Genomic DNA, 72089 nt, shown 5'->3' on the forward strand with positions numbered 1-72089 from the left:
TAGGTTCAAACCCCTGTGATGTCATTTGCTACAGTAGCACTTCCACCGTTGCCTACTGAGAATGGTAACGGATGGCCTTTTATAAACACATCTTTCTCCCTTGTCCTTTAGGTCACTCAATCCTGCTCCTCTTGGGTCTCTGGTGGAAGCTATTTCTTCAAGGATCTTTTCCTTCAGCTTCGCTGTTAAAAAGCCTCCAACCCTTGACATTGCTGATGCTTTGTCTAGTGCATTAAGTCTTTACTTTGATCCCTCTTGCATCAAGTCTATTCCTCCTCCAGCCTGTTAGCCCCTTTGCTTCTCCCTCTGAGCAACAATCCACTTCTAGGACTGAAAGCATAAAAATCACCCCGCTTATCACATAAGGGTTAAAAACACGATAGGTGGGCGATTACTTTGCCTCCCCCGCCTTCTTTTTTACAAGCTTGGTTGAAATTGTGAATAGAGACTGACAGCTCGCCTGAGTGTTTGTGGTTCAGTTTGAAACCACAAGGTCCAGAAGCACATGGTTTAGATTCAGTGTCTTTCTCTAGCTAACATGAACCATTTGTTCAAGCAGCTTGGTTATCTGTTGGAGAATAGCTTTGCACTGGGATCAACCTTGATTCACCCCAGATACATTCAGATGGAAACCAAAAAAAAAGGAGGGGGGGAGGAAATTTCCCAAACAAAAGCCTGCATTTACGTTTTCTCGTTTATTTTTGCTGTCTGTAAAGGAGCTACCAATATCCTGCTTGAAAAAAGTATGAAATGCCAATCAAAAGTAGGTCCAAATTAGACAATGCTTTTTTCCATGTGCATAACTTTTTTTTTTGTAGCTAGCTCCTGTAAAATAATAATGTCATGGAGGGCAGGGACAGTAGAGACATTTCAGTGTCCCTGAAATATCCTTAGACCAACATTTCAAATTTGGGTGCCTAAAGTGAGGCATCTAAGTTCATAGTAGGCACTTAAGAAAGATCCCCATTCAGCAATTCATTTCTCTTCATCAAAACACATAAGCACATCCCATTCAGTGGGCAGTGGGACTGAAGCATATAAGCACGTGTTTAAATGCAGGTAAGTGCTTTGCTGAAGAGGGTTGGACTAAAGCATGTGATTAAATGCATTGCTGAACTGGAACTTGGTTATTTTCAGAGGGTCTGAACATCACATCAAGTTGGAAAATGAAGGTACCCAACTATGGATGTATGTACCTCACTTCTTGGGGCCCACGTTTGAACATCTGGCTTTACTGCACTTCTGCAAAGTACTTTATGGGAATTAGCTAAGTGAGGCTGAGCCAGCACAAGGTCTATGCACCAACTCAAATCCTGGCTAAATTGGTCATCGAATAGTACTGGCCCTCTGCATGGGATGATCGTAATACAACACCTGCATAGAGCAGATATGATTATTACCATTGTACAGAGAGGCAAAGGGAGTTTCCAGGGGAAACTGAGGCCATCAGTGGCACAGTTAGGGTTAGAAGTCAGGAATTCCTGGTTTCCAGTCCTGTGGTCATTCCTCTTGGTCATGCTGCTAATATCACATCACCTACCGTGAGGTTTTTGCCTGTGTAGCACACATGCTCTCACTGTAATGTGTCAATTCAATCTCATAGTAGGACTCTTTCCAGCATGGCAAAAACAGACAAACAGACCCAACCTGCCAGAAATACAGTGGGAAGGCAATGACACAAGTAGCCCAGTATCTACTGTAGCCCAGCATAGAGCAGGACAAACCAAAATACAATTAAATTATTTCAAATAATTCAGCCCAAACCCTTATTCTGAATGCCTTTGCATTGGTGTCTTGGTATTTGGTGCTGGCTAAGATACCTACTCTTACAATAGTGCCACTAAGCTATGCTTGTTAGCCCAATTTTTTAAAAGCATGCTTTTGCATTGCCTGAGTTGGTTGCACAAAGTACTGTATGGGCATCCATCAGTTGTAGATTTGCACACACACATGCCTTTGCAAGGATGCAACTCTGACATATGGGAATAGGTTTGGCATTTTGACATGATAAATTGGAGAAGGTTCAGAGAAGAGCCACAAAAACGATTACAGGTTTAGAAAACATGCCTTAGAGTGATAGATTCAAAGAGCTCAATCTATTTAGTGACCAGATAACAACTGTGACAAAACGGGACAAGGGGTGGGAGGTAATAGGCGCCTATATAAGAAAAAGTCCCAAAAAACGGAACTGTCCCTATAAAAATGGGACATCTGGTCACCCTATTTAGCTTAGCCAAGAGAAGGTTAAGTCTGTAAGCACCTACAGTTGGAACAAATATTTAATAATGGGCTCTTCATTCTAGCAGTAAAAGATACAGCATGATCCAATAGCTGGATGTTGAAACTAGACAAATTCAGACTGGAAATAAGGTGTAAATTTGTAATGGCAACAGTCATTAACCACTGGGATAATTTACCAAGTGTTGTGGTGGAGTCTCCATCAGAGACAATTTTTAAAGCAAGGCTGGATTTTTTTTTCTAAAAGATCTGCTCTAGGAATTATTTTGGGGAAGTTCTATGGCCCGTTTAATACAGGCGGTAAGACTAGATGATCACAGTGGTCCCTTCTGGCCCTAGAATCTATGAATATGAATTTTGCGCTTTCAACATGGTCATTCAGTGTGCACTCAATAATGCATGTATTTTTGCATATCTTGGGTTTGTCTTGATTAATATAAAAGGGTTGTCACCCAGCTACCATGTGCTAAAGTACAACTTGCCTTGTCTACACTAGAGTTTTAGAATGTGCTGTGTAGAACATGCTTGCTAACAGGTTCTAATAAACCAGCTTTTATCCTTGTCGACACAAACCCCAAAAGAGGCCAGGATCATGGTTTTACATCTTATCTGAAGCATTGGGGGAAGTGAAAAATGAGGTAATGCAATGGATTACTGTGGCTTGGCAACAAACCAAGCATTCAGTCACCCCAAATCACAGGTATTAGGGGTTGAAATGAACTCTCCTAAAACAATTTCCCATCATCTGAACCTTGGAATTGTTTGCTTTATCTTTTTCTTTTGTGGTATAAATGTGGTTCCTGGCTATCAGATTACAATAAATTGAACCACCTACTGTACTCATAAGCTAAGTGCTTTGGAGGGAAGAAAGAATACTTCTCTGCTATGTATCTCTGCCTCCTAGTTCGGAATAAGTGACCGTAAAATCCATGTATGTGTGAAACCACAATATATTCCCCTGTTCTTTCATGAAAAGCCACTCACAACACAAATTGGTGTTTGGAGGAGGGAAAATGGCCATAAGATTGTATACCATGAATTTCCTTCCTAGCAAAGATGATTCCTGGGAATTGTTTTTAATTTTATTTGTATTTTACTATTATGGGAATGTTGACTGTGCTTCTAATGATACCGCCCCTTAAACTACTATATAATCACAATATAATATATATTAACAAAAAAATTCCAAACCTTCAGAGACCTGCAGCAGTAGCTGCGAAGTTAATGAAGTGAGCGTGAGGCATTGCGGGGGGTTGATACTCCATAGGTACAGGATCGGGAAAAGTGGTTTGGCAACCTCAGAGCTGAATGGAAGTGCAGATTTAACTTTCACTTCTGTTGTTTAAGTCACTTGGCAAGGCATCAAGAGTAGAGCTATGCTGAGCTGTTCACCAGAGATACAAACTCTGGTGAGTTACATTCCCCTCCCCGCCCTTCCCTTCCCTTCCCTTCCCTTCCAGGCCCCTTGCCCCCAACCCACACAAGGTTACAGCCTTTAACCTCACAAGTTCATCCTCTGCAACAGAGTGGACCTAAAATAATGCCCCAGAGGTTTGTATTGTGAAACCAAACATACAAAATAACCTGCTGAAAATGCTGTAGTTTAATAACTGGAAAAGGCAAACTGTTCCAAGCACTCAGGCCCAGTAGCGTTACTGAAACCATAACGTAATGCTTGTATTAAGATTGCTACATCAAAAGCTCAGTAGGACCACAGGGGTTTATGTGTGAATGCCAGTGTGTCAACATTTAGGGATAACAGAAAGATATGTCTAAACTGAACCCCCAAAGTGCATTTCATAATTATTCTTAATTTAGTTGGCCTCAATCCAAGCTCTTATCTTTTGGGAGTCAATGCTGCACCCTTATCATTCACTCTCAAAATATGCATCATTCAAAACCTCCTGAAGAGAGAGAATGTGTCACTGAAAATGTGTTTTATGCTCAAATTAATAATCTCCTGTGCATACAGAAGGAAGTAGGGTCCTCAGAAATAATTTATCTGCTCTTCATTGAGGACTGAAGAATCCATCTCACTGAAAGCGGTAACTCTCTGTCCAACAGTGTGAATGCTGTTATATGTAGCATCACAGAGATAAATGGCAACACTGCCCTTCTCTAGTTAAAGTTGTGGTCAAAGAGGATATCACAACAAAGGATAGGTTTTCAGGCATGCCACTATTTTTCTAAAACATTAGGAAGGAAAGGAAACCAAAATTGGCTAGTTCTTAAAACATTTTGTTTCCATTAGCATGTTTCGCTTGCAAACGTGACTTCAGATGTCTGGGATTATCAGATGCCTTTTGGTGGATAGTATTATGACAAGTTATTTCTATTGTTGTTTTCCATTGGCACAAATTATGTTTATGGAAATACAGAGGGGAACATAAGAACATAAGAATGGCCCTACTGGGTCAGACCAGAGGTCCATCTAGCCCAGTACCCTGTCTTCTGACAGTGGCCAGTGCCAGGTGCCCCAGAGGGAATGAACAGAACAGGTAATCAGCAAGTGATCCATCCCCTGTCACTCATTCCCAGCTTCTGGCAAACAGAGGCTAGGGACACCATTCCTGCCTATCCTGGCTAATAGCCATTGATGGACCTATCCTCCATGAATTTATCTAGTTCTTTTTTTAACCCTGTTATGGTCTTGGCCTTCACAACATCCTCTGGCAAGGAGTTCCACAGGTTGACTGTGCATTGTATGAAGAAATACTTCCTTTTATTTGTTTTAAACCTGCTGCCTATTAATGTCATTAGGTGATCCCTAGTTCTTCTGTTATAAGAATATAAGAATGGCCATACTGGGTCAGAGCAATGATTCATCTAGCCCAGTATCCTGTGTTCCAACTGTGGCCAGTGCCAAATTCTTCAGAGGGTATGAACAGAACAGAAACAATGATACCCTGTCATCCAGTCAGAGGTTTAGGGACACCCACAGCATGGAGTTGTGTCTCTGACCAGGGTTGGCTCCAGGCACCAGCTTTCCAAGCAGGTGCTTGGGGCGGCACTGAGAATAGGGTGGCAGTCCGTGTTCCGTGGAGGCAATTCGGCCGCAGCTCCGCTCCTGTTCCCACCACGGCGGCAGCAATTCAGCGGCGCCTGCTTGGGGCAGCAAAATTGGTAGAGCTGCCCTTGTCTCTGACCCTCTTGGCTAATATCCATTGATGGACCTGTCCGACACAAACCTATCTAATTCTTTTTTGAACCCAGCCATACATTTGGCCTTCAATACATCCCCTGACAATGAGTTCCATAGGTTGACTGTGTGTTGTGTGAAGAAGTACTTCCTTATATTTGTTTTAAACCTGCTGCCAATTAATTTAATCGGGTGACCCCTGGTTTGTGTGTTATGTGAAGGAGTAAGTAACACTTCCTTATTCACTTTCTCTACATCATTCATGATTTTATTGTCCTTTATCATATCCTTTCTCAGCTGTCTCATTTCCCAATTCCAATCTTTTTAATCTCTCCTCATATGAAAGCTATTCCATGCTCCTAATAATTTTTTGCCCTTCTCTGTACTTTTCCCAAATCTAATATATCTTTTTTGAGATGGGGTGACCAGAACTGAACACAATATTCAAGGTGTGGGGGTACCATGGATTTATATGGTGGCATTATGATATTTTATGTCTTATTATCTATCCCTTTCCTAATGGTTCCTAACATTCTGCTGGCTTTTTAATCACCGCTGCACAATGAGAAAACATTTTCAGAGAACTATCCCCAATGACTCCAAGTTTCCATGCAGTTTGCAGGCATATCTCTCTCGTGAGTGTTCCTTTTAATTTCCATTTAACCAGCTTCCTCATTTTTGAATAGTTCCTCTTTTTGATGTTAAATGCTACTGTGGTAGATTTCTTTGGTATCCCCCCCCCCATTACCCCCGGGGCGTTAAATGTAATTACATTGTGGGTATTACCAAATGGTTCAGCTATATTCACTGCTTGGACCAGACATTGTGCTCCACTTAAGACAAAATCAAGAAGTGCCTCTCCCCTTGTGGGTTCCAGGAATAGCTGCTCCAAGAAAAAGTCATTAATGGTGTCTAGAAATTTTATTTCTGCATCCTGCCTTCAGGTGATATTTTCCCAGTCATATTTGGGGATACCTGAAATCCCCCATTATTCTTGGGTTTTCTGTTTATGTAGCCTCTCTAATCTCCCTGAGCATTTCACAGTTACCATCACCATCCTCGTCAGGTGATCAGTAGTATATTCTTACTGCTATACTCCGATTATTCAAGCATGGAATTTGTATTCTTAGAGCTTCTATGGTACACTTTGAGTCATTTAAGGTTTTGACTATATTTGACTCTATGCTTTCTTTCACATATAATGCCATTCTCCCTGCCTCGCCTCCCCCATGACCTACTCTGTCATTCCTATATATTTTGTACACTGGTATTACCATATCCCTTTGATTATCATTGTTCCGCCAAGTTTCTGTGAAGCCTATTATATCAATATCCTCATTTAATTGGCACTCAAATTAGTAGGAAGAGACAGGTAATAATAATCGGGGATTAAATTATTAGAAATATAGATTAGTTGGGTGTGTGATGACCGGGAGAACCACATGGTAAATTGTCTGCAAGGTGCAAGGGTTGTGTTCCACTAGAGACATCTAGATAGATTTATGTACCGTGCTGGGGAGGAGCTGGTGGTCGTGGTACATGTAGGTACCAATGACATAGGGAAAAGTAGGAAAGAGGTCATGGAGGCCAAATTTAGGCCGCTAGGTAAGAGATTAAAGTCCAGGATCCCCATGGTGACTTTCTTTGAAATGCTTCTAGTTCTAAGCACAGGGCCAGTTAGGCAGAATTGCAGGGTCTCCATGTGTAGATGAGACAATGGTGTTTGGAGAAGGAATTTACATTTACAAGGAGCAGGGGGAACCTTTTGGGAAAGGAGCCACCTATACAGGAAGGAAGGGCTCCACCTAAACCAAAACAGAACCAGGTTGCTAGCATATAAAATTAAAAAGGTCTTAGAGGAGTTTTTAAACTAAGCGCTGAGGGAAAGCTGAGAGGTGCCAAGGAGCACAGGTTTCAGGGGGGGAAAAGATAGTTTCAGGCTGAGATTTTACTTTTCTACAAATTAAGCTGTCTGAATGGTGCCAGATTTGGTAAGGTAAATTATTTTCTGTTACCTGTATATATTTCTTAAAATAAAATAAAAACAAAAATTGAACCAGGTTTTCCATTTTGTTCGAAATTTCCCAAATTTGAATTTTTTTCCCTTCTGAAATGGCATGAAAACCAAAAATTTCAAAATTTTGTGTGAAACAAAATTGAGACCAAAAAAAAATTGGGTTGAGCAAAACATTCTGTTGTGATTTTGACCTTTATAATGTTTTTAAAAATTATATAAAACACAATGAATTTCAGTTTGAAAAGTTGTTTCAAAATGAAAAATTGAAATGTTCTATTCCAAAAAATATTTAAACTGGAACGTTTCCAAATTATTGAAATGCTTCATTTTGGTTTTTAGCCTAAACAAAATTTCCTCAAAATTGACATGGTTTTCAATATGCTTTGATTTTTTTCAATTGATTTTTTCACTGAAAAACTATTCTGATTAAAATATTGTGAGCAGCTCTACCCATGAAATCATTATTATATCAGGGATCATTCAGGGATGCCCTGGTCAGTTACTCCTCTCCCCTTGCACTAGGAACAGGGCTGACAGTTAAATCAATGGGTCTACTCCTGTGAGTAATACTTGAATGTACGTGTTTGCAAGATTTGGCCCTTTGACTGTGAGCTCTTTGGGGCAGAGACCTTTTCTTTTTGTACAGCGCTTAGTGCAATAGAGTCCTGATCCTTACTGGAGCACTTGGGCACTAATATAATGCCATTGCTAAATAATGATAATGACGACACAACGGGGAAGAAATAGACTCCATCAAACAGAAACTATAAGGGAAATGTTAGCCAGCAGAATGTAGTTACCCAAACTAGAATTTCTAGTAACAAACTAGAATTTTTTTCCAGATCACATAAGCTGACAACCTTTTCTTGCAAAAAATAGTGCCAGATTTTTCATGACTGCAAGTGATCAGAAATCAGAATCAGGGTTTAGCGCCTTACAGGAAAGACGGCACCACCTCCAGCACAATACTTTCAGGAGAACCATTACACAAGGGTATGGAAAGTCCCAATGATTGCTATGGTTTTTTTATCCTTCCCCCTGTTTCCAAGGCAGGGTACATCAGTTGTATATGCTCCTCAGTTACCTAAGGCGGATGATTAGGAAGTATAAATGTCTAGCGCTGATCTCTCAAGAGAAACCTGTCAATAGAAGCGTTGTTTAAAGACCATATGCACTTACCACCGCAGGTAAATGCGTACATGACATAATTGGAAAGTGAATAAGAAACAAGCAAATGAAATATTTGCCTCCTCTTTTCATTCAGTTTTCTACTTAAGCAAATTACCGGCATCATTCCCATGCATGTGGTGCAAAGGGACCTGAATCCTAAGTGGAACCTGGCCCTGTTTCCATTTGCACATCTTGGCTGTTAAGGTTCAGTAGCATTGTTTCCAGTCTGATTTTCTCTATGTGGATCCGATCCTGTGGAGAAGCTGAGCAGCTCAGTGAGTACCTGGAGTGCACGGGAACCTGCAGGATCAATCCCTGTGTGCCTCTGCAACCACTGTCTGTTCTCTGCGGTGAACTGGTTCCCTTAGCTATTGGACATAGCAGCACTTCCCAGGATGAAGTCCACAGTCTGAGTACCCTCAATTGGAAGATTGGGCCCTGATTGATCTGAATCACTATTTCATTTCTCGATTGCACAATGCAAGACAGAGAGAGGAAACCATTGTGTTTGCAAAGCCATACAGTGATGAACCAGAGGCTTTATGGTTTAACGTAACCTTCTGGACCAAGGGCCATATCTTATTTAAGGAGGCGTGCAAAGACCCGTGTGAGCACAGAGGAGACTGGCGGTAGGTGACCTCGAACACCCCAGACAAACATTCAACTCCAGGTTACAGCTAACTGGAATCCTGAGGTTTTACTGGCTTAGGGCCAGTTTGAAACCCACTCTAACCACCCTAGTATTTTATAACATTGTAAAGACCGTATTGTTTGAAACATTTCAAAATTTTAACACACAATCTGGCAGCCTCCCAAAACCATCTCAAATGAGCCAAAACTATCACCAGCCACCCACCTTCCTGTCCATTACCCTCTGATTAATGACATTCCACCTACAGGGTCCGCCATTAAGAATATATCTACTGAGGGACCTCTGCATAAATAAGATCATTGAGACTTGTAAATTGTCTGTATAGTTTGCAGCTGTGTTTTATATAGAGGTGTCTCTTTTTATAATGCGGTGACCATACAGGAGGGGGTTCTCAGTGGAGAGAAAGAGAGAGATCAATGCTCCTACCATCTCGTAAAACCTTAATTGGACACAATGAAGCATGAGAAATGTCTGGAGAAAACATTTGCTTCATCGTGCCGGCTGCACCATAGTGTGCTTCTGCAATAATTTTTGTGTTGCTTACCAGTTAGCATCATACCTTCTAGGCTGAAATATCCATTGTAATAGTCATTGTGAATGAATTACCCAACAGATTTAGCCTTGTTTTTTAAATATATTTATTGTCTTTTATAGATGCTCCAGATAAGTTATGGGACAGATGTTATTCAACCAGATTCAGCAGTGGCCATGATGTTCCATTCTGGATTCTGGAACAGCAGGGTATTTTCCAGGTAGGAAGTTCAGAGACACACTGCCACTGGAAATTATGTTAAAACATCAATCAGAACTGGCATTAACCGGTGAATGTTTCCAATGAATCCAACCTTGTTTTTTATAAATAGCACTGGAGGGGCTCTATGTGTGGGATTGGCCTCAGCAATCAAGTGGGCTGAATGTACTTCAGAAATAATATTCGTCTTCTCCTCTGGCCTCCAGAGAGGTTCAGTCCCCAATCTTATCTCAAGGAAATAACTGGGGGCCTGACACTGTCAGCCTTCCTCAGATGGATAATTCCATCTTCTACAAAGGGAATATTTGTGTGAGGAAGAGTTTTAGAATCAGGTCTTGGGCTATGATGGGCTCTCTGTTCTCTTCAGGAGGTGCAATGCTTGTATTGAATTCTGAGGTGGTCGCTCGTTTTTCACTCAGGCTCAGCTCATTGACGTCAGAGGGAATTTGCCAGAGGACTGAATAAAAGCTCAGTATGCTTAGGAGTTTGCCTTTGTTAGTAGGATATCCCAGAATGCATTGCCTTGCGTTGCCTAAGGCTTGCTGGTGTTGCTCTATGTGTAAGTTTTCCGGGCATGTCAATATCAACAGGAGTCGGTTGCCTAGGTCCCATTTGTGTCTTTGAAATCTCTTTCTCTGTCCCCAGCTCTGGCCTGCAGCCCCCTGCTCTAGGTGATTTTGAACACGTCAAGCACTGTGGCTATGCCTATGCTGCGGTAGGGCTGCAGCATGGCCACAGCTGGCCCAGGTCAGCTGACTCAGGCTTGTGTGCTCAGGCTGCAGGGCTATAGAATTGCAGTGTAGTCATTCATGCTCAGGCTGGAGCTTGGCTCTGAGACCCTCCCCTCCTCATGGGATCTCAACGCCTGGGCTCCAGCCTGAACCTGAATGTCTACATTGCAATTTTATAGCCCCACAGCCTGAGCCCTGCCAGCCCGACTCAATTGACTTGGGCTCTGAGACTCCATGCCATGGGCTTTTTATCGCAGTGTAGACCGCATCTTGCCCTCCAGACATTTTAATCCAGCCCCTGAGCTCCCATCGGGGAACGGAGTCCAGGGCTTGCCCCGCTTCAGTGGTCCAGCCAGGGAGCAGGATCGGGGGCTTGCCCTGCTCCGCGCGGCTCCTGGAAGCAGCGGCATGTCCTCGTTCTGGCTCCTACACGTAGGGGTAGCCAAGGGGCTCTGCACGGTGCCCCCGCCCCAAGCGCCACCCCCGCAATTCCCATTGGCTGGGAAGCGCAGCCAATGGGAGCTGCAGGGGCGGCACCTGAGGACACAGCAGCGCGCATAGCCACCTGGCCGTACCTCCGTGTAGGAGCTGGAGGGGGGACATGCCGCTGCTTCTGGGAGCTGCTTGAGGTAAGTGCCACCCAGAGCCTGCACCCCTGACCCCCTTTTGCATCCCAACCCCCTGTTCCCCTCCCACCCTCTGAACCCCTCGACCCCAACCCAAAGCACCCTCTTGCACCCCCAACCCCTCACTGCACAGCCCGCAGCCCCAGCCAGAGCCCTCACCCCACCCCTGTATCCCAATCCCCTGCCCCAGCCCGGAGCCCCCTCCTGCACCCTGAACTCCTCATTTCTGGCCCCACCGCAGAGTATACATGGCCCGCCATACAATTTCCATACCCAGATGTGGCCCTCGGGCCAAAAAGTTTGCCCACCCCTGGTGTAGATGTACCCTATGTGACACTTGTACCAGTGTATGAACACAATATGTCAGCTGATACAATATTACAACCTGGCATTTTGGCTTTGCATGTAGTACAAGGAACCACTCGTTGCAATCTAAAAGCTTGCAGCTGCAGTATTTTTTTGGCTATATAACATTTTCTTTTCTTTTCTTTTTTCTCATTTTCCATTACTCTGTCACTAGCAGAATTGAAATACAAAGTAAAAACATGAACAGAGCACACACTGCTGTTAAGTCAGAGATTCTGACTTACTGAAACTCAATATAGTTTTTAAGATACTTGGGGTATGGAACCAACTATTAATAACATACTTGAAATCTTGATGTGGTACCGGTGATAGATCAAGACGCCAGGAGCCATGTTAAAAGTACGGACACTAGATAGTAATATGAAACCTCTAGTACCAAGCCATGGTATTGTTTCAGAATTTAGATTACGAACCATTTAGGAGATTAGTCTCAGATTTCAGTGGGCAGAGCAAATTGCAAGCTATTTTTCCATCCATACTGATTATTTTGTCAGCTTAAACCTCACTGCAGGGAACTTTCTCTGCTTATTGTAAGTAGGGCTGCAGTTCTTACTCAGACACACTGAAGCCAGCTCGGTTTTGCCTGAGAAATGGCTGTGGGATTAAGCCTCAGATGTGTGTAAAATCGTGTGTCCAGACCCACTATGGGACAAATTCTGTTGATAGTTTAACTTGGTCAAGATTGTTAATCAGTTTAGTTCACAGCAAGGAAGATTCAGTTAGGTATTAAGAAAAGCTTCCTGCTGTAAGGATGGTTAAGCACAGGAACAGGTTACTAGGGAGGCTGTGGAATGCCTCTCATTGGAGTTTTTTAAGAACAGGTTAGACAAACACCTGCCAGGAATAGTCTAGGTATACTTAATCCTCCCTCAGTGCAGGCGAATGGACCAGATGACTTCTTGAGGTTCCCTTCTACTGGATCTAGGCCCATTTATATTATTGGTGGAGTTTGTCTCAGTTAGTTTTGCCACTGTATTGTACTTAACTTTTACTCATCATGGTGATTTCAAAACATTTGGGTGACAGTAGCTTTTATACAGCATGAGCTCTTGAAAGTGAGGGACCAGTAGCATTGGCTTGTGTCAGATGCAGTTTGAGCAGGAAATATGCAAGCTTCCCCCGACAAATCCACCAATACACTTCAGTTCTGACATGCAGTATTCCCAGCAATTCCAGTTCTGGTCCCTCCTTGAGCAGAGACCAACAGTGGTGTTCAGTTGTAGCAAAGAGAATAGCAATTTTTTGATGTGGACAACATTATTTGTGGCCTAGAATAGGTGATACAATAAACTCATTTTAACACATAACCCAAGCCAAAATCTGAATGAAAATCTCAAGAGGAGAAAGACTAATGCACCAACTATCAAGTTCAGGTTTTTGTTGAATAAATCAGTACCCAGAACAATCACTGGGCTTATTCTGTAGGTAAATATAATGTTACTTTTGAAGGTGAACTTGACTATTTAATGTCATTTACAGATGTATCACTAATAAAAAAATGTTGTTTTTACAGAAACATAGGAGAAAATATTAAAAATAAGAACATCTCACCTTCAAAACATTCTCATGATCATTAGAAAAGACCTTTCTTGCATGCATAGATGGAGGGGAAAGATGGTTAAGTGTCACTAATATCACTTGACATGTGTCATCTTTAATTTATCTAGCATTATGAGGTATTTTGTATGTATATCTACATGGGTATCCTTTAAAATAAATTTTTGTGTTTGTGTGTGTGTGTGTGTATGTCTAGTGAGTGATTGTCATATCATTTTAAACATTTACAAACTAAGATATGCAGTAGTCATCATACAGCTTGGAAAGTCAACATTTTGACTCATTGATTTCCATGTCCAATATGTAACAAAATATGTAAACGGTTACTTAGACTTCATTACTTTTATAAAAGGTTCAATTCCTCAACTGCAGTAAAAATATGAGGGAATTGTTTACATAGAAATAATGGCAAAAGTGTTTATTTTTCTCTAGAGTATTTCTTCCCAAGGCAAGAACTCTATTTGATAAGTAGGCTGGACTCCCACTCATCTCTTTAGACCGTTTAGAGCATATAGGATTTGTTAGCATGGATTTCATGCCTATCGTCCTGTCAGGATGCTTTTGCTTCAGGCCCTAGCTAAATCAGAAGTCCATGTAGGAGGACCAGATATCCCGATATTAAGGGCTTTGTCTCATATAGTCAACTATTACTCGCCACCCTGATTTTTCACACTTGCTATCTGGTCACCCTAAGGCCATCTATATTCATAAAGAATGTAAGCACATGCTTAACAAATTCTATCCTACTTTTTATCTATTTTTTTTAATTATCAGCATTTTCCAGCCACCAGTAAAACTCATAAAAAAAAAAAAAGCATCGGGGCGGGGAGAGGGATTTCTCAGGTATATTAACAGAAAAATTATTTCACTTTTTCACTTTAATGTTGAACTCTTCCAAGGAGCCCTACTGACAGCTGATACTGTTTAAAGAGGCTTACAGACTAATGATATGGTATCTTAGACTGAATAATAAAGGTAGACATCTGGGGCACCTGTGAAGATAGTGTGATCTTGTTTTAGTACCATATTATAAACAGAAGTAGGACAAGGGGCTCACTTGGTAGAATTATATTTTCTGGCTTGCAGCCCTAGTAATTTGACTCAGTAATTTCACAGAAAACAAGGTTTTGAGGAGAATTCATCCAGTCTTGCCTAGCTGCACAGCGCCTGCTGAACTGAGTAATCAAGATAAAGGCAGTATCACAAAAATTCTCAGAAGTCCCCTTCCTGTCCTCACATACATTTAGACTCTTGACATGGTCGCATAAAGTTTATTTTAGTTCCTTCTTTCATCATGGCAAGAACATACAATTTAAATTTAAAAGCTAGTACCTAAGATGGAAGGTGGGAAGAAACTTTTGGGATGTCGCTTTATACTGTTGTTACATTACCCCTTAAAGGTCATTCAATTAAGATAGAACAGATTTGGGTAATATAACTTTCTCTGAATATTTTTGTCTTTTTGAGTTGTGGGTGCATGGAGGGGAGGGGAGTGGAGCACTGACTATTACATAACACATTTTTTTCAAGTGATCTGGTTTTCCTAAGGATATATACATATATCAAAGGGAAAATGAAGTAGCTGTTGAGACTACTAGAGTAGTGTCATTTCCAAATCACTGCAACAAAGTTGGAGACTTCTTTAGCGTGCTTATAAGTTATTGATGTGCAAGTTAACAAGCCACATGCAGGCTAATATGAGGCAGGTGATATAACTGTTCCTTGAAACAAACACAAATACTTTGAAACTGGTGTTAATATGTGGACCAGTCCTGGCATGGATTTGGAGCCACTTGGTAATAATTTATGGATCATGTATATTGATCTGGATATTGGGATCTTTATTGTATGGATACATTGGTTTTGTTTAATACAGGGATGTGGAGGAAAATGGGCAAAATGGCACAAGATAAGCCACTTTTTAGCAAACACTTGAGAGTTTGTTAAGAGACAATGCCAAGATAGGAAAAAGGCCCCACAAACAGGAGATCAAAACAACTGTCGCAGGTTTAAAAAGACAGAGACATGGGACTCCACAGGTGGTTTCTAAACAAGTTAGGCCTGCTTACCATCAGAGGGCAGTAAGCCTTTAGGTAGGGTTGCCAACTCTCTAATCGCACAAACCCAAACACCCTTGCCCAGCCCCCTGCCCCGCCCCTTCTCAGGGGCCCTGCCCCCCACTCCATCCCTCCTCCCTCTGTCACTCGCTGTCCCGCACCCATTCACTTTCACCAGGCTGGGGCAGGGAATGGGGTACAAGAGGGGATGTGGGGTATGGCTCTGGGAGGGAGTTTGGGTGTGGGCTCAGGGCTGGGGGAGGGGGTTGGGGTGCGAGAGGGGGTGAGGGGTGCAGGCTCTGGGTGGCACTTATCTTGGGTGGCTCCCGGAAGCGACTGGCATGTCTGGCTTCTAGGTTCAACGGTGACCAGGTGGCTCTGTGTGCTGCCCTTGCCTGCAGGCACCGCCCCCGCAGCTCCCATTGGCCACAGTTCCCGGCCAATGGGAGCTGCGGAGTCGGCGCTCGGGGCAGGGCATGGGGGCAGTATGTGGAGACGCCCTGGCCTCCCCTGTGCTTAGGCGCCGGACATGCCGGCCGCTTCCAGGAGCCACATGGAGTCAGGGCAGGCAGGGAGCCCTGCCTTAGTCCCACTGCACTGCTGACCAGACTTTTGGCCTATTAAAATCTCCTGGATTGCTTTTAATAGTCACTGGGAGATTGAGGCTAATTCCGGTAGACTCCTGGCCAATCTGGGAGGGTTGGCAATCCTACTTAGGTAAGATAGACATGTGTGTAAACTGTTTATTGTGGAGTAAGAACAAACCATTTAGAGAAAAAAGGGATTTTAAAACGAGAAACAATACTTTGTTTTAAGAAAGCTTCCCCCACCCCCAATATATATTACTGGTCACAGACACCTGAAGGGAAGAAATGCAGATGTTTGAACTCAATCAGACCTGATGGGTAAGCATGGTTAATGCACAGGGTACCATAGATCTGGGCTTGCTCTAAGAGAATGGAACAAATCCATCCTGAGATAGTTTAAGGCATGAAGCATGACACCTTGGAGTGGGGTGAGGGCTCTGAAAGACCTGAAAGGGAACAGAAATTTATCTATGAGAAACCGTATGCTTAGCTCCCCTTCCTAACCCATTTCTGCGCTTCTGTACCTCACAGAGGTGTTGTGAAGATAAATACATTTAAAATTGCAAGGTGCTCACATAATATGCTGACAGGGGCTATATAAATACCTTTCAGAGAAGGTAACTTCTTCATGACCCCATTCTGCAATGTTACTCCATGTCCCCATGACTTTCTGAAGGAGACACAGGTGGAACAGGTTACTTCTGTTGAAGATTTCCATTGTGAGACAAAATAGCCTTATGGCAGGTGCATATGCATATCACCATCCAGGATTTGGTCCTATATATAAATATATACACATGTATATATCCATATGGATATGGGGAAATATATGTGTATATATATATATATATATATATATATATATTAATAATGCTTGACTTCTGTGAGAAGCTACAGGGTAGGTTTTCATTTAGCAGTGACTCATCTTTCTATCTTTTTTTTCTTCTTACTGCTTCATCCAAGAAACTCTGACTAAGTCAGCTTTGCCACGTCCCAAGTGTAGCCGGGATTCCTCACAGCTTTTGATGCAAACAGAGACTAGTAATTCTCCTCAGAAATAGCAAGAAATTGCTATTTGTGGGCTCATGCTTTACGCAATGATGACCTTGGCTGAGGCAACCTAAACAGAATGGGCCCCAGCGCATGGAGTCGATGCCATTGTGGTAAATAGAGGCAGGGCCAACAGGGCATGATTTCAACATGCATTGGCAAATGAAACCTGGTTGGGCAGGGGCACTATGCTCGTAAGCTATATTTTCATAATGACAGGCTGGGAACCTGATGACACTATGTCATAGTAAGACAATCCAATTTTGTGTCTTAGCTCCTTTTTTTGTTTAAATACAGTTGCTTTTTACACTACATATATTACAGTTGTTAAAACACATGATAATAAAACACGATGAATGGTAGAGATAGGCTGGAAGGGAAACGACAGATACTTGTCAACAGCTCTGGATGACACCAGAGCACTTCAGGTTTTGATTGTGGCTTTGTGGCTGATCACATAATGCTTCTGTTTGTGGACATAAACCAGCTGTTACCTGATGGGGGCTAGGAAGAAACTTTCCTTTGGGGCAATTTATTCCACTCTGAGGGCTCTAGTTCTGGCCACTATCAGAGACAAGACACTGGACTAGATGGACCATGGGTCTCATCTGGTATAATAAGTCCTTTGTCCCCCCGTAGTCCCCACTGCCACCCCTCCCCCAACCACTGTTTTTTTATATGAATGTACTAAACAGCCTTCTAAAGGTGGAGTGATATTGGCACCAGATTATGTTCATTTCTCAGGGGGTTGTGCAAACATTGTTTTACCCACAGTTTGGTTTCATGTGGCTTTTTTTTAAGGTTTGTTTTTTCTTTTGGTTTAGGAACATCCTTACACTGATATTCAAATAAAGCCACCAGTTTTGCCAGACTGGGGCTCAAAAAACAAATCCAGAGTCATAGGCACAGATGGAACTGGAGCCAAATGTCCCCAAGGTCTGGAGAGATTCAGATTTTGTGTTCTGTTTCAGCATGCTGTGGAGTTAGGCCTGAGCCAGGACATTTGTAACCCAAGATTCAGACTCAAACTTTCCCACAGTTCGGAGCAGATGGGTTCAGACCAGGAAAACCATAAAAAAAAAAAAATCCACCAAGTTTGTCAGGGTTTCTGCCTGAAACCATAAGTTGAACGAAAACCCAGACCAAGGCAATGTAAAACTCAGTTCAGATGCACCAAAAGGCTAACAACCTTCCGTGAACCTGGCCCAAATTTCAGATTTGTAAGGTTGGTCCTGGCTTTGGGTGTCTGTGCAAATTATCCCTAGGTAATGGTAAGGGCAGCCAAGGCAGAGCGATTAAGATGTTGATTTTAGGCTTTGGAGATGATCACAAGACATGACAAAATCAAACCAAACATACAGAACCCTTCCTCTTGTTGTGCTCTGGAGATAAGCTCCCAGATCTTAGGCTCTTTCTACATGACTTTGGGGAAGTAGCAAGCCTCCTACTATGACCTGTGTCCTAGTGACTGGCTTTTGGAGCTTGGGCTTTCCACCAGTCGTTGTTTCACTAATCGCGCTCCACTCTATTCTATTCTAGTTCTTATACTACACTCATTAACACTGTATCCAAGTACCTACAAATAGCTTTGATAGCCCTGACTGTTGGACATGGATACTGTGTGCAAAGATCTTGTTTCAAGTGAAGTTAGATTTTACCCAAACTATTCACAAGATAGGGTAGCTGTATGTAGAACTCGTGGATCTTCCAAATTATTCACTGTAACTTTACTAGGTCTATTCTGGGGTCTGTTAGTGGGTAGTTTTTATCATTGTCCCTCTCCAAATCTATTTACATTACGGTTACTTCACTTGGAACATACTGTGTGCCCTTTCGCTATTCCATATTGTTTTATAGCAAGAAATATTAACTCAGAAACACACTCAAGGTACATTGTTTATGTTAAGGTCTCTCCCTGATTCTCAGCTTTCTGTCTTCAGGACAGTTTTGTTAAGATGATATTACATCTCCGGGGCCTACTTCGTAGCAGCATTAAAGTTGTGATGAATAAAACAACTGTGGTGAGTCTGCAATAAATTAATTGCTCCATTTTATAGGAACAAGAGAACTAGCAGGAGACTTGAGGCTGAACACAAATATGACTATTACTTGGGATCCATGGCTGAAAGAGTGGGAGGAAAGGAGAAAAAAAGATGCCATAGTGGGTTCAGAAAAAAAGGGAAAGAATTTGAGAAACAAATCTCTGCCCAGAGCATTGTGGTTAATAATAAGCATTTTGGAGTGTCAATTTCCATTTGCCTCAATAAATGGGAAATCTGAAGTTGCTCTTCAATGTTCAGATTTTAATTTTACAGGGATGTAATGAGCTAGTTGCTATGAGAGAGTGCCATTCTTCTTTACTGGATAGAAACCGAACTGCTCAACTATGTTTCCTAGGCCCTCTAACTGCTAATGGAGATTCTCCTTAAACTCAAGAGGCAAGTGCCTTTTTGTTTGCTTGTTTTTAAGGTAGACTGAGATCTATCCCTGCTGTGACTGTAAAATTCTACTGACAAATTCAGTCTGGCAGACATGCCTCAGAGCTGTTACGCTACTGTCCCAGACGTGAGATCCATGAACCTCAGATGCTCAAGGATAAGTTTTATCTAAGAGGAGTAGGTAATGAATTGACTGATGTGCAGCACTCCCCTCTACAGGGCAGAATCAGAACTCTTTGTCATGTACTCTATATTGCTCAAAGCCATCTGAGATTCCCCTTTATTTCCAGCACTTTGGACTTTTGCTTTCACAGCTTTTGGTGAGAGTTTTCTCTCTGGTGTGACCACGAAGTTCAATGTGGACATGATGTGCAGCATAATGAAAATTTTGAAGATACTAGGTGACCACGTATTTATTACAATAATCTCTCTCTATCATAAGGCCAGAATTTGCCACCTTTACTCAGGCTATACAATACCTCACTGTGGAAATAGTCCCATATTCATCAATGGGACTCCTCTTGGAATGAGGTGGTACTCAACGTGCATCAAGGTAGTACCCTAGCCCTTAGTCTCCAAATAACCTCAACAGCTGGCCTCTTGTGTCTTGGTATATGCCATTTTTCAGTCATTCCCCCACCCAGAGGGAAAAATGGTATGTTCTGGGAGCGATTGCTGGGCGGAAGTAAATTCTGCAGATTCACCGTAATTGTTTGACAATGCACAGTTTGTTTGCAGAGGGAACAAGCCTGAGTTGTCAGAGGCCATTACTGTGCTGAAGAGAAAAAAATGCAGAAAGAAAGAAACCTTGGCAGGGAATCTCTAGGCAGGACAGCGGTTTCTCTCTGAAATTCCCTGTGTCTGCAATGCCATTAACACTGACTTCGCTTGTGTTGCGCTTGCTTTGTTGTTTTCCAGTACAGTAAGTGGTCCATGCAGGCTGGTTAAAGGGCCCTCTGCCAGCTAGTGAACTTCAGCCTCGTTCTTTCTTTTTTTAAAATAAGCATGTCCTTCTTCTGCTGTTGCCATTGCCTCTCAGCTACTCCAGGAGAGGTAAGAGAGCAGCTACCCTGTTGTGTGCAAAAATGCCTGCAGGACATAGGGTGACCAGACAGAAAGTGTGAAAAATACGTGACAGGGGGTAGAGGGTAATAGGAGCCTATATAAGAAAAAGACCCCAAAATCGGGACTGTCCCTATAAAATCGGGAAATCTGGTCACCCTAGCAGGACAGAACTCTTGGGAGAGCAGGGATAGGAAGGAGGAAGGGGGGGAAAGGGTTATTAATGTGCCCAGTGTGGCGGGGGGGGGGGGAGGGAATCAAGCAGACTAATAATATTGGAAACTGATAACCCCTTTCTTGCCCTAGAATGCTGGGCAAAGATGGTCTTATGTGGGCAGGGCATGGCTGCTGAACAGATTCCACCGTACAGAGAATGTGAGAGAGAGGGAAGTGTAGGTGTACTTTCCCAGAAATCCCATATATGCATATGAAGGGTCTAATTCTGAGCTGGTGTATGTGTCTTCGCAGGGATTTAAGGTGACGTATGATGCCCCATTACTGTCCTCCACAGGCTAGTCTCATTGCAGACCACAGCCGTGGGAAGCAGACCCTGGGGAACTGTCATTCCCTCCTTCTACACAAGTGACCAGGGTCTGGGCATGGGCAGAGCTTTGGGTCCACTTCCCCATGGTGCTGGCCTGCACAGCTGAGTCCATGCATGGGGTGAAAGTAAGCAGTGACAATTTGGTGTCTGCTTTGCTCGCAGGGCAGCCTAACTGTGGGCTGTCCTTTACTCAGGGCAGATTGCAAGGTGCCAGTCTGACCATAAATAAGAGCGAGGGCAGACAGTAAATTACTACAGCTAAGCATATTTCTCAAAATAATTTGTGTTTGGTACATTATTTTGGAAAAGGCTTGTATGAGCTTCTAAGGTCTTTGGGGCTGGGTCCCTCTTTTTGTTGTGTGTTTGTACAAAACCTAACAACAATGGGGATCCTGGTCCATGAATAGGGCTCATGGGCCCGACCGCCAAACAAATTAATAAGTTAATAATAGTAATAATTAATAATATGAAAGCTCCCCCTTCTTTAACTGTTGACTTTTCTTCACTTTTTTCATTTTTAAATAGCACCTTTTTGCCAAGGGATAACAGGCCCCAAATTGTACACTCCTTAATAGCTGCTTATTTTTTTGATTAGTTCATATAAAAATATATCCACAAAACCAAAATTGGTGCAGATTCTTAGCAGCTTTTTCAACCCAGCATAAGTGATCATTGCCATTGATGATCATCAGCATGCTTTACCCTCAAATACACTTTCATCAGATAGCTCTTTCGTCTGAAGAAGAGCAGACTGAAATTTTTTGAATTTCAAATTTATGAGGAACAACTGTCTCTACATTTTGAATTGTGGTGAAAAAAAAAACAGGAAACAATAAAAACAAAATGTTACAAATGTTTTGTTGACTGTGTTTTTTCATCCGTTCTCATCTCTACTTTTCAAAAAGCATTGCAAACATTATTACTTATGCCATATGATTCCTATTTTGAGGTAGATATGAAATAGTGTCCTCATTTTATTCATGAAAAAATTGAGGCACAGATAAAGGTGAAGTGACTTACCCAAAGTTCTCTTACACTTATGTTTCTGGTTTATATATTTTTAAACACTCGGTGAGCTCATTGGCAAATTGTTTTTCCAGCGTCTTGTCCCAAGCCTGGGTTGGGAGTTAGAGGGCGTGTTTGGCACAGTGAATGATGGACTGTGTAATAGACTGATAATAGTCAACTTCTAGTGGTAATTCTGAAAATGTAATGGATGCTAAAACTGAGAAAATTCTTTTCTATCTAGCAACGGATAGATATTAGAATTCAGAGCACTCACAAACAATGCCTAAGAGCAACTACTTAGATTAGGTCTCAGAGTTCAGACACCTAATTTGCTATAAAATAGCTAAGATTGGGAAAAGTATTCATGGTACTAGATTGCAAATAAACACATGGGGGCAGAGGCTCAGTTGGTGTAAATTGTCCAAGCTACATCATAATTTACACCAGCTCAGGATCTTCTCAGAGAGAGAAAATGAGGCAACTATACTTGACTTATTTAATGGAAAACCCTTCCAAATTTTCTTCTGGTTCTTAGCAGTCTTCTTTGGGTGGGATTGTCCTTGCTTTGGGCCAGAACTTACTCAACAATGAGTATACCTTATTCCATAACTAGTCCCCACTGACTTCAACAGGACTACTCCTGGTGTAATGAGGCACTGTTCAACACAAGTCAAGGGGATCACAGCTTCAGCATTTGTTGGTCACCTTGAACCTTGTGTGATCCGAGTGAAAAAAAACCTCCCATCTTTTAGAGTTATACTTGTAAATAATATCCGGTATACTGGGAGTCTTCCTCTTCTCTAGTCTTTAATATTCCCCTCCAAGTGGGAATACATATAGTCTTAGGTGAAGATATCAGCATTGATTTAGCATAAGCAAAGCTCATTCCCCTTCAATTTGAAACCCTTGCATTAGACATAATAACTTTTCTTCTCTTTCACAGAGGGAAGCTCTTACTGCACAGTATCCAAAACGACCCTGTCGAGACATTGGCGGTGGTAAGATTTTAACTATTTTCCTTGGACGTTTTATTTTTTCTCTTTCTAGATGGTGGTTGAAGTGATAATTAGTAAGTTCTGGTATTCACCCAAAAACGTTTCATTGCTGAAAGCATATATATGTGTGTACATATATGCACGCACTCACATATTCTCAGGCTCCCATTTTGGGCAATCAAGAGAAACAAACAAAATAATAAAGCAGACTGCCCCCCCCCCGGCCCCCGAGTTTGTAAGCATGTGGTTATAAAAGAGCATATCAAATGGGAATGTTCTCACATTTATATAACACTTTTTATCCCCCCCAAAAACTAAACTATCAAACATGTATAGGAATTCACTGCAGTGCTACTGAAGTGGAGCCACATGTGGGGTGGAATGCAGCAGTTTAGGACAGGAAGTGAAGAATACCAAATTTAGTTGAAACTGGAGGATAATTGAAGGAGGTAGAATAGAATGTAATTGACAAAGATGGATTTTTCCCAAGACACCAGGGCTAAAAACTCTCTTTAATTTGCAATATGTTCAATGGAATATTTAAAGGGGTTAGAGACTATGGTGATAGACTTTATAGTAATTTAGGAAGGGAACACAAGTGGCAAATTGGGACAATTCTACCAGCATCAGATAGGTCTTCACCTAAAAATCAAAGTGTTTCAGGTTTTTGGGCATTTGGTTTTTTGAAGAAAGCTCAATTTTTTTTCAGAAAGCAGAGACTTATCATGATTTTTTTGGTCTTATTGAAATCTCCATTTTCTGTCAAAAAACAGCCCTAATATTTTACCTGGAACTGGGATAACTGACAGCTGTATAGTAAGCTATGAGCTTGGCATTTATCACAGGTTTCACAGTCTCTCAAATCACTTTTCTACAGTATTCAAAAAAGCCTCCAAACAGGTATTTGTTTCAGACATACTGAATAAGTAAATAAAAGATCTACCTGGAACTAAGTAAATGGCCATATTCTGCTTTCAGTTGACTCTGGAGTAACTCCATTGAGTTCAGTGGAGTAATTCTGGGTTTTCCCTGACATCTCAGAGAGCAGACTCTGACCTTCTGTTTTGTTACAGATGGATTACTTGCACTCTTAATTTTCTTTTTTGTTGAAAAAAAGTGTTTTCTTTCTCTTTTATTTAATAGAACTAAGACACTTTTTGAAAACCACTCTCAGCATTAATCTGGCAGCAAGGAAGCATACTGAAGCCTACTTTTGGAGAATAAAATCTGACTAGAGTTTTCCTTCTTTTAAAAAAAAAGTTTCTGTGACATTTGTTAGAAATATTACTAGCAAATGGATCATGTGTTCCATTGCTCGGGAGATGCAATTAGATTTTCTGCAGGTTTGTAAAACAAACTATGGTCTAAGTGTGTTGTCATGGAACCACTGGTCTGATTTCCAGTTAGATACCTCAACTTTTAATTAGGACTCTAGTACTTATTTTGGTGCAACCGTTTTTTCAAATCGCCTAAGGAATTTGGTTCTCAAATTCCCGTTAAAGTTATTGGGAACTGGACAGCCAAATGCTCTAAGTAGAGTTGAAATTCTTTGCAACATAATGTTCAACGGAACTCCTAGGCTAAGAATAAGAAAAATTTGCTTAGTGGAGAAGATTTGAGCATTGAAGGATTTTATCCTCCCAACACCCCTGTAAAGTGAGGAATGGGAAAGTGAGGCATAGAGTAGATTAAATCATAGAATCATGGAATGTAGGACTGGAAGGGACCTCGAGAGATCATCAAGTCCAATCCCCTCCAGTGAGCCAGGACTAAGTATTAACTAGATCATCCCTGACAGGTGTTTGTCTAACTTGTTCTTAAAAACCTCCAGTGACAGATTCCACAACCTCCCTAAGTCATTTGTTCCAGTGCGTAACTACCCCGACAGGAAGTTTTTCCTAATGTCCAACATAAACCATCCTTGCTGCATTTAAGTCCATTACTTCTTGTCCTGTCCTCGGTGCAGAAGGAGAACAATTTATCGCCCTCCTCTTTATAACAACCTTTTATATACTTGAAGACTGAAAAAATTGGGTTAGTTTAGTTTGCAGAAGAGAAGACTAGGATGGGGGCAACATGATAACAAAGTTTCTTCCTAGGTCATATTTTCTAGACCTTTCTCTAATTTGTCCACCTCTTTCCCAAAGTGTGGTGCCCAAAACTGGTCACAGTACTCCAATGGAGGCCTTATCAGTAGTTAATTGAGTGGAAGAATTATTTCTCATGTCTTGTTTACCTCACTCCTGCCAGTGCTAATACATCTCAGAATGTTGTTCACTTTTTTTACAACAGTATTACACTGTTGACTCATACTTAAGTTTGTGATCCATTATCACTCCCAGATCCTTTTTCTACAGTGCTCCTTCCTAGCCAGTCATTTTCCATTTTGTATTTGTGCGATTGGTTATTCCTTCCTAAGTGTAATACTTTGCATATGTCATTATTGAATTCCATCTATTTATTTCCGACCATCTCTCAGTTTGTCATTTGCACAAGGTCTCACAGGGTGTCTGTGGCTAAATGGAAATGGAGCTGAGGTCTCCAAAGTTTCAGTCCAATGCCTTATCCAGCCTTCCTACCCTAAAATGGGATCTACTGGTCAAAACTCTAAGTGGAGGATAGAAGAAAAAAGATGGTGCAGTAGTTAGTGTCGTACTCAGGATATCTCAGTTCAGTTCTCTACTCTACTCCTTGAGTGACCTTGGGCAAGTCACTTAGGGTAAAGTTTTCAAAGACGTCTTAGTGTCCCATTTTTAAAAAGTGACTTAGGCACTTAAGTCACTCTGAAAATTGGTCTTATGGTCCTAGATCGCTTAAGCACATTTGAAAATCTTACCCTTATTGTCTCTGTGCATCCGTTCCTATTTGCAGAATGGAGTAATAGCACTTCACTGCTGCAGAGGGGTTTTGCAAGGATAAATGCATTAAAGATCATGAAGTGAGCAGATAATTATGGTAACTGGGGCCCGATAAGCACCAAAGTAGATAGACAGATATCTGGCTCCAGCCAGTGGTACCAAGAGGACTGCTAAATATTACTACCAGTTTGTAATTGAGCATGGCCGGTAGCCCAGAGTCTTCCATATATTTCATGCAAGTCTTTTTTCGTTTCCCATTTGATTTATTATTTTGCTAACACTCCAATTCCTGTGGGTCTTTAATCTTCGCAGATGTCTTCAGTAAGGAAGGGACCCTCACCATGAAACTGGTAAATGTGCTCGAGATTGACACGGTGTTTTCAGATATCGCTGAAACTTTCAACAAGCAGCATGGGGATCACTGGGCCATGAAGGAAGCCATCCAAAGGCTGAAAGAAGTCTCTGGCTGTGCTCCCACTAATAGTCTTGCAGCCTGCATAGAGAATATAAAGCAGGAGCACGGTAAGCAGACAAGGGCTAAGGGTGAACTGAAGCCAATGGTAAAACAGTGATGACCAAATGCTCAGACTGAACTAACTGTGCCCCCCTGCAAGTTGACGTGGGCACAGCATTAGCTGGGCTCTATAGAGAATCTGTCTAGTCCCCGTGGCTACTAGGAAGGTTAGCAATGAAGAGTCTGCATTTTACAGGAGAGCAGCAGAGATTAACAAGTGTATTAATAAGGATTAGTCCTCCGAAGCTGTGTGTCAGACAATGGTTACCTTCACTTTCCCCAAAACAACATGTTTCACACCATTCACACCGAGGGCTATGTTTCTTGGGGGCTGGAGGGAACGTAGGGAACTGCTTTGCATAAAATAAGAACACGGCACCTAGTTTGATTCATCCTTTCACAAGGTTTCAGATGATCAGGGGGTGAAGGGGGTCACTGTTCCAGGATAGGAGTCACCCCACTTGTGGGTGGAGTTGTATTTACACTGTTTCTTGTTTCTGCTGTCCTCATGAAGTCCAGGAGTGGGACTGAATCCAGGTCTCCCATATGGCATGGCAATCCTTAGACAACAGAACCAGCCCTGTTTTGAACTTCCCAGTTATTTAACAAAAGCATATGATTGATTTGCTAATTCTTGTAAGGCCACTTCCTGGTTTTCTGTCGCAATGTGCAATCAAGATGCGAAGAATTTTGGACACCCTTTCCCACCTACCAGGCTTCTAGGTTGGTTCTGCATTGTAGAGGAATAAAAAATTTCCCAGCCAGGTTCAGTGACCTAACAAATCTGTCTCAAGTTCTCCTCCCCTCTTTAGATTTGGCTTTCTAGTGCAGTAACTCTTCACTTGGCAGTAAATCCAAACCTTCCTATGTAATGTTAACCTTCTGAGCCACTGCAGCAAAAAAGAAAAACAATCTAAACAAGGAGCTAAACAAATCCCATATGGAACTAGAAGCACCATGTGTTTGTGACGCCAGTAATAAGAAGAACAATGATGCATCTCATGGAAGATTAGACCAGATTTTCAATACACTTTTTATAAAGACTTACCCAACACCTGATGGTTTGCATTGAAAGAATGGCAGGTAAAAGACAGAGGATTAAGGGTCAAATTTACTCTGGTTTAACTCCAACGACTTCCCTAGAGGGAATATCAATGTGTTTGTACTAAGGATGAATTGGTCCGCATGTGTTGAAGCAAGTGGCATGGAGGAGCTTGACTTACTACTGGGAAATGGCTCTATTGTACAACACACGCACACACAAAACTCAACCACAGATAAGGAAGTTGGAAAGAACCTAATTTTATGTCATTCCTTTCACAGTCAGTCACTGTGAATAGCTCAGTGGTGCCAAGTGTTTAGGTTTCTAGTGACAAAAGCATTTAGACATCCTTCTTGGACCAAAACCAGAACGAGCTAAATCCCAAGATATACATTGTTTTGTCTTTTAGGTGCCTGCAATGTACAGGTGCACATGGAGGGCTATAGGTTTTCACTCGTTGCAGAAGAAAAAGAAATGCCTGAAAAATTGGAGCAGGCCCAACGGCAGGTAGGGGAGCTGAATCATGCCACGAATGGTGTCATTGCTGTGGAAATGAAGCTCCAGGAAATGGTCCGTTCTGTACTTCAGCATCAAAGTCAGCTGGAGGAGACAGTGAAAGCTGCAAACCCAGAGTACTTGGACCAGGTACGGCTAGAAGTTAATCTGAGAGAGAACTTCCAGAAAGTAAGCCTGGTCAAAGAGCTCTCAAAGCAGTATGGAGAAGATGCCAGCAGGGTGCTGAAGGAAATGGCCCAATTAGCTGCCCTGACCCTATAAAGGGGCTCCAGAAATAGGGATAGAATTGGAGTTTATGCCCTGCCTTTTATTACCCAAGGATTGTATACAAAATGATGAATTAGAGCCCATCCTGGTAGTGCAGTCATTATGTGGACAACAAATATGCACTCAGCAAATAGCTTATGGGTAGCCCTAGGTATTAAGTTTGTTCTGCTCAGTCAAGGAACCTCAGCCAGGGCACAAGCATTTGTCCCCAGAGGGCCTTTGACTTCCATCTGGAAAATCACAGATGGACAGAAGGTACCTCCTCCCTTTAATATAGCAATGTCAACACTTGAATTTTAACGCAGGATTTCAACCCGTACTGTGTCTTTCTGGCTGGAGGCCACCCCTTGATTCCACTTTGTGCAAGGTGAATTCCTGAGTAGCAGGTTAAGTCAGCTTTCCAGCTGCTTTGCCGCACCAGAGCAATGCAAAGCAACCAGAACTAGGCCAGAGAGTGTATGTGACTTGTCTAAGACAACCTGTCTGTCACAGTTTGTATTGGATTCAGTAGAATTCCCACCCTTATTTTCTAGTTCAAAGTAGGCTGCCTCTCGAATCTAAAACACAGCTAGTGTGCTAAAACCAGGTGTCCAGATTAAGGGTCGGACGTACCCATTGAAGGTATAGAGATATACTCTACATGGTTTATTATTGTTACAGATAATCATCTGAAATTAAAGGCATGTATCTTCTGTGCTAATAGTTGCTTCTTTTCCTGCTCTCTCATCTCTTGAAATTCCCAGAGGTGTGCAGGCTTCCCACTTTCATTGAGACAGAACCTTGAGGCAGACAGCACGTTACTAAAATAGCATGGGAGTGTTGCAAGTTGTTATTGAGATGCATCAGCATAGCGGTACAGGGCCCCAGGACTAGGATCACAGAGGAGTTGTTACAGATGAGGATTAAACTGCATTGGAAAGGTTGACAAGACGAGGATTTCAGGAGTACTTCTCTTTAGCTATGAGGTATATTAACATAGATGTGTGGGGACTGAAGAGCATCAGGAAAACTGCAATGAGGGATGAGGACTGGGACAGCATGGATTGGTATGATGAAGGTCAGGTGTGAGGGGCATTGCCAGACTGAATCGATTAGCACTATATTGGATTATTGACAGCACTATTCCACTACTTCTACAAGAGCACTAAATGAACTCAAACAATGGAAATAGACAACCTGCAGATCTCAGGTGCTTGTCATGAGAGTAATGGGATCTCGGCTGAACCGTCCGCAGGGACGCGAGCCTTTGAAGTCCAACTGGATGACAGCTGAAGTGCCTCATGCACACTCAGCTGAGCCTGAGGGGGAAGGAAGGTCAGAATAATTCCATAACACTTTAGATCAGGAGGTCTGTCATTCAAATGGGCCTCTTTGGAGAAGGGACTGTGTGACTGGGGGAGAGTGGGATGGTTTTGCAAGTGCTGGACCTGGCCAGTGGTTGAAAAGCTCATTGAATTTGTCACATTTTTGAGAGATGATGGAGAGAATAGAAACCACAAGTGAAATCCTATCCAGCCTGCTAGAGCTCCACAAATAACAACAAAGGGAGCTCAATCTCTGGGTTTTTAGACTGTCACTTCCATACTGTTGTCTTAAATTTTGTTCTCATTTGCCGCTGCTCATCCCCAAAATACATCAAAGAGCCCCAAGAGACTTATCTTGCCCTTAAATGTCCTCTCACCATTCCTCATCCCATCTCACACCTCACTGGGGCAGATTGCTGCAGATTTCTTTGCTCTCTCAGTGGTGAGCTGCTCTCTGTAAATATCCACCAGACTCTATCCTGCCAGAAATCCAAACTATTCAGACATTTCCTTTTGGAGTTTCAGGATGCCCATTTGCTAGACGCCGGCTTTTCACAAACTCACCAAAACCCAGCAGAGAAATGCTGATCACTATTATTATTTTCTTGAACCTAAATGCAAGCAAATGCTCCTGCATTCAGATCAAACTGGGCATACATCTCCCTTTCCTTGCCTAATTCTCAAACTTTCTCTCTCTCTCTCTCTCTCTCTCTCGCTAGTTCTTTTCATTTTGTTGTTGAAGGAATTTGGGAAATAAGTACATTGCCACAGCTATTTCCTGCTGCTCTGCTGGTAACATCTTGAAAACTGCAATATATGCCTCTGATAGCCTTACAGGCATGCGTTTTTCAAACAAATGGGCGTTTTCAGTTGTCAGTGGCTCCCAAAGCTCACCTTCTGTATTTGCTTTCTTGGTGTGTTGAGTTCTCTGTGGTCTGTCACTGCCCCTCATGAAGGAAAATAACCCAGATGCTTTACCCCAACAAATCCTGCATTTCCTGATGATCACAGTAAGATAGCTGTGATGACACTGTGTTGTCTGCCAGGGCTGTGTTGCATTGTGTGTGGCTCTTCTTGATGAAGGAGGGGGTGGGTGAGTGTGTTAGTCAACAGGGGGAGAAAAATTGTCTTCTACATACTGTGTTTATGATCCTTTTAATAAAATATACATAATGTACACAAAATAAAGCATTAGTTCAGATAGTTTTTGTGACATTTCCTCTGCGTTTGATGCTATGTTTCAGATGCATTCTCCCATGCCCGACATTTTTAATAATAAGAGCTGAGTGACTGTGCGCAGTGCATTTCATGAAACATATATGGGCTATATTAGTCTTATGTGTCCGGGAATTCTCATATAGGGTTCTTTTGCTACTGTTACACTCAGACACAACACAAACCTCATAATATCTGTGGTTAATTTAGTCCAATGCACTCAGACATGTCAATGGCTATTTGGAAATGTACATTTTGGAACCCACCAGCATTCCTCCCCTGCCGCCTTCAGGAGAAGAGGGCTCTCCATCTTGATTCTTTGAATCTAACCCATACAACAGGCCAGATTTGGACCGGGTGTAAATTTCTCAACATTCTTTTTTCTAAGAAAAGTTGTTTCGTCAAAACCAGAATGGTTTGGAAAAATGTGTCAATTTGCATTGAAGTTTTGATGGGAAAGTTTCTCAAGTCCAGGGTGTATGAGAGAGGGAGAGAGAGAAAGAGGTAGAAAGAGATCAAAAGCCTGATCTTTTGGAGCTGAAAACAGACGTTTTGACACAATTCTATTTTGCGAAAACCATCGAAAGATCTTATTTTTGTTCAAAAATATATTTTGAAACCTTGAAAGTTGTCGTGAAACAGAATTGTTGTTTTCTAGCCAGGTCTAGTAACTACGGATACAAGCAGTCCCATTAAAGTCAAATGAGTGTGATTGCTTTGCATGAGTAAGTGCTTCTCAATGTATGTAAGGGCTGTAAAATTTGGCCCATGACAGGAGCGGAGTCAAGTGTTCCTGCCCATTTGTCCTGAAGTATATCACAGGACGGAGCAAGAGGAAGGCTTGCCTGGTGGTTAGGGTGCTAGCCTGGGGCTAAGGAAACCTGTGTTCAATTCCTTACTCTTCTATGCACTGCCTGTGTGGCCTTGGGCAATTCAGTTAGCCTCTGTTTGCTTCAGTTCCCTATCTGTAAAATGGAGATAACACTTCAAAGGGGTTTGGGGAAGATAAATACATTAACAGTTGTGAGGTGCTCATATGCTATGGTAATAGAGGCTATGCGAATGAGCTAGATGGGCTTTTGGGATTGGAGAACCTCAGAAGATTCAATTCAGTTTGGACAAGTGCCCAAAAATCAGTTGCTCACATATACTAAGGAAACCTCTTGGGTCTGCAAAACAAGGATGGAAACCTTCTGAGCTTCCCAGTACTCACTACTTCTGGTCAAGTTAGGAGTAGGGCATCCTTTCTCACAGTATTATGGTTCTTCTGTTTCTGCTCATGGCCCAAACCTGGGAGAACCAAGGCTGCTGCAAAAATAAAAATAAAAAGATGGGGGTGGGAATCTGATCAACCGGAGTTTTTCAGATCTTGAAAAATAATTTGGCTTGGGATAAAGCTTGGAGTCAGAAGGGGGATTTAAATATCTCAATCCTTGCTGAATCCCTCCCGGTTTCCTCCTTCACATCTGCGGTTACACACTCAGGTTCCAGGGATCGCAAGGCTGACCTGAGTCTGAAGCAGAAATGTGAGGCCTCCATTGCTGCTCCGTCTTTCTAGGAAAAGGGCACTGCACACAAATATTTGGATCCCTAATTGGCGTCATTAAAGAAGCTGGCCATCTGGAGCCCGCTCAGTCTAATTAGTCATCAACGGGGTGGTGTTTCTGTCACAAAAAATCCTCCACTCTTACCCTGTTTTCACACAGAGGCGTTTCCAGGCTCTCTTCTCTGCTTTCATACCGTGGAGAGTGGATGTGCTCCCATTTAAAAGCCATCCGCCCTGGAGCTCACAGGCCGGTAACTTGTTACTTGGCAGGGCTGCCAGGCCTGTCTCTGTAAATTTCAGCAGGCTGGAAAGATTGCAGCTACATATGGTAAGGAAGCCAGAAGCATGTGACTTACCCCACCCTCATTTGTAAGTCACTCTGATGTAAGGTTTCCAAACTTCATAACCCTGCAAAAAAGCTAGTGATGGGAAAAGCAGGTGAGCGGAATAAGCAGGGTGAGAAGAAAGGCGGGGGGGGGGGGGGAAACCTGGACAACAAATGAAGAGGGGACCCATGCATTGTAGCTGTTTTGCATGAAAGTTCTGGGTTTTTAGTTATTCACTTTACTTTCCAAAACAGTTTCCCTCTGGTCACCATTTTCCTCCTCGCACTAGAGCTGCTGTTTAACAGAAGTGGAATTAAGTGGATTGAATGAAATATTTTATTTTCCTGCCTTTCTGGTATTAGGACAGTAAGTCTATGACTTACTGCCTCCTGTACTCTTTACGTTCCTCTTGGGCTCATACAGTTTCTGCATAGCTGGAATAACCAAATGTAGCCATTCCAGTGCCTTTGTCACGGACTGAGCTTCATCTTCAGCCCAAGAGGGCTCACACTGGGTTTGCCTCTACTAAACTAATAAATACATAAACCAAAACAAGAACAAACCACAAAAAGTGCTTGATTAAAAATAAATGCTAGGAAAACTTTGAAGGAATGTGGTCGGGGGGTGAGAGACTGCAGCAAATAAATCCTATTTCATCCATCAGCGGTGAAGTAACAATGGAGGAATCAATGGTGAATGGACTTGTAAAGGCTTAGAGGTTTCTCTGAAATTTTCTAAGGATATCTTCTTATGTGTGGTCCTTCCACAATTTCTTGCTCTCACCTCCCCTGGAACACTCCATCTTCCCACCTCTTAGAAGCCCTCCCCGCTTCTTGATGATCTGGCGGCATAGACTACGTCCAGATTCCTTATCCCGCTCCTGCCCAGAATACATGACTTCCCAATCTGTAAACAGAAAGATCTCTAGCACACAGTGTAGGTACAATCAGTCAACGGAGAAGGCTCCAGCGTACAATGCAATAAATATTTAGAGGTGGGCCCAAGATCCAAAGTTCTAATCTGAATCCAGACTTGTTCTGTAAAACAGGTGCTTGTCAAACTCAGGGGTTTGGTTTGGTTAAAGACTGGAGACCTGCCACAAAGCTCAGATCCAAATCCAAATTCAGTTGGAGTGTGGTTCAGACACATCTCAAGTTTTATGATTAATCTTCCTTTATTTTGAGGGGAAAAAACAACTAGTTTCTTCCTGCCAAAGAGGAACTTCAGAGTTCTAGACACAATATTAAAAAATATTATTCTGGCTTGGGGGAATAGAGTTTGTATCAGTTTATTAGTCATTATTAATTATTATTATTATTTCACACCACCTCTAACATATAGGAAAAGGCCCATAAAGGCAAGACACCAAAGGAACTTTTCAATTTCATACCCATCTGCACTAAAAATCCCCATCATTTTTGAGTAATAATAAAACAAAGAGCATTTAGGAGCAGCAACAGCAGAAGGCTAATGTAAAGTGATATATTTCAGGCCCAGGGAGTATGGTGTAACTTACTCTTGCCTCTGCCGCTTGTTTATTGTGTTTGTCTGGTTGCCCAGGGAACCAGCTCACGCCGTTTCACTCATTTTATAATGTTCCTGTAAATGTTAGGTAGGGTCGGGATTTATTATACACTGTCAACACCTAAAATGGAACGCGCCGCTTAGCATCGTTTATTTGGCGAGACGCCTCTCCTCACTCCTAAAAAAAAAAAAAGTCTTTCTTATACAGATATATACGTGCATGTGTACCTCTGTAAAAATAAATAAACCCTGTCAGTTTTCCAGAGGAGCCTTCGTCCAGGGAGAATTGATGTCGGGTGGTATAAAGCTTGTGTCAAAGGAACGTCTGAGCTAGACGGCAGGCAGTGACCTGCTATTGGGTGGGACCTCTGACTCACGTTATTTGCAAGAGGTGAATGTTTAGGGGACAGAGGGAAACATGTTTACCAGCAGTGTTTACCCTCCCTCAAAAAAGCAGCACGACCCCGTCATGGCTGTCGCAAAGGCCTCTGTTGATTCAGGAGATGAGTCATCAGAATGATTAGGGCTGGAACGGGCTGGTTTCCTTTCCTTCATCTGTCCCCCGGCATGACTGAGCAGATTTGATTGCAGACTAGCGGCTGGTGAGGTGAAAATGGGCTTTTTGGGTTGTTGTTTTTGGGTGGTACCAGCCAAGCTGACACATTCCATTTAATTAAGGAGGCTGTTAACCCTTTGAGTGCTAAGGATGAGTGTAGTAGACATTTATACTCCTTACCGAGGTCCTGGCGGTGAGTGTACATGTCTGTAATCCACACCTCTTCTCCTTCTCCCCCAAACTGGAGCCTCACCTTCAGCCCAGCTCCTGCTTCTTCCCTCCCAATGCCCATAGAACAACAAGTCCTCACATCTCTCTGTCTCCTGCAATGAGTACCACACCATCCTTTCACAGACTGGTAGAAAGCTTCATGGCTCTCCACCAGCCTTCCCACACAATGCCAAGTGCTAGCTCTGTATCAGCTCCTTCTTGCTATTAGCTCCTGATGCAACTTCCCTTTCCACTACAGAGGGGCTGGGACCTGGCCGTGCATGAAGGTTGGTCATGCTGGGAGCACAGGCCAAGGAAGGAGGAGGATCTGTTGTGGGGTGAAAGTCAGGAAGGGTGGACTTGCTTCTCTCTACAATCCCAAAATGGCTCTGCCTTTCAGTGATCAGAAGCCTGCTTCTCCTTCTTGGCACAGTGCTCCCACCAATGGCCAGGTCCAAACCTTAAGAAACTAGCCCATGCCCAAAGCACTAAACACCTAGGGATCAGCTATTGCCCTAAGAATTAAGGTACAACAGATGTAGAATCCCAAACACGTTTAGCAATAGTAAAGGAAAAGGCGATACACTAGGCAAAACTAATGGTGACAGCGTACAGCCCTCAGAGAGGAAAATCACATAGGGGCATGTGGGCTTCCGCTTGAATGGTCAACTGCACACAGTATAAGCTTTCCTTTCATTAGTGTCAGGGAAGCTGGGCTGTCCAGTAAGCATCGGACTGGGGAGTGAACTCAGTCGCTTTTTGTGTGATGCTGCATCAGATAACTAGTCTGTGCCTCACTTTGCCCATCTGTAAAGCAAGGCTGTGTGAGGTTTCCTTAATTCATATTTGCAAAGAGACTTAAGGTCTTTGCACTTACAGTATACTGGTATAGGGTCTTTAATCAAAGTATGTGTGTTTTGTGTGAATATCTGTGTTTATACCGATGGGTAGCTCGATGAAATTATTTGTTTCAAGTGAAACGGGGATTAATAGTTCCCCCCCCCGCCCCTTCTTCTTCTCCTCTTTTTTTTTCTGATGAACATTTTGTAATGAAAGTGCATGTTGCATTCACAATTATCCATAGCATTTTTTCTTAATTTCGTGTTGCAATTAATGTAATTGATTTGTGTATATGTATGTGTGTGTGTTCATCACAATAGTAACTCCTCTAGTTAAAGCTGCAGCACACACCCCATATATCGCATTTAAGAAACATTTGTCCTCAACTGTTGGATCAACACAAGAAAATGTGTATTTTCTCTTTTATTAACATAGAAGTTTATTGTTACAGGGAAAATACACGGCAAAGCTCCCTGTTTAATCAGTCTAACATGCAGCACATGTGACAGCAACAGTGGCAGGACTGTGTCAGTGAAATCACAGCTGCTCCTTTTAATTAGCTCCTAATTTGCTCTCTGGTGCTGGCTAATTGGAACAATTTGCCTGCAGAAACCTGTGAGGTCTCAGATGCTAATTGATTTTGTCTTGTTTAATCAGCCCCGCAAGAAACAGACCCTGTTTCACCCACTGTTTCTTACCTTGAGTGCTGGCATTGTGTGATACAGTGGAAAGAAAATACACACACACACATACACTAAAGTAACCCAGCCATTCACTGTCCAAAATCAGATTACATCTCCAAGCCAACTCCCTGTATTGAAGGTAAGACTCCACAATTTACTGGTACAGCCCAAGAAAAAGACCTCAAATGACTCTGCAAAATGTTTGTGTATATATATCAAATATAAAAAGGCAATAGCTTAAACTCATTGCAGGTCAACAGTGCTCAGAGACGTGGGCTTGTGAGCATTTTTCTTCCTTGTGCTTGGTGGCCAGATACGTTTCAGTGGAAAAATAAGTCATACCTCGCAAGCACAGCAAAAAGAGAATAAATCATAAAACAGGCTATTTAATTTTCTTTTCAAAAACTGTTCAGGTTCTCAATGCTATGATTTAAGGAAGCTCTGTTATTCTATTTCCAGATAATTTATATTATTAATTATTATTATTTTTTATTATTATTTGGTATAGAGAAAGAATGGAAGAGGCAGCTCATAAAATACTGATGTATTTAATAATGTCACTATTTGGGGATGGAGACTATCTTTAGTGTCTCATATCAAGCTATGAAATATTTTAACATTATTTTAAAACCATCTGACTGTTGGTAAAAATCATTGGTCAGTGTCACCAGCCTATTAAGTCTGCTTTGCACTGATCCCTTGATACCAAGCAGACTTAACTGACTGTCTCAATCGTCTACTTCAGGATATTTCAGAGAACACCAGTCTGCACCTTCTGTGGTGCAGGACTGGTGGAGATGCATCAAAATAGCTTGTGACTCAGCCCTTCTGCATCAAACCAGTGTTCCAGGTAGCCTAATATTCTTTCTATGGCAGAGGGTAGCACTGGGAGCTTCAGAAGAAGGTGCAAGAAACTCTGTATAGAACAATTATGGAATGCTCTATCCATATATTTTTAAGGTCAGGCTTGACAAAGCCCTGGCTGGGATGATTTAGTTGGGGATTGGTCCTGCTTTGAGCAGGGGGTTGGACTAGATGACCTCCTGAGGTCCCTTCCAACCCTGATATTCTATGATTCTATGATAAGGGAAGTTTCTTCCTGACACTCTAGCCTCTAAGAGAGAAATTTTCAAAGATGCAAAGAGACAGCTGAGAAAGCTCTTTGGTGCATGGGCCATCATTTTAAGTTTTTACAATGCTACCCCTATCCAAATTGTACTACAATTAGTAAAGGTTAGTTAAGTGCACAGCTCTCTTTGAATGTTAATGAGTGTTGGGTGTCTAACTCTCCTCTGTGCCTTTAAATATCTCCCACTATGTATATATTTTTTAAAGTTTACCTATTTAATGAATCCTTGGTTACGTCTCTTTGTGTTTCCTTTCTTTCCACTTGCATAGACTTAGAGTGCTCCTGTGAAATTACTGATGTTTCTAAGGTTCTTATCATGGCTATATGTGAGTTATTGTAACAAGGGCAGGTGTCACCCATCTTTGGTTACAGCTTAGTTGGGCTATTGACCTACCAACAAAAAAGAGCATTCGAAGGATGTGGTGTGCTGTGGCTCTTTCAAGATGACTTTCCCTGCTATTGCCAATGGGACATTGGGAAATGAAAGCATCTTTGAAACTGGGGCAGGTGAGAAAGAGATAAATGTAATTCCCTTACAACATCCTGAGCACAGACCTTACAAAATGGGAGCTCAGCTAAATCTGAACTGGTATTTGTTCACCATAAACCCATCCCGAGTGCTATTTCCAACTAATGGTTTTTTTGCACTGTTGGTCAATGGGACTGATCACCATGCGTGTTTCCAGCATCAAGTCCAAAGACTAATGACACTGATTCAATTGTAAATTTCCATTTCCCATTATCAACATAAAAAAAGGAAGAAGATTTTAAGCCTATACAAATGTATAGTTCCATTGTAATATATCTATCATTTTAAACACAGCCCTGTTGCTGACAACTACTGAACTGCCAGGGATAGACTGGTAAAGTACTTAAAAAAGAAAGAGACATTACATAAAACAATATCTCCAAATACATTTAAAGAACCTTTAAAGAACTTTGAAATATATTTCTCAAACTCCTACATATATTTCAAGTAGGTTGGTTTTTGTTGATGAAGTGAGCTGTAGCTCACGAAAGCTTATGCTCAAATAAATTGGTTAGTCTCTAAGGTGCCACAAGTACTCCTCTCCTTACCTATAATTCCTAATTACCAAGGCTTTTGTGTAAAGAGAGGTCTTCCCCTTTTTAAACAACCAGCTTTCTCATCCCATGCTGATATCACAATATATGGTTTGTGACATCACCAGATGTCACGGGTGTCACTACTACGTAACAGTGGCAGGATTTGTGTGGCATCACTATTGAACGTGCTTTTTAAAAAACATTATAAAACACAAGTCAGCAGATTTAAATTGCTATATAAGAGATGACTGGGGTTCTCACAACAGTCTAAGACTTGAGGACATTGGGAATTGTGGTCCATTATGAAGTAAAATTCGAAAACACCACCCTAAAGATGTGTGAAATTATTCGAGCAACAAGAATATTTACCTAACATCAAACATTAACACCTGTTAAAAATTGCATTATGTTTGCCCTGGGATAGGTGTGTAAGAGGGAAGAGAAGGAACAATTATCTTTTCCCAAGTTATGCACTTGGTCAGGAGACCAGTCATCAATTTTTGAATGCCTATCTAAACACTTAGGGTCTGATTTTCAGAGGTGCTGAGCATTCACAACTCATAGGAAAGAGAATTGGATTGTGGGGTACTGATTGCCTCTGTGAACCCAGTCCTGATGCAGGTCTCTCAAGTTGAGTATGCAAAAACTAAGGCATCCTAGCTTAGTGGCCATTTTTGAAAATGGAGGCGTAAGTAACTTGGCCAAGATCACAGAGCAACTTGGTCTTACTGCTGGGAATGGACCGCAGATCTCCTGGCACCTACTCCTGGGTGCGAACCACGAGACCATTCTTTAATATAACGTAGAACGTGTCCATGTTTCTGTTGTCACATTTTAGGGCTGAGCAACCATAAGCAAGTCACAAAACGAGCACAACCCAGGCTGTAAACACTTCTAAAAAGACTGCAGAGTCCATCTTATGAGGGGGAGGAATCTTTGCTCTGGAGGGCTGCATATGAATAAAATATGGGAATTTGGCACTGGCACATTTTTCATAGACAGTAGCAGATAGGGGACTGTAGATTTGGATCTGGAGCATGGACGGTAGGTGGGCCACCTTAAGTCTAGGTTTAGCTGACAGAGTGATTCCGTTGAAAATAGGAGAGGAAAACATGCCCCTTCTTTTATTCTGGAGAATTAAGCTCCAGTGGCCTTCTTCTCAGCTCACACAGTGTTGAAACTCACCATGCACACAGTCCCCATCTAACAAGACATCGGAGCCCCATGTAGTCACTTCTTATTAACCTTGCCCAGTGAAAGAGAAAATGCTTTTATATTAAACTTACTAACAAGCTGCAGACTGTGTTTCAGCCAATGGTGCAGATTAATTTTGTAACAACCAGGGATGTTCTTGCATTTGTTCTTTTTTCTCCACCTTCCTTATTTTTTTTTTCTTTAACCATGTGGTTTTTTTCCTCACAGAGACAAGGTCGGTGGAGGTACTACAGTGGTTCTACATACCTGCAACATGGAATCTCATTCCTGATACCCAGGAGTACTCAAAAGAGCAGAAAATCCATCAAAGCCAAGTCTCTGTGCAATGCATGAACCACAGCTTCCAAAAGCAGGGGAATGGAGAAGTAAGGGCTTGCAAGTCTGTTGGTGTTAAGAACCAATGAGGCAGAAGAACCAGAGACATGTGAATTGTGAAGACAGATACTTCCTTCCCACTGTCCCACTTTCCACTTTTCCTTCCTTCTCTCTTCTTTACGTGTTGGAGTAATTTAAAGCCCTATGGGTTTTATAATGGAACTCTTAACAAAGTTATGAATGGCAATGTGTGAAGTGGCTGTTAGGAAGCTCTCCTGAACATCCTGTTAGAACTAAGAAAAGATTAGCACAAAACCAAAAATGAATCGGATTCAGAATAAATTGAAAAATGCAAGAGGATTACCAAACCCCTAGCCTGAAAAAGCCTCTGATCAGCAGACAGAATTGGGAAGTTTCTGCACAGCCATCATGTCTTGCTGTTTAATCATTGAATGAATTTAAACATCCTTTGTGCTATACAAACACATTTCACACAACCGCACCCAAGCTGTGTATGCAACATACCATAAGTTGGCTTTGATTTATAAACTATTTAGCAACTTACTTAATCAAACACCCTTGCACTGTTAGTTAAAAAAAAACCAAACAAGTAATATTCAGGTTTTCCATGCACTCTGCAAACGAATGGCCAAATCCCAAACTCTTAACTTAACCCCAATCAAGGCAAAAGTTTGATTTTAAGGAGAGTCAAACACTTAACTTCAGTTAATGAGGCTTTTGCCTGAATAAGGATGGCGTAAACATTGACAAACGCTTGAGGACTTGGTTTGAAAATAGCAGATTTTAGGGCAAGGTGAGCTAGGAGCCAGGGTACTAGCTCTTCACCTCTGAAAGTCTTGGTTTAAATTCAGGTTTTAAGTCACAAGCTGTGGTACCTAGCCCTGTGTCCATGTCACAAAATGTTAATATAAGTCAGGGATTGGCAACCTTCGGCACGTGGCCCGCCAGGGTAAGTTTACCTGCCGTGTCCTCGGGTTCAGCCGATAGTGGCTCCCACTGGCCTTGGTTTGCCGTTCCAGGCCAATGGGGGATGCAGGAAGCAGCGACCAGCACATCCCTCGGCCTGCACCACTTCCCAGAGCTCCCATTGGCCTGGAATGGCGAACCACAGCCAGTGGGAGCTGTGATCGGCCGAACCTGCAGACGCGGCAGGTAAACAAACTGTCCTGGCCTGCCAGGGGGCTTACCCTGGCAGGTTGCATGCCGAAGGTTGCCAATCCCTGATATAATTTGACACTTTTCATCATGGGAGCTGGTCTCTGTTAAAAAAAATCTAGTATAAAATTATAAAAGCTGGGGATTCTTTAGGTCCAGATTTAGGTTCATAGTCAGAAGCTGGGGGAACTCATATTTATTCCATCAGCCAGAGACATACCCACCCCTTAGATTAATATCTGGGTATTTGTGGAGTAGTTATATCAAAGAGATGCAATTCGGAATCAAAATCCCAGATCCAAACATCCCCAAAGTATGAGGCCATTTGAAATCCAAATCCATTCCATACAGTAAACGGTGTAGCCTGAACCAAACCCATTGGATCCAGTATCTCCAAACTTTCAGGTGTTTGAAATCCAGATCCAAAAATTATGACTCGTTTATTGATTTCACTAGGTGAATGATGAGGTTCCCCTATCTGAAGTGTCTCTTTCTGCAATTCATTGGCCAAAAAAAAAAAAAGCACAGAAAGACATAGTAAAGTCAGCGTTTCAATTCCTCTTCCAATTTACCGTGGACAATGCCTTATTTTGAAACCTTTTGCAAGAGGGGAGGAGTGATGTTTAGAGGAAAAAGAACAAACCCAACAGAGCATAGTTGTCTCAATCACAACCTCTTTTCTTACTGGAGAGATGTCTCCTAAACATTTCTATGGTGATAAAGTAACTGACAGAGATTAGGAGATTCTTGAAGATGACAGAGAGGATTCTGGAGAGGACTGTAATGAAGACTAGACTGATCAAAATGTTGGAATTCCAAGCCAAGCAAGACCCAGTCAAGAGTCCAATTGCAAGGTATTTATAAAACCTCACTCCAATAACCTTGCCCATTTTACCATCATACATTAATTTGGGCTTTTTGGTAATTGCGTTTGATAGTTAATAATGGAAAGTAATCATAGCCACTGCCATTGTCCTCTTGTCCTCCTCCTCACTGTGTGGGATGCTGTCATGCAATTAGCATTATCTCATTAATTAAACAAGTCTGCAATCAAGGGCCTTGCAGGTCTATACTGGAGATAGATTTTTCTTCGTTTTGTCTCAGGAGGCCTGTTTTTGTATTCATAAATATCATAGCTAAAGTTCTAACTTGAGCTCTGAAGCAGGAATAGGATCATTATGTTGCCATTTAAATATATGTAGAAAGACATCAGGAGCAGCAAGATACTAGAATACTAATTGGGTTCTTATAGTTTTGGAGTATACTGCCATTCCTTTTACTTTCTTTCTTCCCCGCCACTTTCCGCCATCATACAGAAACTTAAATTAAGACACAATCTGAACTACCGCTGAATTCATGCTGCACCTTCCTTGTGAAACCAAAATTCCCATTGACTTCAACAGGAGTTTTGGGTTGGTAAGAAATACAGGATCAAGACTACTATATTTAACTTTAGGCACTGCTTCTGTCCCATTCTCACTTATCCCATTGCAAGGAGAAAAGGCTCCTTGATGACTGCTTCTGTCCATCATATAAGCCGTTTACAGCCTGTTGCAGGGTAATGGGCTCTGTGTTTTGTCCTTATCCAACTGTCCCTAATGGGTATTCTCACCACACTTCAAAGTAATGACTTAGTCCGCACCACTGTCATCATCCATGTCAGACATTCTCATCTCGCTGTGGGGGTGAAGGCCTCTTCTGTTTCGCTCATATCCATCAATCACTCCCAGCCTCCCTGCAGGATCCTGGCCTCTATCTCAGCTGACATACGGGGTAGACTGTGCCATTTTGGGGGGTGCAGAGAGGAACTGCACTTGTAACAGTGGCTGGAAGCATTCTATCTGCAGTGGACAGAGGTAAACAAAGCACCTCTGTAAGCGCAGGAGCAGCAGCTCCTAAAGTTCACCCTTTAAAAGGCTGTAGTGTCCGCGCCCTCCTGTGCTGGCCCCCGTCATTGCAGAAAGGAGGTAAGGCTATGATAAACAGAATTCATATTCAAAAAGCAAGAGTAAGAAGGCTTTGTCCCACAGATCAGGATGCTGTCCAAGGCACAGAGCTGACTTGGCAGGGAGAACCGGCCAGACAAGTGGCAGCAGAGTTGATATCACAGAACTGGACGATGTAGCTTCACATCAGAGAGAACATAGTGTTGCGGACATGTCTGGATTGGAGCAGTCAGGTGGGAGAGAGCCTGTGAGTAAGAGAGTCTAATGAGACCTGAGAGTGAGTGGGGGTTTAGGCGAGTGGCGGTTGTCGTATGACTAATGGGTCTGAACCTCAGTAAGTGGGACAGTTAATACTTAGAATTGTGGAGTGGGCCAAACTCCTGATATACTGATTGGGTTTTGCTCATTTTATTATGTGTAAATATCATAATAATACTTAGCTCTTATAGAGTGTTTTTCATCTGCAGATGTCAAAAGTACTTTACAAAGAAAGACAGTATCAGTCTCTCTATTTTACAGATGAAGAACCTGAAGTACCAAGAAGTGAAGTGACTTCCACAAGGTCACCCAGCAGGTTAGTGGCCAAGCTGGAAACAGATCCCAGGTTTCCTGAGTACTCTGCCCACTAGGAAACACTGTCTCCCATATATATGTGTGTGTGTGTGTGTGTGTGCTTATCATGTATCTTTTGTTTGTTCCCTTTGTTTGTTCTTTTCCCTTGGACTCCTCAATGGTTGTATGTATGTGTGTGGGCAGCAGAGAGAAATAGATGCACAACTCTGGATGAGCACTTGAACCATGTTATGATTTATTTTAGGAAAGGACACCCTAGAACACACTGAACCTGGCCCTTTTTGTTACTATTGGCACCTGACAGAAGGGTTGCAATATATAAAGAACGTTTTTGTCCCACCAAAACCAATGGCTTGTGCTCCCCCTAAAGTATCTGCAGCAGAAATTAACTAGTGTTTACAGAATTCTCTGGGATTTATGATAGATTATACAAAACCTGCTTTTTTAAGGCAGTCAAGCAAAAGTCACTGAAAATTCCATCCATGGAAGGCTACCAATATCTTAGTATGTCTATCCCATTTCCAGACCAAGACCCCACATTGGGTAAAATCCTGAACACCTTACTCATGGGGCGTGGAATTAACTCATGCACAAGGCCTGTTATCAGCAAAAGGCCTATAGACTCAAAGTCTGTTTCAAGGTCCTCTGAACAGTTAATAATGGTCCCAACAAAGACCATGGAGTAATTTTGACCACCTATAAGAAAGGACTGATGACTTGGGGCCATTCCGGTGACATCTGTTTTAACAAAATAGTACTGATCCATACACTGTAGCACTGCTTTTAGTGAACATTCTGGATGCAAAGGTTGACAGTCTGACAGTTTGAGGATGTATCAAAGTGTGCCTAGTTTTTACAGAATTTGAAATCTTGGTCTGAGATTAAGTTTCCTGGCTGGAATCCAGTTGTGTTCGTTCCTTTTAAAAAAGAAAAGTAAACATTGTGGCTAATTAGACACAAATAAATGTTAAAAACTGTGTTAAATTAATATCAAGGATCTAATTTCACTTATAAAAATATCTATTTATAATAACTGCTGCAGTATACTAGAATAATAGAGCCTGTTGTAAGGTGGTACTGTTGGGGACCATAAATTCATAACACTGTAGCCATCCTTTTACATTAAGAGTCAAATACACAAAACCAGGTCATTTAGAAATAGGTTTCTTGGGCTGCCATTAAGCTATCAGGTCAGATCCTGAACTGGTGTCAACTAACAAAACTACATTAGTTTCAGGGGAGCTACACTGATTGAGAGCAGCTAAAGATCTGGCCCACTATGTCTGCAGATGATGGAGAAGGACCAAAGGAAGTGTATGACCATTCTTATAATGGATGTTACCTTTAGTCATTAGTAGGCAGTAACACAATGGCATGAGCTAGATATGAAATGAAAAGCCTTAGCCCTAAATTTCATAGTCTCTTAGGGGGGTTAAAACTAGGCCCCTAATGTTGCTTTTTTATTTTATTTTCCATTTTATTTAATGTAACAAAAACAGTAGCAATTCCATGTTAACAGTAGGCAAAGGGGACTGTGTCTTGTTAGCTCTCATTTTGGGGATGCCAAATCTGCATGGGCCATTGTCGTTATTATGGCTTAAAGTTGGCTAAGGTCATCCTGGTTCATCTGTTTTATACATTGGTAGCCTTCTACTTGTTACTTGCCAAACAAACCTTTTTTATTTTTGCACACGTTTATGTTGATTCTGTGGTTTTGAAATTGGATTCTGGCTCCTACAAGCCTGTGTTTCCACGGTAACTACAGGCCTTATCTGCTACTGCTCTTTGGCAGACAGACAACAAGGCCTTTCAGTTTACCTCTCTCTCTCTCTCTCTCTCTCCCTTTTATTTTTTACTTTTTTATTTTATTTTATTTTTTGGTTTTACTTTTCCTAACTCCTGTCATTTAAAAATCACATAATTAATTGAGTACATCCCGTGCCACATGGGGTTGCCATGGCTTTGATGTCCCAATAGATCATTTTATAGAGCCTGGGTGCCATTTTAAAAAAAACACAGCACCAGGCGCCAGGGTAAAGGCTTGTGGAATTTAGCATATCCTCCTCCAGGTATGATAAAGAAACCTTGGCACCTTCTGTTTGTTTTTACTAATTTCCTTTCCAAACTGCCTTTTCAATATATAGGAAATACCTCAGGACTTAAAATTTGTTATTTTCTCTCCAAAGTTAATTCTGTCCCCCCCTCCCTCCTCCTCCCATCTCCCCCCCCCCAAAAAAAAAAAAAAACCCAACAACCCAGCTTGAACTGCTTCTTCATTTGGTGGTAAGTTTTTCTTTTTCTTTCCCTAAGTGTGGTCTGATTTAGCATCATGAAGCTTGGAGCTGTTACTGATCTCTGCTACAGCGGAAAAAACAACCAAGGGGCTGGGAGGGGGACCTTGATAGGCTCCATTAAACCTTAAGAACAATAAATGATCTCATCACCTTCTTAAATACAGAAAAAAAAATACAATCATTTACTTCAGGGAAGGAACGAGTCTGATGGGACAGGTAATCAAGTCTACCCTGAAAGGCACTGCTGCTGGCACAGATGAAGAAGAATCATTCTTTCTCTGTGCTGAGTTTATACTAGTATGTCTCTCAGATAGATAGATATTTTTTCTGCTATCTATCTATCTATCTATCTATCTATCTATCTATCTATCTATCTATCTATCTATCAAAAACATGTTGATGAATTGTGTGAGAAAAAGGAGTGGAGGAAGAGATAGGTAGAGAAAGGTGAATTCCCTTCTAGAAAAACAATACATTCTTCTAGAGTACTCAACTATTGGGATAGTACCTCTGTAGTGTTTGGACTATTGCTATAAAATATGGTAGCAACTTTTCAAAAGAGAATTATGGGTTCCTGGAGACAGATATAATATTAATAATCATATTAATAATGTTACATTGCTATAATTTTAAAAGCGAAACATGACTGTGGACCCTTTTGTAACAAGAGGCTGATCCAGTATTAAATCCCAATAGAGAGCATCTCTGGTATCTAGAAAGATGGATAGTAGGTCCTACAGAATTTAATAGAAAAGTGGGATCCTTTCTGTAGAATTTTAAAAATCAATCTATGGCATTTCATAGAGGACTATGTCCCTGCCACAGAAGGCTTTTTGAAAAATGATTTCTGTATGATGGATTCGTGTTCTGTGCTAGTGAGGGTCTATTCCAAATCCCACTGAAGCAAAGGGTACTGGGCAATGATGTTGTCCATAATGGTATTAATGGAATACAATTATCTGTTAAATATAGGGGATATCATTTTCTATTCTCTATTAATTCTCTATTCAATTATATAGCAAAATATGACATATATAATATGATATTGTATTGGTTCATGCCTGCAGTTAACTATACCTATATATACAAAATGATTTTTATAACATTATGATATGACAGTATTGTAATTAATATTTTATATATCTCCAGAAATCTATGATGCCCTTATTTTCAAAGGTGCAGTATTCTACAGTAATGGCCCCATGCACTGTAGATTACAATAGGGCCACTACAATCTTTTGACTGATTACTGTAAAAAAAACTAGCATTTTTTCCCCATAATGGTATTGATTACTCACTTTTCTTCCCTATCTCTGCCTGCCTCCTTCTCCTCTCCTGTCTTTTTGCTACTAACTTACTTAACTTTCTGGGTAACCCACCAAACTGCTCTAATCAAGAACATACAGGATGATACATAATCATCTAATTCCAAATTCTCCCAGTCTTACTCATACATGTAATAAAATAATACACTAAATAATAACAGTGTTTCAATGGGACTTCTCAGGTGAGTAAAATGTACTTGCCTGAGTAAGTGATATAGGCATGGGCTCTATACACACGCAAGAATCCCTTCACCCACCTCTGAAATTCAGCCACTTCTGGGTCGTGGGCAGCAGCCAGGCAAACCACTGATGCACAACATGCTGTTCAACAGCAGGGTTAGGTGAACATGGAAGGGAGGATGGTAAACATTTTTAGAGCAAACAAAATGTGATTGTTAAAGGTTTCCTCCAAAAGAGCCGTCTGGACCCTGTTGGAACCAAAATCTATGCTATCAGGACACACCCTTAATAAAGAGTAGGGATTTCCCACAGTAGCTGGTCAAAATTCCACCTTGCAACCCTACTATCTACAGTGTGCAGGTTGCTTATCTGGCTTTCATCACGTGCTCCAGAGTAGCTACAGTCCATTGATGCTATCTATGTGTACAGTGCTTTGGGATCTTTCCACTGGGGCAAAAGGCATCATGTAAATGTGAAACGTTATTGTTATTATCAAGTCATTGCAGTAGGCTGGGTTGTAATATGACATGTTCAGGGCTATGGACTGCCTTCAGGCCTTCTGAAGGCGGTCTGTTCTTAAACACTCTCTATGCCTTTAAGTGTATTTCTTTATGCTATGCAGAGTTTTGAAGAGTCACTTTGAACTTGGGTGATGCAGTGTAGCCAAAAGTATATTAAATAGTAGATGAAGAGCATGCTAACTAGTAGCAAAGGTACTGTAATGAATTCCATGATGGCCCCATACTCATAACACATTTGTTCAATGGTGCAACCTGTATTTGGAATCTTTTCCTAGCAGCTTCTGAGTTCTTGAAGCAGGATTTATATTGACATCACCACAAGTTGGCAAAAGTCACCAGGAACGTCTGAACTTAGCTCAGTGGGCTGTCTTATGGTCCCACTGAGGTCCATCGAAGTTTTGCTATTGACTTCAATAAAAATGAAGATAATCACCCGAAATGAGCAATTCAGTGATCAGTTAATTGGATCATGATTCGTCCTTATCTTCAGGGCAGAATCCTACATAACTAACTTTCCTCTCATTTTTCCTCTGGCCTGTCTTGCAACAATAAAGAGATTCTCCTTCCTCTCATCTCCCCACTGTGCTCTGCTCTTTTGTTTGGACCTGTCCCACCGCCACATTACTGCTTTCCCATCAGGTCCTCCTGTTCCACTCCCCAGACCAGACCAGCACTGATCCCCATCTCCCCCTTTTGCTCTGAAGCATTAGAAGGACTCCCCCTTCTTTCAGTTCATTCTGATCAGTGACTATGAATGGGCACATGCGTGGATGAGGCACCCCCATTACAAGTATAAGTAATGAATGTTGTAAGTCAGTGATACTCAGACCTCAGTGGTTCAGGGGTCAAATTAGCAATCAACATTACTCAAAAGAGACACAGTAATGTGAATTTATTGTTTAATTTACTGTAGTACTATGTATTCATATTTAAACAGTATGACCTGGGAGATATATATATCATTCTCACAGCAAAATGACTGACCCAAGTATTATAATTTTATCAATTGCATGTGGTTAATAACATAGTAAAAGCATCCTGATTGGTTAATAACATAGATTGGTTAATAATTAAATCACACAGTGTTTTAATATCACATGCTGCAAAGAGCCACAGGAGACACATTAAAGAGCAGCTTGCATCTTGCAAGCCTCAGTCTGAGTTTTGCTGTTGTAGACATTCTGAATGTCCTGGAAATCTTGTAAAAGTCTTGCAAGACTCTGATTTCTTTCTGTTTCCTATGAAAGGCCCAGTCATGTCAAAGGAAGGCTTTTCTAAGGTATTAAGTTTGGAGGATACCAGACACCCAACTTGCACTTTTTCAGATACTAATTGGCAATCTCTCAGAGTTCCAGGATGACTGTCTTCCATAAAATGATAGCTAGTTGTCGCTGATGGATCCTCAGGTGGCTAATGAGATCAATCTGAGATCCATAGATCTTGTCACAGTTGGGGCAGATTTTCCCAGTGGAAGGGATGGTTGGCCTAGTATCTGCCAATATTTTGGTGGGATCCAAACATGTAAGCTAGTTTAATACCCACACATCCCTACTGTTTTTACCCCCTGGTTCAGCTCAATGGAGTAGGTAGAATCCCCACATTGCCTTCACTATGTGGGTTCAGTTTTTCTCTGCTATTGTTCTTTCTTTCTAATGACCTCTTATAGCAAGGAAGCTAGTGCTGTCATTTCTGTGCTTGCAAGATACGTTAAGGAGTTTATGTCCACAGATCATTTTTTTCTGATTAATCACAATGTTTTCTGAGTATTAATCAACTGAGAAATAACTATTTACTATAGATGGGCATACCAATTCAGGTAAAATGGCAACCAGCTCAAAACTAAGCCCATATATCAATTTGAATTTCCACTATTTAAAGACTGGAAAAAGTTTGGTGAACACTTTTTTAAAAAAAAATATATATATTCTTTTGCATCTCCTAATTTCTTCCAAGACAGGAGTTAGAAAAACTGCAATGCCAAGATAGATCTTATTGTCTAGGCATTTCTATCCTTAATGAGACCACAAAGTACTGGAACTCCTGCAAATAAGCATTTCCTCACAGATTTCTAGTCTGATTTCCAAACTTTTGGAGGTTTGCCCACCACTGTGTAACTATTTTGGCTTTATTTTAGTAGCATATAAAATATTCTGCGTTACACAGAGCAGGCCCAAGGAAAATCTCAGTGTCCGTGCTCACCATGATCTCGTCTAAAATCCATTCAAGTCAACAAGAGTGTACAGATCTTAAGGGTGAGTGGACTTCAGATTAGGCTATAGCCTCTTGAAACACTATTTTAATTGTGCTGAAAATTCAAGCCAAACGTTTGCTTGACCAAAAGAGACAGCAGTGGGAGCAGGACTTGCAATATTGGGGTTCAATTCCAAGCTCTACCACACAGACTTCCCTTATGATCTTGGACAAGTTATTTTCGCTTTAAATTTATTCTGTAAAATGGGGACAGTCATATTTCTCTTCTCCCGCCTTTTGTCTTGTCTATTTAGACAGTACACCCTGCTGGCAGTGCTATGAATGTGTGGAGCACCTATTGCAATGTGGTATTGATCTTGGTGAGATCATCGAGGTGCTATTGTTATCCATACTCTACTAACAACTTGGCCTAAATTGATAAACCTTAACAAAACTCTGACCCAGATTTGAGTTTGTAACAAAACTTGAAAACAGGCAAGTTTCACATTGTTTTTGTGATTTTGTGACAAACATTGAACACCAATTCCCCTGTGTCTCTACCAAAGTTTTAACAGGTTGAATGCAACAGTTAATGCCATATGTTGATATCTCAAGGGTAAGTTTATTAAAATAAGTGTGGCGGGTTTTTTGTGATAGTTTCTTAATCTGTAGGACTATTAAGAGACCTGTAACAAATGGAGACCATAGTTGCCAACTTTAATGCGTAAATAAGCACCCCAACTTTCACAATAAACCAAAAATCAAGCTAATCCCATTTCAAAACAAGGCAAAAATAAGTCAGTCCCTAAGAACCCCAACTTTCTATGTGACTAGATTCCCCCGGCGTGCAGTCTAGGAGTGTGGTGGGCCTGCTGTGCACCCCTGTGGGCGCACCATGGATTTACATAGTGGCATTATGATTTTTTTGTCTTATTTTCTATCCCTTTCCTAATAGTTACTAGCATTCTGTTAGCGTTTTTGACTGCTGCTATCTCTGAGCTGAAGTTTTCAGAAAACTATCCTTGATGATCCCAAGATCTCTTTCTTGATTGGTAACAGCTAAATTAGATCCCACATTATGTGTAGTTGGGATTATTTTTTTGCAATGTGCATTAATTTCTTCCCTCTTTTCCCATGACTACTTAGTTTTCTTAACAGCCTTTTGTGAGGGACCTTGTCAAAGGCTTTCTGAAAAACCAGCTATACTATACTGACTGGATCACCCTTATCCAAATGCTTCCTGACACCCTCACGTGATTCCAATAGATTGGTGAATCATGACTTCCCTTTACATTAGCCATATGGACTCTTCGTCCAACAAATTGTGTTAATCTATGTGTGGTTTAGTCTTACTCTGGTCTTCTCAATTTCCTCCCCACTGTCATTGCCCTCTGGATGTTTTGGGGAAAATAAAGGAAGTGTTGCTTTTATATATTTTCACTTTGCATGTTGGGTGAGTCATTTGGTGATACTAATTAAAAAAATCATTTCAGCTCTATTTTGAATATCTCTTTTAAAAGAATGGAAGTTGAGAAGAAAATATTAAAATTGCAGAACAAGGGTCTTTCCTACATTTTGGGGGTAGGGAGGGTTGCCATTCATGCTGCACTCATAAGTCTGCAGAATGACAGAATTAATTTTTTTAAAAAGGAAAAGGAAAATACATGGTAAATGCTTAAAAATGAGACAATGAAAAACAGACAGCTTCAGGCTCCCAGCTTTAGAATTTTGGGCTGTGTGACATGATAATAAAGGTCACATACTCAGAGTCAGAGCAGGGATTAGTCTTTTGCTTCAGTACCATTCTACCTCTATTGAGCTGCCTCTCCTTATGGCCAGAGGTCATGCTCTCTCCTGAGCTCAGGAGTTCACTCAACCGCAGGCAGACAGCTGGTAGGAAATTGGTGGCAACTGTACTGTTATCAGATTCTGTGGTAACTTTAGGCAGAACTGCCCCAGACAGCTGTTAAATAGTCTGCAATCTTCCCCAAAATCAAAAGCCCTACGGTTCTGCTTTTTCTGAATCTCAGGAAGCTCTGAGGAAACTCTGGAAGGCATTTGGAGATACTACAATAGTCCTGAAGTTGCTCTAATAGCTACCCAGCAACTCTGTTGTTATTCTTCAGCTCATTGAGAGAGACTCTCCCTCCTGCCCATCACTAGTGGGCCGACCTCTACACTTAGCCACTTGGTGAGAGTGGTGAAGAAGATTTGCTCCTGTCAGAACAGGCTAGAAAAGGAAGAAAGATAGACCTTGAGATTAAAGGAGTAAGCTATATCTCAGGAGTTCTGGGTTTGGTTCTGTCTGGTTTGGGGCAAGTCACTTTATACCTCTGTCCTTTACTTCCCCACCAGTAATGTGAGGGATATTGAGGTTCTGCCTCATCTCTTTCGATTTCAAGCTCTTCAGGGCAAGGATTCTCTCTTGTTATGTGGCTGTACAGTGCCTAGCACAGTGGGGCCATGATGTCTGCGGGTCTCTTAAGTGCTACCGAAATACAAATTATATTAACGGCCACAGTGTTGACTATAGCCATGTGAGCAATAACACCAAAACAAGCTGTACCTTCACGAACCAAAGATTTGAGTTCTAATGCTTTCTCTGAACGTGGTCTCTTGGCTTAGGACCAATTATACCCCACTCTAACAACACCCCCTCTGTAGAACACTGAAAAATCTCATTTACCCCCGCCTAGTGTGTCCTGAGGGTGGAAGGCTCCATATTTTCTTCCATCAGCAGCAACTATGTAGAACGGCACCATGAATTAAAGCCAGTAAATGCCCCTATTTCCCAGCTCTTGCCTTGAGCCAGACCATACGTATTCATGAATAATTCCCCAATAATTAAATTCTTTGGGTTTTATTCTCGCTCGCAGGAGCAGAGTAATTTTGGTTCCCTTATGAATTAGATTATCCTGAAAGGTTATGATTCAGGCGTTCCCTTTTTCTCAGATGTGACTCTTTCAGACCTTGGGACTGATAGGGCACTGCACAGCATGAGGGCTATGTTTTCTCTGTAAATACAGGCCTACAAAATCTCAACAAGTCAGCCCTTGTGTGCCATGCCGAGAGATTGATGACAAACCACATTATTTTTCCCCTCCATATAACAGCCCACAATTACAACTGTACTCTCTCCAAACACTGGCTTGTTTCTGTCCAAGGTGCAGTACGAGCTCACTCTGATATCTTTGTAAAGAACTGCCTTTAACACTGGGTAACCTTATTTGCAGAAAATGCTTTTTTCCCCCTTTCTCATCCACAGTAAACTATAGGACCTGATTCTGCAACACCTCTGCAGAGCAACCTTTACTCACGAGTGTTGGGAATGCAGATAGTAAGTACTCTTCCGTGTGAATAAAGATTGCAGGATCAAGTCTATAGTGGGGCAAATCTGTCGTCCTTCCTCACATGCAGTAGCAGTTTATTTGGTTGTACATGGAAAATCAAACCTTTTCTGCTTAGACCTGCTCAGATTGTGACTCTATCCTCAGGAGGAGGAAATAGATTAGGAGCTACTCACCCGATTTTCCTCACTGAGAGCTAGTGGATCAGGTGGGGCCAGGAGAAGAAGCCTTAGTTGCACCCTGCCCCTGCTAATTTCTAGGCATAATTGGCCAGGTGCATGCTCTATGGAAAGGGGTGAAGTAGTTTACTTGTCTCCCGAGAAGAAAGGTGGACAGAGGAGGAATCATGCCTGTGTGAGTCACAATTAATTCTCTGCGCTGCTTCGCTGATGGTACATCTATGTCCCATCCTTTACCATGGGCAGATTGTGATGTTACAACCTTGCCCTCTTTGAGTAGTGCCATTGATTTTCTTAGGCCTTTTCGCAGAGTGGGATTAGCATGGGGTTTTGTTTCTCTCTGCGTATGGATTGGTGGCATATCTAAAACACATGCAGCATTTAATATGGCACACATGTTTGCACATTATGGACATGGCATGACAACACGGTTCTGAGCTCCAATAGAATGCTACTAAATAGGATCATAGACTTTAAGGTCAGAAGGGACCATTATGATCGTCTAGGCTGACCTCCTGTGGAATCTTTTTTCATTCAAGTACAAAACGGCAAGGCCAAACAGTTTTGGGTAAAAGGCAACTATTTCCCCAAAGAAAAGGGAAGCAATGCTGTTTTGTTACCCCTGACTCTTTTGACCATTGCATCAGCTTGCCTTATTTTTCCAATGCCATTCTCATTGCCCTGACGCGGTATTTGGGTAGAGGTAATCATATTGCAGTGGTGGAAAGCACTGATTGTTGGATGCTCTGATGACATTTGCAGAAGTACCGCCAGCTTCCAGATAACTGAATTCCCAGACTCAATTGCAAACATCTGAGGAGAGACAGCATCTGAAAGCAACTTTTCTTATTTTAAAATAAAATAATGCACATTGCATCAAACATTCATCAGAGTCTACCCATTTGTCATGAAACTGCTATATGGTGATATAATAAATAATCATGACATCCTGTACTTTGAACAGCACTGAAGATGAATGCCATTTATTTGTAAAAGTTTTCCTTACCCATGTTTACTGTTATCAAATTGAGAGAATTCTTTAAAAAGTCAATTTACTATTTGTTTATTGTGTGGTTTGGATGTTGTCAGTTCCCCTCCCCCCCCCCCCCGACCCCACCCCATGCACTAGCACATTTCTTCAGAATTTGGGCTCATGACAACAGTCCAAGGGAATGTTTCTAAACGTTAAAGATCCTATTTGTATTGATTTTTTTCTTTAAACTGCATGAAAATTTTCTGTTCATGGTAGATTTTTGTAAAAGCCTATTTGAGATTTCCAGCTAAATTGTGGAATTTGAACAGACTTGAATAATTTAGATTAGGTGTGGATAAGAACGTAAGCTAGTGGATATTTTATCCAACCCATATCACCACACGTTATTGATGTCTGGCCATCACTAAAAGGTTCCAGTGAGACATATCTTTATATATCAATGTTTAGAGACCACACGGACAACTCCTAAGCCTTTATTGGATATTTGGCACACTTGTACAAAGTTTTTATGAATGCTGGCCTCATAGGCATGCATTATATTTATTCACATTCTCTTGAGATATTGTGTGGCACAATAGGTGCATCAGAGGGTATGTAGCTCCAGGAGAGGTGCTCAGGTGCATAAGGGAGCAGTCCAAATTTGCTGTAGAAATTTTAATCTGTGTAGATCTTGGAGACTGAGGTTAAATGATCCAAAATCTTGCATGCTCAGTCACATCTGAACCAGTACCAGAATATGGACCCTTAATTATTTTGGGTCAACGAGAACCCAAAGTGAAGGTATGTTTTAAGATCTGGGGATCAAAATATGGATTTACCACCTCCAATATTTCAAATTGGTTCTAATTCTTATGGAAAGGTAGGCCAACTGTTATGCTGGATACCAGAGGCACCATGCACATTTTGAGCAGCTGCAACATATAAGAATTCTATGCTACGCTAGTTATTGTATATGTTTTGCGGTCTGTGGGAGGGGTAGGAATTTCAAAGGTGTTCAGCAATGGAGCCATTGAAATTAGTGAGAGCAAGATCAGGCCAATGCACTGAGGTCAGATTTTTAAAGTATTTAGGTATCGCTGCACTCAATATTGCAGCATCTAATTGATTTAGGTGTCTCAATCTCATTTTCAAAATGACGTCCGCACTGAGGAACCTAAACTCCATTGACTTTCAATGAGACTTGGGCTTCTAAGGAACCTGTTAGAGAGCTTATTCCTTCACTCTCCCACTTCCCTGGTCCTTCTCGCATGAACAGAGAGCAACAATACCCGAAGTCCGAAGGTGCAAACAATTCGATGTTTATTGGGGTGAACTTCCAGCAAGCTTAAATACAAGTTCCTTTTTCCTTATTTTCGAATCCCAACTTACTTCCTGTTTGCCCCTAATTTATATAGTAATATTCTTAGCTATACCTTAACCAATCATTCTACTGAAATTTAACTAACCAATCCTAACATATTGTAACATGATTAGCTAACCAATTATATCCCACCACCTTAATTAGATTACACCCAGCAAAATTAATTATACAGCAGACAGAAACAATCACAGAACCAGACAGAGATTATACAGACAAACAATAGCAAAGTGGGAACTATAATGACAAAACAATACAGAAGTGAGGATTTCACATCCCAGCTATTGATAAGTGAGTTCTTGCCAGACAGGATGCTATCAAACTAAGTTTCCTTTTACATTTTCTAGGCACTTCCCTTTCTCTGGAGGTGATAGGAATACAATCCTGTCCTAATAGTGCCTGACAGCCCAATAGCACCTTATTTCAATGTGACTAGTTTGGAATGTGAGGATGTGACTGTTCGCTTCCTAGCTTATGGCTGCCTCTGCTGCTTAGCCAAAGGCCTTAGCCTAAGAACAGGGCCTCAAACTGTCACAGTAAGAGAAGGCCTTACACCAGCAGACAGTGATTTTGATTCTTTCTTTTATACCTCTAGAACTAGCCAAGTGATAAGAATACCCCTAAATTCTTAAAATACAGGCCTTTGCAGACAGGCCTGAATACCTATATCCTAACAGAACCTGCGGGCATTTTACATGCTTTTTAAAATCCCACTCATCACCCATCTATGCCTTTAGGTGCCTGTATACCTTTGAAAATCCCACCCCCTTTTGATCCCTCATTTGTTAGAACTCCATTTTTGTACACCTCTTTGAAAAGTCAGTTCCCAGCATTAACCTACACAAGGCCCTGTACTCAAGTTGCATTTGACATAACTGCAGAGGTGACGTGCACAGAAGCGGGACCCTCTGCAGCAAACCCTGCTGAAACACTTTTAAAAAGGAGTAGCACTTGCAGATTTTTTTAAAAAAATATGTAATGGCCTAATCTACAAGACCATCTGCAGGCAGTTTGGGGGGTCTCCAGCAAAGATGACAAGGCTCATGCTGTGACTTAGTGGAGACCACTGAGTTGGGATAGGGAGGTGAAAAGGGAGAGAAGAACCTACATTGTATTTCTTTTTCCTTTTAACAAGAAAGCAATAAAGCAAAAAGCATTTCCTACAGGTAGCCATTAAATCATTCAACACGCAGCTCTCCTGAGACTGGCAAGGTTCCTCTTTCCTTTCCAGAATGGACTTTTACTAACCATTTCTCATCTAATGCTCAGTGTCTTCACCTGGCTCTCCGAGGACTTTTACCCAGACTTGCTCCAGCATGACAGCACCACAGCTCTTTTTGAGATGGACTTTGGCCCATGCATAACTTTCAAAGAATTTTTCAATGGGTCCCCAATGACGCCAGCCAAAGGCTCTGTTTTGCTCGTGATAATGTGCTAATGCTCCGAGACCTGGCATAAATTTTCTCTATGCATCGTCATTTGTCAAAGTCACAACATGGGGTTGGGATGGGGGGGAGGAATCTTGGCTTTAGTTTTGTTTTCTCTCCCAGGTGACTTCCCCCTCCCCCACTCTCTGTCTCCTAATCTCTAAAACATCTGATTATACAGAGCGGGTACATAAGAAAAATAAAGGCTTTAGTTTTTCCCTTCTGTCTCTCTCTCTCTGTGTATGTCTGTTTATTCTTAACATTTTTATAATGGAAAATAAGAGTTCATTAAGGGAGCCTTCACCACATTTTGGGTTGGAAAATGCTTCATAAGATTTGGTGAACTGACACTCATTCCAAGTTAAGGCAGCATTTGGACCGATAACATTAGATGGAAAAACACGGTCATATTTGAAGTGGGTCCAACGGTTGGTGTGATTTGTTTTCAATCATCTCTGCAGGAACAATCTAACAGAGCATATCAAAATGTTCACTAAGGCTGGTTAAAAGCAAGAGTGGGGAAGAAATCATATAACCGTTTTCAACGTATTTTGCCTTTGATTTTTCTTATTTAAATTTCTTCCAAATTGCAAATTTTGAAATTTGAAAAATTTCAACTACCTCTGGAAAGGATTGACAACATTTATAGGTGTGTTTTTTCTCAGTATTTTCAATTTGACCTGTCCCTCTGCCCCATCTGACACCCCGCCCCACAACAAACACACACCATCACCAAATTTTAAATGTCTAATGTTCAATGATATCCAGTAATATCTGTCAGCCTTCTCCAAATCCCTTCTGCAGCCATTGGTGAAAAACAACAGCAATCAGTGCCATTGGAAGGGGAAAGAGGGTATTTGCAGCATAGATCATCTTTTTGCAACCTGGAATGGGAATCTCAACCATTTTTTCACACATTGGTTGCTGGACTCCTCAACCCAAGCCTGGTTTCTTCTTTCTATTAAATGCAGTGCAACCTCAAATGAGCAAGACAAAATTGCTTGCATAATGGAGGTACCCTTCCAATAGAGGTAGAGCACACTGGGCCAGATTTTCGGGCTCCTCCTCTCTTACTCATTCTCCCGAATTTTGTGTGCATTTGCCGTGATTGCATGCACACTTATAATTGTGCATACGAATTACCCATGTATGGGCTAGAATCTCAACTGTTCAGAATCAGCATAGCTTCCCTGAAGTTAATACTGTAGATCTCTGCCAATGTACACAATCTGAAGATTTGTCCCTATATGTCCATGTCGGCATTTGTGCCAGTGTGTTCAGTCACCTCAAAGATGTGAAATTTATCTGCACGCGGAGCTATACAAATCTAGGCTAATATATTTGTGGATAGGCTCTTAAGAGGGATGGTTGCCTAAGAGAGGTATCTGGTACTGATTTCATTGTGGTTACAAAAAAAGAAAAGAGAGTACATTTCTTGGGCATCTTAATCTTTGGAGTATAGTTGCAATTGTTATAACCGATCTACCGCTGGTTTAGAGGGAGATTTTACTTTCTGTGTTAAAACATATTCTCACACATGCACATCACTGATCCAGAGGAAGGACTTACATGCAGTGGATGACATTATCTGATGAACAAATCTTTTAACCTCTTTTAGATGTCAGTTTACTTGCTAGTACATGAGAACCAGAGACTGATGCGTGCTGAACTTTAGGTCATATTCTCTCACTGACACAGTATTCTTACAACCATAGATAGGTAGGTAAGCAGATAGATAGATGGATATGAAAGAAAATAATGTTTTTAACATGTTATAGGTTAAGTTACTTATATATTTCATTTGGAAGAAACATGAAATTAGTTTCTGAAGCTTTGTTTTTCTCCAATAAACAGCACAGGCTAGATCCTCAGCTAGTGTCAAATTATGCAAACTGATATAAATTGATGTAAAAAGTGATGCAAAATTGTTGTTAATTGATGCATTGAAGTCAGTGGAGTTGTATCAGTGTTGTCCAAATATAATATCCAACTATTACTCAAGTATTATTATATGCATTTGTTGAAAACCCAGGGTCCAATTCTGCAACCCCTTTCTGTGCAATTAGTCTCCCACGGGGACTAGCTTTTTTCCCCCCTACTCATGTTGAGTAGCACTCATTCACACGAGCAGCACAGTTTCCAACTTTCACATGGTAAATCTGCACCCCGACTTTCACAGTAAGCCAAAAATCAAGCTAATCCCATTTCAAAACAAGGCCAAAACAAGCCAATCCCTAAGAACCCCAACACTCAATGTGACTAGATCCCCCTGGTGTGCCATCTGGGATTGTGGTGGGCCTGCTGTGCACCTCTGACTCTCTCCCTGCCTGGCCACTGCTTGCTCCCCCTTGCCTCTGCTTGCTGGGAGCCGATCAAAAAAAAAAAAAAAAAAGAAGCAACAAGCTACAAGCCAAACAAACAACAACTACAAGCCCAAAACTAGCCAACAAGCAACTCACAAGCCAATTAAGCCAAAACCAAGGCCAATTTCTATGGTTTTTTTTCATGGTTTTGGTATGTCCGACGAGCAGTGTCGTTAAAAGCAATGGGATTATTCACATAAAGTGATATTCTACCACTGCTTCTTTGAGTAGTACCTTACATTAACCACAGTGAGACCAGTTGCAGAGCAAGGTACTACTCTACATTAGTACGGCTAGCAGAATCCAGCCTGTAAAATCTTGCAGAATGGGGCCCCTAGTCTGTAACACATAAATTTCATTTAAACCATTAATGGATGGGCTTTGCAACATCAGCTGGGAACAACTGGATTTCTATAATGACCGAGAGAAAGCACAGAACCTCAAACTCAGCGAAACCAGGCATTTAACCTCTCCTTTGTTGCATTCTGTCATTTGATATGTAGCTGTTTTGCTTTTAAATATTATATTTAATGCTGATTGGTCTCTCTGCATTGAAGTGGCACAGTTCCTACTTTCAGCTGTTTAACAGGCACCAAAGCTTTATCTTCAATATATCCTAACAGGCTGTATCCTAAATCATGGCATGAAATCGAGCACATTTCTGTGATTGTTCTCTGTGCGTGAGCCACATCAGTTTTGCTGGCAACCCTCCCAACCTCTGGCATCCTTCCTCAGCAGCCTGAAGTCCAATTAGACTTCACCTCAGGTAACTCTTCAAAGGAAAATTCTAATAAATTTAATGTGATGGGCGACATGTCAGGAAAAAACAACAACCCACCCCCCCCCCCAACCCCATTAAGTCTGGTTTTAACCTGCAGTGGAAAACAAGCCATGGGGTATTTCCACAAGATATCTTGGAAACCATACAATGGATGGAGGGTAAATGGATGGGGAGGGGGAGTTCTTCGCCAAGGTCTGCTTCTAACTGAATGTTCATGGGTTAGGTTTAGTGTTACATACCTCTGCTGACAATTTGCTACACTTGGTATCAGGAAGATTAAGGGGGAAATGTTAAGAGAGGTCCCTTACCTGAGCAGAAGGGCCACATGAGGCTGGAGGTTTTTTGGACAGTTTGCCTTTTCATCAGACCTAATTCTAAGCTCATTTATTCCATTGTAAATCCCACTGATTTCAGTGGAGTTACTTCTGATTTATTGTGGCAGGAAGTGAGATCAGAATTCTAAAAAGGTACTTTCTTTATTTTCTCCTTCCAGGATCTTTGTCATGGAGAACTGCAATCCAGGCTAGCTCTCCAGTCCAGCAGAGTTGTGTTCAGTACAGGACCAGAGGGACTGGAAAGGAGCAAAGACTGCTTTAACCTACCTGATTCTGGGGCTGGAATTTTACTGGGCTGGTCTCTGACATCAGTTAGAGCCACCACTGGGTGGTTCTAACTTAAGTCCAAATGCCCAGAGCCCTATTCCAGCATCCAGGGATCACGAGGGCGCAGAGACATCTCATAAAAACACTGCACCAAATACAGGGTGTGGGAGAGAGAGATTTCTTTGCCACTCAGAAATCCTTGTAAGCAAGAGGAGTCCTCAGGGGACCAGATGTCTGCCAGTTCGATGGATGCTCTGCACTGTTGGAATGGTGCAAAGCAGTTGGTGTGGAGCCAACTATTGAGCCCAAAGAGTTCGATACTCCTTTTGGTCACATCAGTGTATATCAAGAGTCATTGACGCTAATAGGAATTACTCCAGTGTAAAATGAAAATAAACTGGATCTGAAAAAGACCAATGTAATGACCATTTAACTAGCTCGTAATTTCATATAAACAGAGATGAAAAGAAATAATTAAACTGGAATTACCCTTAGGAAATTCACGCCTCTGATACCTGATAAAAGCACACATAATATAGATATATATTTTAAGAGATTAATTTACTCAAACCAATTACATTAATGCACATAATTACATGTTTATACAACACATTACATTCAATTTTTCTTACAACATATTAGATTTCATGTCAGTTACCACTTCTGAAAAATGTAGTTAGTTTAAAAAAATCCTAGTTTTAATAGTTAACTGTTAAAGCTAATTGTAGTAATGTACATCATTATGTTAATTCATGTACCTATTATTTAGCATAGATTCTGTTTGACGTAATACAAAATAAATAGTTTTACAGTACTTCAGCAGGAAAGGCTGCAAACTCAGGAACCTTGCTAGAGATATATCCTTTTGAATATGTTTGTCAATAAAGATACTGTCTGATAATCTGGGTAAATACAGCAGAATAAGCTGTTACCCACACTGTGGTTCATTATTTCAGTTCATAGTTGGCCCCTCTGTGTAATTTTTCTTCACAAACTCATATGGAGTTGAGTTAACGATATTTAATGTACCAAAGAGATCCACACTTCAGATTTACGAGTTCTAAGATTAAGAAGAAATTGTCTAAAACATAATGGATCAAAATTTTGAAAGTGAATCTTAGAAGCAATTGCTAACTCTGTTTTCTCTTTACTTGAGCTGGTCCTTTTTTGTTCTAATTAGGGAATTTTGATAAAACTTTGACCTTTGAAAAAAAATCAGGAAAAATGTGATAAAATGTTCACAATTTTTAAACCTGTTTAGAGCAACTATAGAGGTAGTCAAAATTTCATCCAAAAAATGTTAAAGTTTAAAAAAAAAAGGGGAAAATGTTCATTATCATTCTTGTGAACTTTCCCTTCCCTCTCCCCCCGCAAACTAAATCTTGTATTTAGTGCTGCTTTATAACATTTACAATCAGATTTCCAGTTACTAATACTTGTGATTACAAGTTCAGAATATTCTGCAACATTCACGTAAGTACCATTGATTTCAGCTGGGCCTACTCACTTGCCTAAAGTTAAGCACGTGCTTGAGTGCTTTGCTGAATCAGATATATGAAGATTCCCACTAGTATAACTTACTCAGTACAATATCCACAGAAAAAAGATACATAAGGGACATGATAGAAGCAATTTAAAAAACAAATTAACACTCATGAATAATTGTTTGCAATACTCTCCCAGCTCTCATGTCATTTGTTAAGAACTAGGGTGACCAGATGTCCCGATTTTATAGGGACAGTCCCGATTTTGGGGGCTTTTTCTTATATAGGCACTATTACCCTTCACCCTTGTCCTGATTTTTCATACTTGCTCTCTGGTCACCCTATTAGGAACCCAGACACATGAGCCATAATATCCAAAAGGTTTTAGTGATTGTGGGTACCTCAATTTTTAGATGCACAATTGGAGACATCTTAAAAGGCCCTGAGCGTCAGAAAATGCTGAGGAACCATCTTATGAAAATCAGGCCCCTTTCAGGAGCCTCAAGTGGGATACTCCAAAATTGGGACCATCAAAATCATTATTTTGACAATCTTGGCCAATATCAATAAAAAACATAGGTGCTAATTTATTCATTTCCCATTGATCAGAGAGAAAGGTAATTTGATATATTCCTTGATTGTGCATTTCAACATCTTGGAGAACATTTGTTTAAGAAAGAAAGAAAGAAAGAAAGAAAGAAAGAAAGAAAGAAAGAAAGAAAGAAAGAAAGAAAGAAAGAAAGAAAGAAAGAAAGAAAGAAAGAAAGTAATTGATTACATTATATTTAGATTTGGAAGAATTTGTTTTTATTAACATAATTCTCACAGAGTATCAATTCTAGTTTTTAAGCTTTTTTATTTTTATCAATTTAAAATTTCACAGATATTATGGGGGATAGATAATGAGGGGGCCAGACAATAATTATTTAATGACAGGAGATGCTGAGATTCAATTAATGAAAGGTTTACGGCTATTAAAATACAAATTGTCAACATTATGTGTCAGAATATACAAAGTAAATATAAGTAAATCAAAATCTAATAAATTCTCAAGTAGCATTTTTCTTACTTTTCCTATCTGTAAATGTATATTATTGATGGAAATACGTTTTTTTAATGGTAAACGTTGATTTCACGGTACACACACAAACTGACATCTACCGATAAAAATCTAATCCTTCGAAGCTTAATTATACAGTAATTTCCCAAGGCATCAGTGATTCCAGACACCCATTTTTGACAAGAAAACAAAATTACCACACAGTTTCTAACATCAATAGTCACCTTTCCTCATGCATAAAGCATATGAGCACATTTTTGGCCAAAGGTATTTGAACAACTGAAAATGGGAAGGAAGAAACATAGACATGTTTTAACTTTCTGACAAACCGTCTTGATGAACGGATTCCCAGCACCAGTCAAAGAGTGAGGACAGAAAAATGGTTCCCAGTGGTGTGGACTGAGATCTCCTCAAATAACAGAATGAGTGAGCAAATCAAGGGAACCACAACTTTCCTACTGTGTGGAGAGACCACAAATAATGGAAGATAAACAAATACAAGAAGGAACTATTTGTTTTCCATACACATTTAATTTGTCAGACATCAATATATTTACAGTTTGGCCTCTTATATCTTCACTAGTATAAGTTTATTTTCTTCCTTAAGAAGCTTGAACTTGGATTTTGCGTCTCAGTCCAGTTTGTATCGGGTTTTGGCTTTGAGAGGGGGTTAAAATGAATGTTTGTAAATCAAGCTGTATTCATATAAATCATCTCTATATGGGGGTTTGCCCCAATGTAGCAACACCAGAGACTAAAATCCCAATGCAGGCAAGAACATTTGTGCTAATTTCACAACACAAACATAACTGGGAACATTATTCAGTAGGTTTTAATATTTTAAAACTAAATAAATTAAAATAACAACAAAGGCACCTATCCAAAGCTCTAAGCACCCTACCATCATTAGAAACACAATAAATTCCCAGCAGCATTAAAGTAGTTATTTCACAGGAACTCAGCCAAACAGATAGATACCTACAGAACCTCCTTTGCAGCCCCTATGGTATAGTACATTGTCATCATGAGGTCCTATTTCCTTAAAAACAGAAGCATATATGAGGTGCCATGCTGGAAGAGACCAACTGCCCATCTATTTCATTATCATGTCTGTGGCCATCATTTAGGCTGGAAGCTTTAATTACATGTGGTGTTGAGTACATGCATAACCCAATGATCAACGTCTGCTATGTATCCCCCTCAGTGCCCAATCCGCAGAAGATGAAAGTCTGTTACAGGCCCGAGCTGCAAAGCCTGGTTCTTTAGCAGAAGCTGCACAAACTCATGCTATTAGCTCTGGAGGTCCCCACTTCAATCTCCTGTGTCAGCCATGATGGCTGCCAACACATATGTGACAGGAAACCTATCCCCACAGATGACCCTAAGTGCCTCTGCAGTGTGCCATTTGTGGACACATTCCTTCTTTTAAGTGCTCTCATAAAAGTTATATTAGAATTGGAAAAAGTACAGAGAAGGGCAACAAAAACGACTTGCGGTTTGGAGCAGCTTCCATATGAGGAGAGATTAAAAAGAGTAGGACTCTTCATCTCGGAAAAGAGACGTCTAAGAGGCACAATGATAGAGGTCTATAAAATGGTGAATGATGTGAAGAAAATGAATAAGGAAGTGTTATTTAGTCCTTCACATAACACAAGAACCAGGGGATACCCAATTAAATTAATAGGCAGCAGGTTTAAAACAAACAAAAGGAAGTACTTCTTCATACAACGCACAGTCAACCTGTGGAACTCATTGCCAGGGGATGTTATGAAGGCCAAAACAATAACAGGGTTCAAAAAAGAATTAGATAAATTCATGGAGGACAGATTTATTAATGGCTATTAACCATGATAGTCAGGAATGCAACTCCCATGCTCTGAGTGTCCCAAGCCTCTGCTTGCCAGAAGCTGGGAGTGGATGAAAGGGGATGGATCACTCAGTGATTGCCTGTTCTGTTCATTCTCTCTGAAATATCTGGCATGAGCATATCAGAAGACAGGATACTGGGCTAGATGGACCATTGGTCTGACCCACTGTGGCCATTTTTATGTTTTTATGTTCTGACAGAACTCTGATTTAACATGATTAACATGTTTAACATGATTTCCTGGCACATCAGCACAACTCATGCAGTTCCTTAGCTGTGGCAAATTATAGGTTCCCCTCTTTTCTGTTTACCAGGAAACACCCACAGATGACCCTAAATGCCTGTGCAGAGTGTCACTTGTGGACACATTCCTTCTTCTCTCCCTACCCCCACACAGCTGTTCTGGCAGAACCCTTTGGTTTAAGTGATGGGGATTACAATGAATCATGGGCCCTGTAGGGGGCAGTAAGTGGGAAAATTTCAACCAATTAGCTTTCCAGGGCTCACCAGACTTAACTGACTGGGTCCAGCATGAAACCTGTGATGCTTTTTTGGGGGAGGGCAGATTCTTTCTTGGCATTTTTTTTTCAGTTCTCAGCTGGGGTTATGGAGAAGAAATATATATATCTAGTGTATCCGTGCTGTAACAGTAAGTACCTGCCTTGAGAAAGGCAAGTGCTAATACAATAGAAAATACATACAATCAGATGACAAAACATGTGACCTAGAAAGGGAAAAGACATCTATCTTTGGTACTTATATGGCACCCATCTTCATAAGATCTGAGCACCTCACAATCTTTAAAAAGAAAAGGAGTACTTGTGGCACCTTAGAGACTAACCAATTTATTTGAGCATAAGCTTTCGTGAGCTACAGCTCACTTCATCGGATGCATCCGATGAAGTGAGCTGTAGCTCACGAAAGCTTATGCTCAAATAAATTGGTTAGTCTCTAAGGTGCCACAAGTACTCCTTTTCTTTTTGCGAATACAGACTAACACGGCTGCTACTCTGAAACCTGTCACAATCTTTAATGTGTTTAGCCTCATCTCACCCCTGTGAGGTAGGGAAGTGCCATTATCTTCATTTTGCATATATCCTCATCTCAGGCACAGAGACATAAAGTGATTTGTAGCAGAGAAGGGAATTGAACCTGCATCTCCCAGTTCCCAGCCCAACCATCAGGTAACCCTTCCTTTCTTGCATGCATACAGCTTGCATATATTGTATACAAATATTATATATACAGGAAAGTCAACCTTAGGTACTGGAGATATATACATATCAGCCTAAGTAAAGCCACTTAAATATTAGTTTGTAAAAGTCTTCAAACAGTTAGTAAATCCTGGGCTAGTCTTCAACTCATGTCCCTGAGATAAGAAAGAAAGAAAGAAGCAATCCTTTTATCCCTCCAGCCACATATGGTAGGTCTATTTCTTTCAGCAGATGTGAATAAAAATAGATATATTTACAATTATAGTTGGTTACAGAATTGAGGATAAACGAACAGAGCAGCCGTTTTCATCAATGCTAATGCCATAATAGTCTGGATTATGCAGTGTGCTCTTGCTGTAATAACATTCGTTTGCTGTCAGCGCTCCTGTGTAAAAACAAATTAGCTGGATGATTAATGAATATCAAAACCAGCATGTGGATACTCCTCTGTGATGCTTCAACCCAGTGTGAAATGGGCTGCCATGAGAGCTGTCTGTACTGTCTGGACATAACTATGTCTCTTCTGCAGATGCTGGGATGGAGAAAGGGGCTTTCTAGCCACATTGTCTTTTACTGCTATTTTTATATGGCATCACGTCTTTTTTTTCCCCTTAAACAAGGTGTGTCAAAACACATGGTTCTACCTGGGCTCCAATATTGGCATTGGAATCTAGTGGGCATATTCTTGTGCCCCCATGTGGGCCTATTGACCTCAATGGATTCTAGACAAGCATAAAAGTCCACTCCTGTGGATCCAATTACAATCCCTTGAGGGCAGCATTGTGGCAACAGGCACTACAGAAAACAGGCAGGCAGACAGACAGACATCTAGGCAGGGTTTCTCAAATTTCATTGCACCACGACCCCCTTCTGACAACAAAAATTACTACACAACCCCAGGAAGGGGGACTGAAGCTCGAGCCCCACCGCCCTGGGTAGAGGGGCCAACGCTCAAGCCTGCCACCCTCGGGGGGAGGGGAGAGAAGTGCCAGAGTTTGAGAGCTTCAGCCCTGGATGGTGGGGCTTAGACTTAGACTTGCTGGGGCTCGAGGCTGAAGCCAAACACCAGCCCTGGCGACCCCATTAAAATGCCAGAGATTGATTCTGTCAATAAAAACAGTATGGAGCCAGTCTCTTGTCTTTTCTCAGAAAGGAACATGGTCCAGTGATCAGGGACCTAGTCTAGGACTAGGAGATGCAAATTCAGTTCCATATTCTGCCACAGACTTCCTGTGTGACCTTTGGCATGTCACTTAATCTCTCTGTGCCTCAGTGCCCCACACATAAAATGGTGATAATAGCACTGCTTTGCCTCACGGGGTGTTATGAGGATAAATATTTTAAAGACTGAGATGTGCTCTGGTCCTATGATGATGGGAGCGATGTAAGCACCTGAGAGAGTTTCAGTAGTCTAAATCCAGACACACTCCCTGGACTTTGCTGGAGTTAATTTGGGTTTTACATCAATGCAAGTGAAATAAAAATCTGTCTATCATAGGACAGAATGTTTTAGGTAGTTCGAAAAGTGGACGGAGTGTGTGTACTCCCTGGTTCTAGTCCTAGCTCTCTCACTGACTTCCTCTGTAACCTAGTAAGTCACTTAACTTCTCTATGCACTAGTTTAAAAACACCTACTGACTTCACAGCATTGTTGTGGGATCTAATTAATGGTGCTTATGGAACAGTATAGAAGAGCAAAATATTTGAATAAATTATTACAATGGTGATATTTTAATGTAGTATATGTGGGATGACTTAATCAATGAAGAAAACAAAATCTGTGCTTCTAATTAGAAAAAATGTCCTAATTTCCAGGACATGTTCAACGGCTGAATAGATAAGAACATAAAAATGGCCTTACTGGGTCAGAGCTGTGGTACATCTAGCCCAGTATCCAGCCTTCTGAAAGTGGCTGGTGCCAGATGCTTCAGAGGAAGTGAACAGAAACAGTAATTTATTGAGTGATCCATTCCATGTTGTCCAGGCCCAGGCTCTAGCAGTCAGAGGTTTAGGGGCATCTAAAGCATGGGGTTGCTTCCCTGAGCATCTTGACGAATAGCCATAAAAGGACCCATCCTCCATGAACTTATCTAATTCTTTTTGAACCTTCTGGCTTTCACAACATCCCTTGGCAAGGAGTTCTACAGGTTGCCTGTATGTTGTGTGAAGAAATACTTCCTTGTTTGTTTTAAACCTGCTGCCAATTAATTTCACTGGGTGACCCCGGGTTCTTGTGTTATGTGAAGGACTAAATAACACTTCCTTATTCACTTTCTCCACACCATTCATGATTTTTATAGATCTCTATCATATCCCCTCTTAGTCATCTCTTTTCCACACTGAAAAATCCCAGTCTTTTAAATCTCTCCTCATAGGGAAGCTATTCCCTACCCCTAATCAGTGTTGTTGCCCTTCTCTGTACTTTTTCCAATTGAAATATATCTTTTTGGAGACGAAGCAACTAGAGCAACACACAGTATTCAAGGTGTGGGTGCACCATGGATTTATATAGAGGCATTATGATCGTTTCTGTCTTATTATCTATGGTTCCTAACTTTCTGTTAGGTTTTTTTTGTTGTTTTTTTTTTTTTTTTACTGTCATTACATATTGAGCAGATGTTTTCAGAGAACTATCACAATGATTCCAAGACCTCTTTCTTGAGTGGTAACAGCTAATTTAGATCCCATCATTTTGTATGTGTAGTTGGGATTATGTTTTCCAGTGTGCTGTGCATTTATCAACTTTATAAATAATTGTAGTCTGCTTTGGACTTAACTCTCTTCTTCAGTAATATTGTATCATCTGCAAACTTTGCTACCTCACTGTGTACCCCTTTTTCCAGATCACTTATGAATATGTTGAACAGCACAGGTCCCAGTACAGATCCATCCGTGACCCCACTATTTTCCTCTCTCTGCTGTGAAAACTGACCATTTATTCGCACTCTTTGTTTCCTATCCTTTAACCTGTTACTGATCCATGAGAGGACCTTCCTTCTATTCCCATGACTGCTTACTTTGCTCAAGAGCCTTTGGTGTGGGACCTTGTCAAAGGCTTTCTGAAAGTCCAAGTACACGATGTCCACTGGATCACCTTTGTCCACATATTTTGGTACCCTCAAAGCATTCTAATTGATTGGTGAGGCACAATTTCCCTTTACAAAAGCCGTCTTGACTCTTGTCCAAAATATCTTGTTCAACTCTGTTCTTTTGCTATAGTTTCAATCAATTTGCCATGTATTTAAATTACGCTTTACCAGCCTGTAATTGCCAAGATCACCTCTGAAGCCTTACCTGGTGCAGAGGCTGATTTAAGCAATAGATTACATACCACAATTAATAGTTCTGCAATGCCATATCTGAGTTCTTTTGGAACTCTTGGGTGAATATCATCTTGTCCTGGTGACTTATTACTATTTAATTTATCAGTTTGAGGTGTCAGCAGAGGAGGTTTTGGAACAATAAGGACAGGTCTTCAGATTCGTCACCTAAAAAGAATGGCTCAGATGTGGGAATCTCCCTCATATCCTCTGCAGTGAAGACCAAGACAAAGATTTCATTTAGCTTCTCCACAACGGCCTTGTATCTCTTTAGTGTTCCTTTAGCATCTTGATCGTCCAGAAGCTCCACTGATTGTTTGGCAGGCTTCCTGCTTCTGATGCATTTCAAAAAATGTTTACTATTAGTTTTTGTGCCTTTTGCTAGTTGTTCTTCAAATTCTTTTTTGGCCTGCCTAATTATACTTTTACATATAACTTGTGACAGTTTCCTTTCCCTTCTCTTCAGCAGGATCTTACTTCCAATTTTTAAAGGATGTCTTTGTGTCTAACCACCTCTTTCACTCTGTTGTTTAGCCATGGTTACATTTTTTTTAATGTCAGGTATACATGTAGTTTGAGCCTCTATTATGGTGTTTTTAAAAAGTTTCCAGGCAGCTTGCAGGTATTTCACTCTTGTAACTGTTCCTTTTAATTTCTATTTAACCAGCCTCCTCATTGTTTGTTTAGTTCCCTTTTCTGAAGGTAAATGTTACTGTGATGAGGTTATTTTTTTATTCCCTCCCCCCCCCCCCCCAAGGATGTTAAACTTAATTACATTATGGTCACTATTAGTAAGTGGTTCAACTATACTGACCTTTTGGATCAGATCCTGAATGCCAGTTAGGACTAAACCAAGAATTGCCTCACCCCTTGTGGGTTTCAGGACTGTCTGGTCCATGAAGAAATCATTGATGGTGTCCAGAAATTTTATCTTTGCATCCTTTTGTGTCTCTTGTGTTAGTGGGAGCTTGGGAGAAGCCAGCATGTTTGTGCTGAACTTTCAGTTGTGTCATATAGTGCACATGAATAAGACCAATGTGTGTTTTCTTTATTAATGAAATACCCCTAAAAAGCTTACAGCCAAGAAGAAAGAAAGCAGGCGTGTGTTCTGTTGCTCTTTTGACGCGTTTTCCCCCCTTTATTGTATTTTCTTTTTTAAACATCTACCTTTTTTACTACTTCCTAGATCACATACCTGAACGGAATCAGAGCGAAATCTGACCACAGAGAACTGGCATCTGTCATCAAAATATACCTCCAGAGATCTTGTGTTTGTTTTTCTTACTGTACATATGTGGTCTGCAGCATTGTGGGTACTTTTTAACCTTTTTGTGTGAAACATCCACCTCTCTGTTTCATGAGTGCTTTAGATGGTTCTGTGCAATGCCATCCAGTCATACACAAGTTATAAACGTAGTGTGTTTCATTTTCCTGTAGCACTCGATTTAGACTTTTCACATACGGTCAACGAAGCAAAAGAAATACACGTAAATGCCAGCTGACTGCATTTCTCAGTTAAGGAAATGCTTTTATTTTAGAGAATATCTTCACCATTGAAATCTTGCACATTTTTATATTGGTATAAAAATTGTTTCCAGTATGTATATTCACGAATAAGGCATACTCATGTGAATAAAGATGCAGGATCTGGCCATGAGACCTCAAATAATTAAAATGGAAAGAAATTAGAAAACTATCTTTGCTTTTCACCAAGGTTTGCTGTTTGTTTACTTTTTTTACACTCACCAGCCCTGGCTTGCTTCACTTTTATATAAT

General features: G+C 41.1%; 1 protein-coding gene across 2 annotated transcripts; it reads left to right on the forward strand.

Annotated features, from left to right (window-relative positions):
- Window positions 1-20033: 20033 nt before the first annotated feature.
- LOC119567617 lies at window positions 20034-30785 on the forward strand. Of its 2 annotated transcripts, none has more exons than XM_037914234.2 (4): window positions 20034-20432; window positions 22937-22991; window positions 26159-26368; window positions 27812-30784. In XM_037914234.2, the coding sequence occupies exons 1-4, from the start codon at window positions 20385-20387 to the stop codon at window positions 28177-28179; spliced, it is 681 nt and encodes a 226-aa protein (XP_037770162.1). In that variant the 5' UTR covers window positions 20034-20384; the 3' UTR covers window positions 28180-30784. The 2 variants fall into 2 exon arrangements, with proteins under 2 accessions (XP_037770162.1, XP_043384475.1); XM_043528540.1 differs by having other exon boundaries at window positions 20054-20432; window positions 22937-22988; window positions 27812-30785.
- The last annotated feature ends 41304 nt before the right edge of the window (window positions 30786-72089 follow it).

This window comes from Chelonia mydas, chromosome 14 (genome assembly GCF_015237465.2).
Source record: "Chelonia mydas isolate rCheMyd1 chromosome 14, rCheMyd1.pri.v2, whole genome shotgun sequence".
Lineage (NCBI taxonomy): Eukaryota > Metazoa > Chordata > Testudines > Cheloniidae > Chelonia > Chelonia mydas.

Excerpts from the sequence above, each read along its gene's own strand:
- LOC119567617 (XM_037914234.2), top strand. The coding sequence starts at position 20,385 with ATGTCCTTCTTCTGCTGTTGCCATTGCCTCTCAGCTACTCCAGGAGAG. Across the intron at positions 22,992-26,158 it reads CTGTCGAGACATTGGCGGTG|ATGTCTTCAGTAAGGAAGGG; the intron begins GTAAGATTTTAA and ends TAATCTTCGCAG. Across the intron at positions 26,369-27,811 it reads GAATATAAAGCAGGAGCACG|GTGCCTGCAATGTACAGGTG; the intron begins GTAAGCAGACAA and ends TTTGTCTTTTAG.